At 65.5% G+C, this 66,027-nt stretch overlaps 6 protein-coding genes across 7 annotated transcripts in view; 4 read left to right on the forward strand and 2 right to left on the reverse strand.

Annotated features, from left to right (window-relative positions):
* The first annotated feature begins 6,858 nt into the window (after positions 1 to 6,858).
* LOC102458250 (uncharacterized) lies at positions 6,859 to 25,590 on the forward strand. Its single transcript, XM_075928851.1, has 9 exons — positions 6,859 to 6,992; positions 7,718 to 9,582; positions 10,826 to 10,997; positions 11,240 to 11,850; positions 18,675 to 18,839; positions 19,256 to 19,426; positions 22,484 to 22,631; positions 22,938 to 23,048; positions 24,805 to 25,590. The coding sequence occupies exons 2-9, from the start codon at positions 7,924 to 7,926 to the stop codon at positions 25,443 to 25,445; spliced, it is 3,678 nt and encodes a 1,225-aa protein (XP_075784966.1). The 5' UTR covers positions 6,859 to 6,992; positions 7,718 to 7,923; the 3' UTR covers positions 25,446 to 25,590.
* Positions 25,591 to 25,668: 78 nt separating this feature from the next.
* LOC102459358 (septin-1) lies at positions 25,669 to 31,524 on the forward strand. Of its 2 annotated transcripts, none has more exons than XM_075928751.1 (10): positions 25,669 to 26,432; positions 27,539 to 27,629; positions 28,689 to 28,775; positions 28,961 to 29,084; positions 29,631 to 29,765; positions 30,025 to 30,142; positions 30,680 to 30,781; positions 30,877 to 30,976; positions 31,172 to 31,339; positions 31,440 to 31,524. In XM_075928751.1, coding segments are annotated over exons 1-10 (930 nt in total). In that variant the 5' UTR covers positions 25,669 to 26,429; the 3' UTR covers positions 31,442 to 31,524. The 2 variants fall into 2 exon arrangements, with proteins under 2 accessions (XP_075784866.1, XP_075784867.1); XM_075928752.1 differs by having other exon boundaries at positions 25,669 to 26,176.
* A 546-nt stretch (positions 31,525 to 32,070) lies between these two features.
* Positions 32,071 to 34,992, reverse strand: DCTPP1 (dCTP pyrophosphatase 1). The gene is given in 5 exon segments (XM_075928761.1): positions 32,071 to 32,333; positions 32,336 to 32,532; positions 33,982 to 34,092; positions 34,179 to 34,270; positions 34,841 to 34,992. Coding segments are annotated over 5 exon segments (537 nt in total). The 5' UTR covers positions 34,862 to 34,992; the 3' UTR covers positions 32,071 to 32,217.
* Positions 34,993 to 40,738: 5,746 nt separating this feature from the next.
* QPRT (quinolinate phosphoribosyltransferase) lies at positions 40,739 to 47,466 on the forward strand. Its single transcript, XM_075928758.1, has 6 exons — positions 40,739 to 40,884; positions 40,999 to 41,090; positions 43,966 to 44,070; positions 45,307 to 45,867; positions 46,683 to 46,814; positions 46,899 to 47,466. The coding sequence occupies exons 2-6, from the start codon at positions 41,046 to 41,048 to the stop codon at positions 47,109 to 47,111; spliced, it is 1,056 nt and encodes a 351-aa protein (XP_075784873.1). The 5' UTR covers positions 40,739 to 40,884; positions 40,999 to 41,045; the 3' UTR covers positions 47,112 to 47,466.
* A 1,672-nt stretch (positions 47,467 to 49,138) lies between these two features.
* MYL11 (myosin light chain 11) lies at positions 49,139 to 55,549 on the reverse strand. Its single transcript, XM_075928756.1, has 8 exons — positions 55,517 to 55,549; positions 52,939 to 53,157; positions 51,846 to 51,935; positions 51,037 to 51,112; positions 50,805 to 50,909; positions 50,084 to 50,162; positions 49,737 to 49,785; positions 49,139 to 49,544 (listed from the first exon to the last, which is right to left on the reverse strand). The coding sequence occupies exons 1-8, from the start codon at positions 55,532 to 55,534 to the stop codon at positions 49,440 to 49,442; spliced, it is 741 nt and encodes a 246-aa protein (XP_075784871.1). The 5' UTR covers positions 55,535 to 55,549; the 3' UTR covers positions 49,139 to 49,439.
* Positions 55,550 to 56,302: 753 nt separating this feature from the next.
* TBC1D10B (TBC1 domain family member 10B) overlaps positions 56,303 to 66,027 on the forward strand; it is a 28,894-nt gene continuing 19,169 nt past the window's right edge. The window contains 6 exon segments of the mRNA XM_075928770.1: positions 56,303 to 56,464; positions 56,466 to 58,126; positions 60,970 to 61,069; positions 62,290 to 62,397; positions 62,474 to 62,580; positions 64,805 to 64,919. Of these exon segments, the coding sequence (XP_075784885.1) occupies positions 56,435 to 56,464; positions 56,466 to 58,126; positions 60,970 to 61,069; positions 62,290 to 62,397; positions 62,474 to 62,580; positions 64,805 to 64,919 (2,121 nt within the window). The 5' untranslated portion in view covers positions 56,303 to 56,434.

The following is a 66,027-nucleotide window of genomic DNA, read 5'->3' on the forward strand; positions in this document are numbered from 1 at the left end:
TCCGAGGCGGCGCCCACGGGGCCGAGCCGTTCCCACGCAGCATGACAAGATGGCAGCTAGCATGGGGGCGGCTGCCGGGGCAGTGCGGATGGTGGAGGCCCTGCAGGGGCAGGCCCAGCCCAAGGAGACGGCCCGGCGCTGGGCGGAAGGCTCCGGAGGCCCAGCCCAGGCGGGAGACGGGATGCCGTGCCGGAGGAGCACCTAGGCCTGTCTGGCTCGCCCCCGCCCGTCGCCCGAGGGGTGCTTGACGTGACTCTGGAGTGCCACGGCAGGAGGCACCGAGGATTATGGGAAGGGGAAGTCGGCCATCTTGGATGAGCGATCCTCTTGGGAGAGCAGATGGAGGGCTCGGCCGTTCGGCAGCGCCAAGGGGATGTCGAGGGCTGCGGGGCACGTGAAGGCGGCCGCCTTGGGCACAGGCGAGGCGGCCACGTTGGAAGAGCCGCTGACACGCGTCCGGCCGACGTGGCAGGGCGTGGCGCACCGCAGCCTGCCGGTGGGAGACGGCAAAGGTGGCCGTATGGCCAGCGGACAAGGGAGCCGCCTGGGGAGAGCTGTTGGCATGATTCACCCCTCGCCAGCAGTGAGTCCGTCCTCCTCCGGGCAGCCGGGGGGAGGAATAGGAGAGCAGCCGGCGCATTCCCCTTGGGTCAGCGGGTTTGGCTTGCACCCGTAATGTGTGTGGTCACAGTGGCCTCTAGTGGCGCCCTACAAACGATAACGATTCTCTCTCAGGTAGCGGGAGCAAAGCCGCCTTGTTCATTTCCTTTGCCAAAACTCTGGTTGGAAACTTCCCAACCTTTTCAGGGAAAGTTGATGTTTGCCATTCTGTCTAGCCGTTTTGGGGAGGAGCTCCATTCTTTCTAGCCGTTTTGGGGAGGAGCTCCATTCTGTCTAGCCGTTTTGGGGAGGAGAGCCATTCTGTCTAGCCGTTTTGGGGAGGAGAGCCATTCTTTCTAGCTGTTTTGGGGAGGAGCGCCATTCTTTCTAGCCGTTTTGGGGAGGAGAGCCATTCTTTCTAGCCGTTTTGGGGAGGAGCGCCATTCTGTCTAGCCGTTTTGGGGAGGAGCTCCATTCTTTCTAGCCGTTTTGGGGAGGAGCTCCATTCTTTCTAGCCGTTTTGGGGAGGAGAGCCATTCTTTCTAGCTGTTTTGGGGAGGAGCGCCATTCTTTCTAGCCGTTTTGGGGAGGAGAGCCATTCTTTCTAGCCGTTTTGGGGAGGAGAGCCATTCTTTCTAGCCGTTTTGGGGAGGAGAGCCATTCTGTCTAGCCGTTTTGGGGAGGAGCTCCATTCTTTCTAGCCGTTTTGGGGAGGAGCTCCATTCTTTCTAGCTGTTTTGGGGAGGAGCGCCATTCTTTCTAGCCATTTTGGGGAGGAGAGCCATTCTTTCTAGCCGTTTTGGGGAGGAGCGCCATTCTGTCTAGCCGTTTTGGGGAGGAGAGCCATTCTTTCTAGCCGTTTTGGGGAGGAGAGCCATTCTTTCTAGCCGTTTTGGGGAGGAGCTCCATTCTTTCTAGCCGTTTTGGGGAGGAGCTCCATTCTTTCTAGCCGTTTTGGGGAGGAGAGCCATTCTTTCTAGCTGTTTTGGGGAGGAGCTCCATTCTTTCTAGCCGTTTTGGGGAGGAGCTCCATTCTTTGGCATCCCTTTCTCAAAACATTTTGGGGGAGAAACACATTTTTGTCATTTTTTTCTAATTTTGTTGTGGGACACTCTGGGGTTTTTTTTTTTTCCTCCTCCACTATACACACGGAAGTGTGGGCGCATCTGGCCCTCTGTGTGTCCGTCCATCTGTCTGTGAGTCTGTTTGTTCAAGAACTCCTCCCAAACAGCAAAGAGCTAGGACCACCCGATTGGTTAGGCAGCTTCCTCGTCTCCTATCTAAAAGTGTGCCAGGCTGTGCCTGGAATGGGATTTTGCTCCTCAAATGAAAAGGGAGGGCTGTGGTAGCAGGGGCAGGTCTACTCCCGAACCACCACAAATCAGCTGAGACTCACATGGGCTACAAATTCCAGCGCCCATTTATGCGAGTATCCTGCTTCCTCGCTGCCTACCTGGGTCAGATCCATGGGCCCATCTAGCCTGGTATCTGGCCAGCCAAGATGATTCAGAGGCATGCACAAGGGACCCCCTACTGGATCACTCTGGCATGACAGGCCAGGAGAAATCCTGTTGCCAATCACCCTCAGCAGGCAATTAGTCCCAGCTCTGAAGCAGGAGTGATAATCCACTGCCAGGCATTTCAATCCTTTTCTGTTTAACTCTTTTTTTGGTGGGGGGTTATTTTGGCCTATGATGCCTCTTAAACTCTAGGCCTTGGCAGTTTCTGCTGACAGTGAGTTCCGCAGGTTAACGGAACAGTTATATGTGGCAACCTAATCAACCTGTTTTTTGGGAAAATTCTGTGGGGGGTTTTTTTTTTTGCAATTTGTTTTCATTCCAAATTTATAAAAACAAAATAAAAAATACGTTTCCATGACAATCCATTTTTAAAACGGTTTCATCTTAGGTCAGTGAGAACAGTTCGATGTCTGCAAGTCACCTGGGCCTGATGAATTAAGGAATCCGCCTGCAAACACCTAGAAGAGAATAAGGTGATAGGGAACAGCCGGCAGGACTGTACAGAACAAATCCTGGAAAACCCATCGGAGAGCTTTCTCTGATAGGGTAACGAGTCCTGCGGCTAAGGGAGAAGCGCTGGACGTGGGATACCTGGACTGTAGTAAGGCATTTTACTTGGTCTCACATGACCTTCTCTTCAATAAACTAGGGCAATGCAACCTAGATGGGGCTACTGTAAGGTGTGAGCATAACTGGCTGGATAACCCTAAGAACGGCCACACTGGGTCAGACTAAGGTCCATCCAGCCAGGGTCCTGTCTGCCCACAGTGGCCGATGCCAGGTGCCCCAGAGGGAGAGAACAGAACAGGGAAGCCTCACGTGATCCCTTCCTGTCACCCATTCGCAGACAAACAGAGGTCAGGGACACCATTCCCACCTATGATTCTCCGAGAGGAGTTATTAACGGTTCACAATCCTGCTGGAAGGGCGGAACAAGTGGGGTTCTGCTGGGGTCTGTTTCGGGACCGGCTCTGTTCAATATCTTCATCCACCATTTAGATACTGGCACAGAGAGGACGCATAGTAAGTTTGCAGATGATCCCAAGCTGGGAGGGGTTGCGAGTGCGCTGGAGGGCAGGGTCAGAATTCAAACTGATCTGGACAAACTGGAGAAATGGTCGGAGGTCAACAGGATGAAGTGTCATAAGGAGGAGGGAGAACAATTGTTCTCCTTGGCCTCTGAGGACAGGACAAGGAGCAATGGGCTTAAACTGCAGCAAGGGAGGTTTAGGTTGGACATTAGGAAAAAGTTCCTAACTGTCGGGTGGTCAAACACTGGAATAAATTGCCCAGGGAGGTTGTGGAATCCCCATCTCTGGAGATATTTAAGAGCAGGTTCGATAAATGTCTATCGGGGATGGTCTAGACAGTATTTGGTCCTGCCGTGAGGGCAGGGGACTGGACTCAACGACCTCTCGAGGTCCCTTCCAGTCCTAGTATTCTATGATTCTACGATAAGGACAAATGCAAAGTGCTCCACTTAGGAAGGACCAATCAGTTTCACACACACAGAATGGGAAGCGACTGTCTAGGAAGGAGCACGGCAGAAACAGATCTAGGGTTCAGAGGGGGCGACAAGCTAAATATGAGCCAACAGTGGGACACCTGTAAAAAAAGCAAACATGACTCTGGGCTGCATGAACAGGAGTGTCGTGAGTCAGACACGAGAAGTCATCCTTCCGCTCTACTCTGCGTTGATTAGGCCTCAGTTGGAGTATTGTGTCCAGTTCTGGGCACCGCATTTCAAGGAAGATGTAGAGAAATTGGAGAAGGTCCAGAGAAGAGCAACAAGAATGATTAAGGTCTAGAGAACATGAGCTGTGAGGGAAGGCTGAAAGAATTGGGCTTGTTTAGTTTGGAAAAGAGAAGACTGAGAGGGGACATGACAGCGATCTCCAGGTATCTAAAAGGGTGCCACAGGGAGAAAGAAGAAAACTTGTTCATCCTGGCCTCTGAGGACAGGACAAGCAGCAATGGGCTTAAACTGCAGCAAGGGAGGTTTAGGTTGGACATTTGGAAAAACTTCCTGCCTGTCAGGGGGGTCAAACACTGGACTAAATTGCCTGGGGGGGTTGTGGAATCTCCGTCACTGGAGATATGTAGGAGCAGGTTGGACAGACACCTGTCAGGGATGATCTAGACGGTGCTGGGTCCTGCCGTGGGGGCAGGGGGCTGGACTTGACCTCTCGAGGTCCCTTCCAGTTCTAACATTTTCTGATTCAGTCAAAAGTGCTTCATTGAGATAAAATCATTTCATTTCCATTTTGACTTTACATTTTTCTGTTGCAATTTAATCACAATCAAATCAAATCAAAAGTTTCAAACCCAAAGTAAAATAAAAATGTTCCACGCACTGGATGTTATATAGGTGAATATTGGTAAATGCCATGTTCACTGCACATGCACAAAACGACGAAAAAAATATATCTATTAGTAATAATGGACACGTGGAGTTAGGCAAAGTGAGAAAATTCTGGTTTAGGGCTTATTAGACTTTGCTTTCAAGACCTTTATTTTGCAGATTTTGACATACGAGGTCGACAGTTTGTTTTAATGGTTTATAAAGCTTTAATGCTTTCAGTCAAACGTCCGCTGTCATAAATAATTATCGTTTCATGCTTCCCCTATAATTGTCTGCAACGGTGACATTTTAAATAGATAAAAATGGGGGCGGGGGGCTGTGTAAGCCCCATAATTTTGCACAACTGTGGAAGTGTAACTAAGAAGAATTGGAAAGAAGAGAAACACGGATATTTTCCAATATAAAAATCAAAGCTGAGTTCCAACAAGCCTGTTTCTAAAGGCGGTTGGTGTGATTATCTCCATTGTACAGACTGGGACACCGAGGCAGAGAGAGATGCATGGAAACCAAGAATGCCACCCGGAGATCCAACCCAGAATCGGCCGCCCTTCTCCCTGCCCAGCGGATGGATGCAGGCCTACTCAGAGCGGAAGGGGCTGGGAGCCACGGAAACCCTGCTGGGTAACTGGAGCAGAAAGCCAGGGTGGCTGGTGGCATGAGCGTGCAGAGTTCAGGTGCGCATGCGGCACACAGGAAGGGGGGTGTGAATCCGTGTGAAACCACAACAGGTGCAGGGGTGAGTCACAGATTGGCCTTTCTGGACTTTTCCCTGCTTGTAATAGTCCAACACTCCATCTGTCTGGGTTGTGTCTGTCTGTCTGCCTTGTGCCCTTCCCTCTGCCGAGGTTGTGTCTGTGCATCTGTCTGTATTGTGGCTCAGTGTCTGGGCTACGTCTGTCCCTTTGCCTGTGTTGTGACTGTCTAGCCTGTGTCTCTCTAGGGCTGTGTGTTTATCCTTGCTCTGTCTGTCCATCCATCCGTCTACACTAGGGCTACTCAACTTTGGAAGCTCCGGGGGCCACAGTGATACTCACAGCACATGCCGAGGGGCACAACTTAGGTGTGATTGGATATAAATGCAAATAGCTTCTTTCACGGTGATGGACATGAATACAAAAATGAAGGCAAGACTACACCACACACAGGCCCCATTTGATATTAATACGATGCAACATTTCCCCGATTTCCACCCACATGACAATACTTTAACGAGCAATGACAGTCCAGGAATTTAACTACTAAACCGCATCTCAACAGATGACCATTATATTGACGCCTTTTTGTTTCGGCTCCCAGACGTGTGTTGAGCCCCGTGGGTCGCAAACACACGGGCGGCCCGCAGGTGACATGTTGAGTAGCCCGGGTCTAGGCTGTGTCCCAAGCTCTGGCTGGATTATTTTGTCTAACGTGTGTCACGTCCCTCCGTCTGGTCTGAACCTCTGCCTTGTCTGTCTGTCTCATGTCTGGCGATCTCTCTGTCTGCCTTCTGTGTCATATTTGGGTATGTCTCCCTTGCACGGTTCCCCAGCCCTCCTGGTCCTGTCTGTCTGTCTGTGACCTGTATCTGCCCATCCCTTAGCCCTGTCTGTCCGTCTGTCTGTGTCATGTCTGACTATCTCTCTGTCCCTCTGCCTCCCGTTTCCCCGCCTCTCGCAGTTCTGTCCGTCTGTCTGGCTGGTGTCTGCCCGTTCCCAGCCCTGTCTGTCCGTCTGTCTGTGTCATGTCTGACTATCTCTCTGTCCCTCTGCCTCCCGTTTCCCCGCCTCTCGCAGTTCTGTCCGTCTGTCTGGCTGGTGTCGGCCCGTTCCCAGCCCTGTTTGTCTGTCCCTCTGACTATCTCTCTGTCCCTCTGCCTCCCGTTTCCCCGCCTCTCGCAGTTCTGTCCGTCTGTCTGGCCGGTGTCGGCCAGTTCCCAGCCCTGTCTGTCTGTCTGTCTGACTATCTCTCTGTCCCTCTGCCTCCCGTTTCCCCGCCTCTCGCAGTTCTGTCCGTCTGTCTGGCCGGTGTCGGCCCGTTCCCAGCCCTGTCTGTCTGTCTGTCTGACTATCTCTCTGTCTCTCTGCCTCCCGTTTCCCCGCCTCTCGCAGTTCTGTCCGTCTGTCTGGCCGGTGTCGGCCCGTTCCCAGCCCTGTCTGTCTGTCTGTCGTGCCTGCGCCTCCCTCTGGCTCCCTCCCCTGCAGCCGGCCGGAACCCCCCGGGCTCGCTCCCTGGCGGGCCGGGCGAGAGGAGCGAGGAGCGAGGAGCGGGGCGAGAGGAGCGCTGCGAGCGGGGCGGAGCGGGAGCGGGAGGAGCGGGGCGGAGGAGCAGCGCTGCGCGGATCCCTCCCCCTGCGAGCGCCCAGCCCGGCCCGGCGCGGGGAGGGGACAGCAGGTATCCCGGCCTCCCTTCCCGTGCCCGGCCTGACTGACAGCCCGCCCAGCCACTCAGCCCGCACGGCCGGGGGGACGGACCCGATTCCCCAGCCCGGGAGCCCCCGGCGGCCTCTGCTGCTCCATCACCCCGCGGCGCAGGTACCGCGGCCCCGGGCCCCGGGCCGGGCTCCTGGCTCCTCTGCTGCCCGGGGGGGGGAGCCCGGGCTCCTGGGTCCTTTCCAGCCTCCGGGGGGGGCGGAGCCGGGGGGGGGGGGGAGCCCGGATTCCTGGATTCTCTCCTGCCCCGGGAGGGGGATCGGGGGGGGGGGGAAGCAGGGAGGGCAGGTAATCCGGACTCCTGGGTTCTCTCCTGCCCCGGGGGGGGGCAACAGGGGGGGCAGGGAGCCTGGACTCCTGGATTGTGTCCCCAGCTCTGGGAGGGGAGTGGGGAGTAATGGATAAAGCGCGGGGGGGGGCGGTCTTGGAGTCAGGAGTGCTGGGTTCTCTTCTCCAACTCTGGGAGGGGTGTGTGGTCTAGTGGTTAGAGCAGAGGGTTCTGGGAGCCAGGACTCCTGGGCCCTCTGGGAAGGAAGTGGGCTCTGATGTGGTAGAGGGGGGCTGGGAGCGGGCACTGCCGTCCCTACCGCCTGGAGGCTCCCTGGCCCTGCACAGGCTCCCCCCGGTTTGTCCCCAGCCCTGGTTTTGGCCTCGTCTGTTGAGCTAAGTGGCCAGGATGTGATTTAACTAACCCACCACTGTGGCTTTTTCTTGGCCCTTGTGGCTCCTGCTTTGCTCTTTTTACAAGGGCCAGAAACTTGGTTCTTTTCCCTGTCCTCCCATCTCTCCCCTCCGTATTCATTCTGTGTTTCTCCTTTACGCCGCAGGAAGAGCTGGCGTGCCTCTCGCAGGACCCCAGATCATCTTATCCGGGCCAGGTGGTGTCAGCAGTGGGATCGAGTACCCAGCTAGGGACCTCGGCACAGCCCCGTGGGGACGTGGCCAGTGGCCTGGAGCTTCCCAGCAGGCTACCAGGGAGTCGCCATTGGGGACCAAGCCTCGAAGTCAGCCAGCACCTCACTGAGCTCACAAAATGGCTGCCACTCAAGAGGTGCCGCCCCCCGCCCTGGGCCTCCATTTCCTGTACCCACTGGAGGAGACGGTGGCACCGCGTGTGAAAATGGAGGAGCCTGAACCACTCGTCCCCGAGCCAGGCTGGGAGTGGGAGGCAGCCAGTAAGGCACCTTGGCTGGTGCAGGCTGGGACCATCGGGGAGCTGCTGAGGTGGGCGGCTCCTCAGCAGGCCCGGCCCGAGGAGACCCCCCAGTGCTGGTGGGGACAGCGGTCGCCCTTGGAGGTCATCCCCCCCTGGGAGAGCCCAGCGCTGCCAGATAACAGCGCCCTTTTTGGGCAAGCAGCCGACACCTGCCCCTGGCCCCGAGGGGAGCGCTTGGCACGACTCACGCCAGCCCTCGGGGGCGAAGCCTTCAGCAGCCCGCGGGCCGGGGACACCAAGGATTATGGGAAGATGAAGGCAGCCATCTTGGGAGCAGAGAGGGCAGCCATCTTGGGAGAGCCACTAGCGCGACTCACGCCAACACTCAGCACCGAGGCCTATCGCAGCCTAGAGGCCGGTGACGCCAAGGATTATGGGAAGGCTGCCATTTTGGGGGTGGACAGGGCAGCCATTTTGGGAGTGGACAAAGCAGGCATCTTGGGAGAACAGTTGATGCGACTCACACCAACCCTTAGCAGCGATGTCTATCGCAGCCTAGAGGATGCCAAAGATTATGGGAAGGCTGCCCTCTTGGGAGTAGATAGGGCAGCCATTTTGGGAGTGGACAAGGTGGCCATGTTGGGAGAACCATTAACACGACTCACGCCAACCCTCAGCAGCGAGGCCTACCGCAGCCTGGGGACAGGGGAGGCCAAGGACTATGGGAAAGCTGCCATTTTGGGGGTGGATAGGGCAGCCATCTTGGGAGTGGAGAAGGAAGCCATCTTGGGGATGGACAAGGCGGCCATCTTGGGAATGGACAAAGCAGCCATCTTGGGGATGGACAAGGCGGCCATCTTAGGAGAGCAGTTGACCCATCACACACCAGCCCTCAGTGGTGAGGTCTACCGGAGCCTGGATCCCAGAGATGCCAAGGGTTATGATAAGGCAGCCCTCATGGGAGAGCAAGTGACCCCATTTATGCCCAGCCTCAGCAGCGAGGCCTACCGTAGCCTAGAGACTGGAGATGCTAAGGATTATGGGAAAGCTGCCATCCTGGGAACAGATAAAGCGGCCATCTTGGGAGCAGACAAGGCAGCCATCTTGGAACAGCAACAGATACAATTCACGCCAATCCTCAGTGGCGAGGCCTACCGTAGCCTAGATGCTGGAGACACCAAAGAGTATGGCAAAGCAGCCATCTTGGGTGTTGGCAAGGCAGCCATTTTGGGAGTGGGCAAGGCTGCAGCCGAGAGGTGGCGCCAGTGCTTCCGAGGGTTCAGCTACCAGGAGGCCGGGGGCCCCCGGGAGGCGTGTACCCGGCTCCGGGAGCTCTCCCGCCGCTGGCTGGAGCCCCAGCGCCGCACCAAGGAGCAGATCCTGGAGCTGCTGGTCCTGGAGCAATTCCTGAGCATCCTGCCAGTGGAGATGCAGAGCTGGGTCTGGGAGCGAGGCCCCGAGACCTGTGCCGAGGCGGTGGCCCTGGCCGAGGGCTTCCAGCACGGGCGGCCAGAGGCCGGGATGTGGGAGCAGCAGGTGCAGGGGCCGGGAGGGCATTTAGCCTGGGGTCTCGATCTCCTCATTTGGGGCACGCTGAGCCGTCCAGGGCTTGCACGGACAGCGGCTCTTCCCCACTGGGCCCAGCCCGGATACCCAGCCCCTGGGCGTGAGAAACACCCCCTCTGCCCCTGGAGCTTGGCTGCAACTGGTGCAACAAACTCAGCATGGCTGGGCAGCGGGGGTGGGGGAGTGTTTCTGGGGGCAGGGGGGGCTTGGGGTGGGAGGTGAGTCCAAGGGGTAGCAGGAGAGGTGCTGTGGTCACCCCAAGTGCATTGTGGGTAGGGAGAGCCAAGGTGAAGCCTGGTCTCCTCCCCAGGAGTTTAGAGGTAGGAGAGACAGGGTGGGGGCAGGTATCAGTGCCAGCAGCATCCGCAGGGCATTGTGGGGAGCGGGGCAGGTGTCTGGTGCCCGCCCGGGGGGCTGTGGGGAGCGGGGCGGGCGTCTGGTGCCCGCCCAGGGGGCTGTGGGGAGCGGGGCGGGCGTCTGGTTCCCGCCCGGGGGGCTGTGGGGAGCGGGGCGGGTGTCTGGTGCCCGCCCAGGGGGCTGTGGGGAGCGGGGCGGGCGTCTGGTGCCCGCCCGGGGGGCTGTGGGGAGCGGGGCGGGCGTCTGGTGCCCGCCCGGGGGGCTGTGGGGAGCGGGGCGGGCGTCTGGTGCCCGCCCAGGGGGCTGTGGGGAGCAGGGCGGGTGTCTGGTGCCCGCCCGGGGGGCTGTGGGGAGCGTGGCGGGCGTCTGGTGCTCGCCCAGGGGGCTGTGGGGAGCAGGGCGGGTGTCTGGTTCCTGCCTGGGGGGCTGTGGGGAGCGGGGCGGGCGTCTGGTGCCCGCCCAGGGGGCTGTGGGGAGCGGGGCGGGTGTCTGGTGCCCGCCCGGGGGGCTGTGGGGAGCGTGGCGGGCGTCTGGTGCTCGCCCGGGGGGCTGTGGGGAGCAGGGCGGGTGTCTGGTTCCTGCCTGGGGGGCTGTGGGGAGCGGGGCGGGCGTCTGGTGCCCGCCCAGGGGGCTGTGGGGAGCGGGGCGGGTGTCTGGTGCCCGCCCGGGGGGCTGTGGGGAGCGGGGCAGGGTATCAGCCCAGTGCCCCCCAGGGCAGTCCGATGTCAGAGCCCGGGCGTTGTTCGGTGGCTCCCATGAGCCTTTGCAGGAAATGAGTGACAGTCCGCGCTGCCCATGGGTGTGTAACTGGGGTGCAGAGGCTGCTTCTGCCCTAACACCGTCCCCTCCCTCCCAGGTCACTGTGCGGGTGAAGGTGGAAAAAGCCAGTGTGGAGGAGAGGCCGTGTGCAGGAGCATCATGGGACATTCCCGCCCCCCCGCTGCCTCATCCCCAGGAGGCGGCCACACACAGCCAGCCTGGCCCTGAGCCGCCCTGTGTCCCCAAGGACGAACCGCAGCCGCCCCCAGGTATGGCGGGATGGGGTGGGGGGTGACGCCTTTAGGGCAAAGCGCCTGTGGAGGAGGGGGCCCCGAAGGGCCAAGGGGCGTGTGGATGGAGGGGACAGGGGCTGACGTGGGGGGCACGGTGCATTGGGAGGGCTGGCTTGGGGATAGACATGCAGGAAGGAGCCAGCCCTAGGGGATTGTGGGTGTGGCAAGGAGGTGTCTTCTCACTGTCTGCCCCTTGGTCTCTATTCCCCATCCCTCAGCAGCCGCCGAGATGGAGGAGGTGAATCTGCAGCAGAAAGTTCCCAAGGAGGCCAAAGTGCCCAGCACCTGCCCCCCTAAGTCAGCTGGGGGCAAGACCCCTGGGATTCAGGGCAGGGCTGATGCCCCCCAGCCGCCGAAGGAACTCACCCAGCGTGCCCGTGACCACGACGCCACGTCTGGCTCACGCCCAGCCCCGGGCCCTCACCTCTGCTCCCAGTGCGGGCGAAGTTTCCGCCAGAGCTCTGCCTTCCTGGCGCACCAGCGGACCCACACCGGGGAGAAACCGCATCAGTGCCCACAGTGTGGGAAGAGCTTCTCCCGGGGCTCCCAGCTCACCCGCCACCTGCGAATCCACGGGGCGGAAAGATCCCACCGCTGCCACCAGTGCAGCCGGAGTTTCTATCACAGCTCCGAGCTGGCCAGGCACCGGGCCTCCCACAGCAAGGACCGGCCCTATGGGTGCAGCCAGTGTGGGAAGAAGTTCCGTTGGCGCTCCGATCTGGTGCGCCATCAGATCACCCACACTGGCGAGCGCCCCTACGGCTGCCCAGAATGCGGCAAGAACTTTGGGCAGAGTTCCCACTTGGTGAGGCACCGCAGGACCCACACAGCCTGAAGGAGGTCGCTAGAGGGGCCCATCTAGCCCGGCCTCAGGGACCACGTCGGCCGGCTGACTCCACACACAATGACTCCTACATCTAGCCCGTATCTGGTGGTTCAAATAGAGCACGTCTCTTAGAGGTCCGGTTTTAGGTTGGATGAGAATCAAGGACCATTGGACTTAGCCTCCTCTTGCCCACGATAGCCAGAACCAAACAGGACCAAGGGTTGGCCCGATCGGACCGTCCAACATTCTTCTCCAATGGCTACAACCAGATAGCCAACCCGGATCAGAACTTTTATGACCCCGGCACAAAAAACAGGAGCACGCGACTGGAATTTGCTGATGACCCAAAAGTTGGAAGGGGGGGAGGATGGGTTGGAGAGACAGGATGAAATCGAAGAGGCCACATGCCTTAGGGACGTATACCAAGAAAGGCAGCTGTGAACGAGGGCTCCTTGCTTGGAAAGATCAATTGTCAATTGCACGACAGCGTGGAGCCACCAGTGGGAGCCGGCCGGGGGAGAGGCCAAAGCAGCCCTGCGATGGGTGAGGCGAGAGAGTTCCAGCTGAGAGCGGGAAGTATTGATCCCTCCTCATCTGGAATCCTGTGGCCCACTCGGATCCCCACGCGGAAGGAGGAAGGAGCAGCTGCAGAGGAGGCCTGGAGAGCCAGGAACTCGGCTTGGTTAGCCTCAACCACGACCTGAAAGGGACACGTATTGCTCATCCGAGGGGAGGCCGGGGAGGGAGCCACCAGGGAAGCTGAAATAAATGAAATTTGGACCGAGAAGTTTCCGTGCCGACCTTTGCAAAATAAAAGATTTCCAGTTTTCAGTTCCATTTTCTTCTTTCAACGTTTCCTTCTAGCGGGGGAGGGACGTGCTCGACGCGGGACCGAAATGTTGTTCAAGCCAAAACGTTTCCAGTTGCTGATCCGGAAACAACTTTTTCAAAAGTTCAAGAAAGAAAGAAACCGTCGGGGTCCCGGGGCTGATTTCTGGGGTTGATTTGATTCACCAGCGACGGTCACTTTGACCTGAAACCGTCTCTCCCCCCTCCCTGGTTTTTCCAGCACGGCCAGTGAACAAGAAGAACTCCTCCTTTGTCCCAGGGGGTGCAAGTTCCCACTGGGGATGAGAACCGAAGCCCAGCCAAGCCCACAGGCTAAGCCAGGAGCATCAGAGGAGGGTGTGAGAACCCTTCAGTCCAGGGAAAAGCCACCTGCTTTGGGTCTCCTCCCTGCCTTCAATAGCTAGAGTTTGCCTTTAAGCATGAGGGTTAATCGTCCTCCAGGCAGAGTGCCTCGCTGTCCTGACAAAAATCCCCTGGAGGAGGTGGGGCGGCCCAGGGCTCAGCTGGGCGCTGCCTCTTCGCTGGGACCAAGGCCGTGGGTGGTTTCCTGGCAGTGGGGCCCACGCGCGGAGGGCTGATACCACCCGGAGTGACTAGCAAAGCCCCGTCTCCCATGCTGGTCCAGAGCCGTGGCTGGAATCCATGACTGAGCCAACCAAGCTGCATACGGCAAATTGGCCCTGTCTCCAGCACCCACGCCCGCCCCCTCTGGAGAGCCTCCCTGCCTGGCCCACGGCACAGCAGCCTGCTGGGCCTCAGTTTACCTGGTGGGAAAATAGGCAGATGGAGCCTGCTTTGGACAGGAAGCTCTTTGGGGCAGGCCTGGCTCTCGGGCTGTCTGTGCAGTGCCCGGTGAAAGGGGCCCCAGCTCATGGGGGGAGGGCTTTGTGCCGCCCCTGGGGTGGGCCGGGGTAGATCTTTGCAGCGCCTGGCGCAATAGGGGCTCGGTTGGGGGCAGGGATCTTGTTCTGTAGCAGCCAGCTGAACCCCCACAACCAGTAGTGGCCCAAACGAGCTGTGTATTTGTCTGACGTCTCGGTGTCACCCCCACGAGGGACACCCGGACAGGCACACGGTGTCTGCGGAGTCCAAGGGTCCCAGCTGGGAAAAAGTGCTGGGAGCACCCTGGTCATCTGGGTCTAACCACCGGCCCTCACTGCCCCCCAGAGAACCCCTCCCCTGCTCTAACCACCAGTCCCCACTGCCCCCCAGAGAACCCCTCCCCTGCTCTAACCACCGGCCCCCACTGCCCCCCAGAGAACCCCTCCCCTGCTCTAACCACCAGTCCCCACTGCCCCCCAGAGAACCCCTCCCCTGCTCTAACCACCGGCCCTCACTGCCCCCCAGAGAACCCCTCCCCTGCTCTAACCACCGGCCCCCACTGCCCCCCAGAGAACCCCTCCCCTGCTCTAACCACCAGTCCCCACTGCCCCCCAGAGAACCCCTCCCCTGCTCTAACCACCAGTCCCCACTGCCCCCCAGAGAACCCCTCCCCTGCTCTAACCACCGGCCCTCACTGCCCCCCAGAGAACCCCTCCCCTGCTCTAACCACCGGTCCCCACTGCCCCCCAGAGAACCCCTCCCCTGCTCTAACCACCGGCCCTCACTGCCTCCCAGAGAACCCCTCCCCTGCTCTAACCACCGGCCCCCACTGCCCCCCAGAGAACCCCTCCCCTGCTCTAACCACCGGTCCCCACTGCCTCCCAGAGAACCCCTCCCCTGCTCTAACCACCAGTCCCCACTGCCCCCCAGAGAACCCCTCCCCTGCTCTAACCACCGGTCCCCACTGCCTCCCAGAGAACCCCTCCCCTGCTCTAACCACCGGTCCCCGCTGCCTCCCAGAGAACCCCTCCCCTGCTCTAACCACCGGTCCCCACTGCCCCCCAGAGAACCCCTCCCCTGCTCTAACCACCGGCCCCCACTGCCCCCCAGAGAACCCCTCCCCTGCTCTAACCACCAGCCCCCGCTGCCCCCCAGAGAACCCCTCCCCGGATCTAACCACCGGCCCCCACTGCCCCCCAGAGAACCCCTCCCCTGCTCTAACCACCAGTCCCCACTGCCTCCCAGAGAACCCCTCCCCTGCTCTAACCACCAGTCCCCACTGCCCCCCAGAGAACCCCTCCCCTGCTCTAACCACCGGCCCCCACTGCCCCCCAGAGAACCCCTCCCCTGCTCTAACCACCGGCCCCCGCTGCCCCCCAGAGAACCCCTCCCCGGATCTAACCACCGGCCCCCACTGCCTCCCAGAGAACCCCTCCCCTGCTCTAACCACCGGCCCCCACTGCCTCCCAGAGAACCCCTCCCCTGCTCTAACCACCGGTCCCCACTGCCTCCCAGAGAACCCCTCCCCTGCTCTAACCACCAGCCCCCACTGCCCCCCAGAGAACCCCTCCCCTGCTCTAACCACCGGCCCCCACTGCCCCCCAGAGAACCCCTCCCCGGATCTAACCACCAGTCCCCACTGCCTCCCAGAGAACCCCTCCCCTGCTCTAACCACCAGCCCCCACTGCCCCCCAGAGAACCCCTCCCCTGCTCTAACCACCGGCTCCCACTGCCCCCCAGAGAACCCCTCCCCGGATCTAACCACCAGTCCCCACTGCCCCCCAGAGAACCCCTCCCCTGCTCTAACCACCAGTCCCCACTGCCTCCCAGAGAACCCCTCCCCTGCTCTAACCACCAGTCCCCACTGCCCCCCAGAGAACCCCTCCCCTGCTCTAACCACCGGCCCCCACTGCCCCCCAGAGAACCCCTCCCCTGCTCTAACCACCAGTCCCCACTGCCCTCCAGAGAACCCCTCCCCTGCTCTAACCACCAGTCCCCACTGCCCCCCAGAGAACCCAGGCGTCCGGGCTCCCCCCCGCCCTCCGCGATTTCACTCCGGACACGAAGGGGTTACAACCATAGAGCTCAGGAAAGTCCTTCCTCCGGGGGAGGGGGTGTCTCTGACGTCACAATGCAGGGCCCGGGAGCGGCGGAATCTCGGGACTTTTCGGGGCGCTCTTAAAGGGCCAGCGCCGCCCCCCTGGCCCGCCGAGCGGTGAGTCCTGCGGGACCGCCCAGGGCCCCGAGCTGCTCTGGGCTGCGCGGAGTCAGCGTCTCCCTCCTCCACCCGGAGTCAGCCCTGCCTGGGATTCTGTCCTCAGCTCCCCGAGGTCAATCCGGAGTCGCTCCGGATTACAAGAGGGGCGGGACCAGGTTCCTCCCGGGGTCATGTCGGAATCTCCTCTCGCTCCAGCGGGGCCAGGGCTGGGCTCTGCCCGCAGCGGCCAAGGGCTCAGTCCGGAGTCACTCCGGATTGCCGTGGGAACAGGGCTGGGTTCTGAGTTCGGCTCTCCCGCGGGGCCACAGCGGAGCAATTAGTTAATGAGCTCTGCTTAGTGGCTGTGCCCGCCCCGCCCCGCCCCGCCCGGGCAGGAGGAGAGCTGCTCTGCCCGCAGGGACGGACGCTCCGGGACAGCCGTAGCCCGCTGATGGCGCATGCGGCGGCTGAGCTGGAGCGGGGTTTTCGGGGACCCCGGTGCCAGCCTCTGAGAGAGGGAGAATCGCTCCCGGGCCTGGCCAGGGCCTCCCACTGGCCTCGTGGGCCCCACCCGGGATCTGGCCCCATTGACTCTGCTCCTCCCCAGGCCGCCCCTTTCTCCAGCCGGCTGAGGTGGGGGGAGCTGGGGGGCCCTGGCCGCCCCTCCGAGGCTGAGCCCCACACGGGGGGGAGCGAGGGACACTGCTAAGGGGAGGACCGTGACCGGGCCCTTCCAAACCGGGTCCCGGGACACTTGTGTTGCCACCTTCAGCAGCAGCGCTCCCGGCCCCTTGCCACGTCCCCTGGCCCCCTCGGGGGGGGGGGGGGTCTGGGAGCCAGGACTCCTGGCTTGGGGAGGGGAGTGGAGCCCAGTGGTTACAGGGCGGGGAGCCAGGAGCCAGGACTCTACCTCACTTTTGGGTGCAGTGCTGGGGGGCCAATGTGCCTGGTTCACCCCCCTCCCCCGATCTCTTCTCTCTCTCCAGCAGCTGTGGGGGCAGCCATGCCCTCGAGCCCCCAACCACTTTCCTCCCCGCAGGCCAGCCGGCCGTTCCCCCCAGGGCCTCCGGCAGCCTCTGAGCGGTGCGGCACCGGCGCGTCCCCACGGCGAGACGCTCTGCCCAGGAGTGAGGACACGGCTCCAGCCAGAGCGCCAAGCATGGCAGGGTCAGCCCTGAGCGACGAGGGGTAGAGCGGGCGTGGCAAACGGACACGGATCGCTTTCAGGCCCCAAAGAAAATGTCGGCATTACGTATTCATTGGTATTCTAGAGCAGGGTTTAGGTAGAGCTTGTAATTGTTCAGGTCTGGGTTGGATATAATACAGTAACTTGATCTGTACAATTATTTGCCCATATAACATAACTTTTAATTTAAATCTAAATTGAAGGTACTTTTTAATTTGTATATGATACATAACTTGTTTTGTTGAACTAAAAACAAGGATAGAGCAGGGTTCATCAGCAGGGGAGGTTTAGATTGGACATTAGGAAAAAATTCCTAACTGTCAGGGTGGTCAAATATCGGAATCAATTGCCAAGGGAGGGGGTGGAATCTCCCTCTCTGGAGATATTTAAGAACAGGTTAGATAGACATCTGTCAGGGATGGTGTAGACGGAGCTTGGTCCTGCCTTGAGGGTGGGGGGCTGGACTCGATGACCTCTCGAGGTCCCTTCCAGTCCTATGATTCTATGATTCTATCAACTAGAACAGGCTTCTGTAAAACTTTCAGATACTTTGTAAGTTTGCAGAAAGATATAATATTCATGCAATTGCAAAAATTGACACTTATTGATATAAAATTAATATACATTGTGGCTACGTCTAGACTGGCAGGATTTTCCGCAAGTTTTCCCTTAAAAGCATTTTCGGAAAAGCACGTCTAGATTGGCAGGACGCTTTTCTGCAAAAGCATTTTTTGCGCAAAAGCGTCCGTGCCAATCTAGATGCGCTTTTGCGCAAAAAAGCCCTGATCGCCATTTTCGTGAATGGGCCTTTTTTGCACAAAACAAATCTGAGCTGTCTACACTGGCGCTTTTGCGCAAAAGGGACTTTTGCCTGAACGGGAGCAGCATCGTATTTCTGCAAGAAGCCCTGATTTCTTACAGTAGGAGGTCAGTGTTCTTGTGGAAATTCAAGCGGCCAGTGTAGACAGCTGGCAAGTTTTTCCGCAAAAGCAGCTGCTTTTGTGGAAAAACCTGCCAGTCTAGACACAGCCTGTGTGATTTTATTTGGGAATAAATGAAGAAAAACCAAAATGTTAACAAAATATCCCCCTCCTCTCCTCTAGAGCCAGGCACTCCCCATACCCCCCCAACCCCCCTCTACTACCCCAGAGCCAGGCACTCCCCATACCCCCCCAACCCCCCTCTACTACCCTAGAATCAGGCACTCCCCATACCCCCCCAACCCCCCTCTACTACCCCAGAGCCAGGCACTCCCCATACCCCCGTTCTAACCCAATCCCCCTCTACTCCCCCAGAACCCCCACCTGCTCTAACCCAATGCCTCATCCCTCCCCCAGAGCCAGGCACTCCCAGCCCCCCCCCCCAGCTAATGCCTCTCCCCTCCCCCAGAGCCAGGCACTCCCCCCCCCCCCCCCCCCACAACCAAATGCCTGGGTCCCAGAGCCGCCGCGGTCACACGTTTCTTCCTGGGGCGCCGTGAGCGCAGTGGCCGGCTGTGAGCAGGCGCCTGATGCCTGCACAGAGTGGCCGGCCAGCCGTGATCTGCACCCGGCCACGTGCTCCGAGCGGCCAGTGGGCCGCACTTTATTCTGTTATAAGAATGCCATGGCGGGCTGCAAAAAATGTCGATGGGGCCGCGTGCAGCCGGTCAGGGGCCTGTTGGCGGTGCCTGCTGTAGGGGAAGGACTCCAGTGTCGCTGGCAGGCGGCTCGGCGCGAGGCCACGTCTGGCGGAGCTGAGCGCGTGGCCGTGATGCCACCTTCGCGGACGTGATTCGGGCGGCGAGTTACCCCCCGGCGCTGGGCTGCTCTGGTGCCCACGGGTGACGCGCGTCTGAGCTTCTACTTGATTTGTGTGGCAAGCGCGCGGGGCGTGCGGCGGAGCTCTGCCCGGGAGCTCGGCCAGAGAGCAGATCCAGGGGCTCTCTCCCGGTGCTTGGTGAGTTCTGGTGAACGCTTGGGGCTGTCCACGCGCCGGTGGTGGGGGCCGTGCCTTCCGGCAAGCCGAGAGGCGTGGCCGAGTTGGGACAGTTTGTGTCGGAAAGGTCGGTTGGGCAGCGCATGAATCCGAAATGTGCCAAACACGAACACTGCGCCCCTCGCAGCACGAAGGGGGACGGGGGACTCTGCGACCTCGTTTACAGGCGCCCTCGGAAATATTTGTGACAGGGCAACGGGCCGTGTCCCAGCCTCGAAAACGGAGGAAAGGGGCGTCGTAGACACGAGAGGAGTCCTGCCGCGCCGGGCCCTGCCGTGAAACGGGACGTTGGCGGATTGGCGCCGGTGGCCGGCTAGCGGCTGTGGGAACGGGACTGATGACATTTCGGCTGAAAGGAAACTCGGGTTTTATTGCAGGTGTCTGGCGATGGCTTGAAGCAGCATCGATGCAGGCGCAGGGCGGCTCACGGCTCCGCGGCCTCCCTCTCGCCAGTGGCTGTTGGCACAGCGGTGCGGGAACAGGGCGTGTCCAATCTGGCTCAGCCGCTTTCAGCACCCGCCGAATGGCTCCGGATCCCCAGAAAACGGGTGATCTGCCGAAGTCTGGCCAGTTAATGGCTGGTCCTGCCGGACTGGAGCAGCCCCCCGGCCGGGCCCCCCGCCACGTCTGTATCCCGCGGGAAACCCCAGGCGGCAGCCACACGAGGAAGAGCTCGGGGAGCGGGGTCGAGCAAAGCGCCTGCGGGTTGCCAGGCCCAGAGGTGCCGCCTGGCTTAGGCAATGACCAACCCCAGCGGGACGTCTCGCCCCTCGCGGCTCAAGGCCAGCCGGTCCTGGCTCCGGCCCCAAGGGCCAGCCCTGATTACCGGGGCGAGCACCCCCTGCTGGGAGAGAGCGGCACTGCAGCAGCTGGGAGCCCCTCACCCCCACCCAGCGCCCCCTGCTGGGAGAGAGCGGGGCTGCAGCAGCTGGGAGCCCCTCCCCCCAGCCAGCGCCCCCTGCTGGGAGAGAGCGGGGCTGCAGCAGCTGGGAGCTCCTCCCCCAGCCAGCGCCCCCTGCTGGGAGAGAGCGGGGCTGCAGCAGCTGGGAGCCCCTCACCCCCACCCAGCGCCCCCTGCTGGGAGAGAGCGGGGCTGCAGCAGCTGGGAGCCCCTCACCCCCACCCAGCGCCCCCTGCTGGGAGAGAGCGGGGCTGCAGCAGCTGGGAGCTCCTCCCCCCAGCCAGCGCCCCCTGCTGGGAGAGAGCGGCACTGCAGCAGCTGGGAGCCCCTCACCCCCACCCAGCGCCCCCTGCTGGGAGAGAGCGGGGCTGCAGCAGCTGGGAGCCCCTCCCCCCAGCCAGCGCCCCCTGCTGGGAGAGAGCGGGGCTGCAGCAGCTGGGAGCTCCTCCCCCAGCCAGCGCCCCCTGCTGGGAGAGAGCGGGGCTGCAGCAGCTGGGAGCCCCTCACCCCCACCCAGCGCCCCCTGCTGGGAGAGAGCGGGGCTGCAGCAGCTGGGAGCTCCTCCCCCCAGCCAGCGCCCCCTGCTGGGAGAGAGCGGGGCTGCAGCAGCTGGGAGCCCCTCCCCCAGACAGCACCCCCTGCTGGGAGAGAGCTGGTCTGCAGCAGCTGGGAGCCCCTCACCCCCACCCAGCGCCCCCTGCTGGGAGAGAGCGGGGCTGCAGCAGCTGGGAGCCCCTCCCCCCAGCCAGCGCCCCCTGCTGAGAGAGAGCGGGGCTGCAGCAGCTGGGAGCCCCTCCCCCCACCCAGCGCCCCCTGCTGGGAGAGAGCGGGGCTGCAGCAGCTGGGAGCCCCTCCCCCCAGCCAGCGCCCCCTGCTGGGAGAGAGCGGGGCTGGAGTAACAAGGAGCCACCCCCAGCCAGTGCCCTGCCCCCTTCCCACAGCGCCCCCTGCTGGGAGAGAAGCTGGGAGCCCGGACGCCTGGGTTTTCTCCCCTGTTGGTGGAGGGAAGCGGGGACTAGTGGTGGGAGCTGGGAGCCCGGACGCCTGGGTTCTCTCCCCTGTCGGTGGAAGGCAGTGGGGGCTAGTGGTCGGAGCTGGGCTCTGGCGCAGTCTCGAGGCCCGGACAAGGGGCACACCGGGCTCCCCAGCCGCTGCCCCGCCACTCTGTGACACCGGGACCGGGCTTTGCTCTGCCGGCGCGGAGGGGGGGGGGTTAAATCCGCCCCCCGCCTTAGCCCCCCCCTCAGTGCCGGGGGGAAGGGTCCGGCGCGCTGCGCTCCGGGCACGCAGGGGTTACAGCGGCCTCCCCCCCGGGGGGGGCTGTGACGTCACAATGCAGGGCCCTGCCCACCCCCGGCGGGGGCAGAGCCCGGAGCGGGGGAACCTCGCCGCCCCCTGCCCGCGGAGCGGTGAGTCCGCCCCCCCCCCCCAATCCGGAGTCAGCCCGGACCGGGGCTCGCTGCCCCTGCTCGATCCGGAGTCACGCCGGAGTGCGATGGGGACGGGACGGGCTGTGGCCGATCTGGAGTCACCTCTGGTTACGGGGCGTGGGGGCGGGGCAGGAGTCTGGTCTGGGGGGGCCATGGCAGAGCAATTGCTCAATTGGCTCCTTACCGAACCGTCCGGGATCAGTGCCCGCGACCGTCCGCATAGCCCCCCCCCCATCGGCCCCGTAGCACCGGGCGCTGGACAGACCCCCCCCCCCCGATCGGCCCCGTAGCACCGGGCGCTGGACAGACCCCCCCCCCCGATCGGCCCCGTAGCACCGGGCGCTGGACAGACCCCCCCCCCCGATCGGCCCCGTAGCACCGGGCGCTGGACAGACCCCCCCCCGATCGGCCCCGTAGCACCGGGCGCTGGACAGACCCCCCCCCCCCGATCGGCCCCGTAGCACCGGGCGCTGGACAGACCCCCCCCCCCCGATCGGCCCCGTAGCACCGGGCGCTGGACAGACCCCCCCCCCGATCGTCCCCGTAGCACCGGGCGCTGGACAGACCCCCCCCCCCGATCGGCCCCGTAGCACCGGGCGCTGGACAGACCCCCCCCCCCCGATCGGCCCCGTAGCACCGGGCGCTGGACAGACCCCCCCCGATCGTCCCCGTAGCACCGGGCGCTGGACAGACCCCCCCCCCCGATCGGCCCCGTAGCACCGGGCGCTGGACAGACCCCCCCCCCCCCGATCGGCCCCGTAGCACCGGGCGCTGGACAGACCCCCCCCCCGATCGGCCCCGTAGCACCGGGCGCTGGACAGACCCCCCCCCCCCCGATCGGCCCCGTAGCACCGGACGCTGGACAGACCCCCCCCCCCGATCGGCCCCGTAGCACCGGGCGCTGGACAGACCCCCCCCCCCGATCGGCCCCGTAGCACCGGACGCTGGACAGACCCCCCCGACCCAGATCGGCCCCATAGCGCAAAGCACTGGACAGACCCCCCCCCGATCGGCCCCGTAGCACCGGGCGCTGGACAGACCCCCCCCCCCCGATCGGCCCCGTAGCACCGGGCGCTGGACAGACCCCCCCCCCGATCGGCCCCGTAGCACCGGGCGCTGGACAGACCCCCCCCCCCGATCGGCCCCGTAGCACCGGACGCTGGACAGACCCCCCGACCCAGATCGGCCCCATAGCGCAAAGCACTGGACAGACCCCCCCCGATCGTGCTCCCCCCGCACTCTGGGCGCTCAGAAAGGGCTGCTTGTCCCTGCAGGCGAAGGGCCGAGGTGCACTGCCGGGGACCGAGGAGGGGAGGAGACTGCCAGGCCATGCCGCCGAATTCCGGAGCTGTCCTCGCCTGGCATCCGGACCTGGCCACCCTCCGCCCTGCCGCGGGCTCCCCGGGGTCCTGGAGAACCGCGGTCAGTCACCCTTTGGAAGCCCCCGGCCACACGCTCCCAACCCGCTGCGGACCAGGGGGACCGTCTGGCTTGGCCTCCTACCTACCCCGGGCAGAAGGCCGGGCTCCAGGCTTCCTCCTTGCAGCCCATATCTGAGGGCTGAGCTAGACCCGGGTGCCAGCCTCTGAGAGAGGGAGAATCCCTCCCGGGCCTGGCCAGGGCCTCCCACTGGCGTCCCGCATCCTCCCCTCCCCACTGACTCCAGAGGAGCAACTCCCCCTGAGCCGAGTCAGGAGAGTGATGGCCCGTCTCCGTCTTTCTCCCCAGGCTGCCCGCTCCCCAAGACCCACGTGAGGTGGATGGAGCACGGGGAGGAGCCGTGGGGCCCTGATCTCCCCTCCCCCATGGCTGGGGGGACCCCCGGTGAGACCCACACAGGTGAGGACTGAGGGGGCTGGTACCGGTTCTACCCGAGGCCCAGCTCTTTGAGTGAGGGGCCCTGTGGTTTCCGTTGGGGGCTTGGCCACGCGCCCGGCCCGGTGAATCTGGACGCACTACTGTCCGCGGGTCCCAGGCTTCGCCCGCTGGGTCCCTCCGAGGCCGTGCGGGGCGGGACCGACGCGCCTCCGCTTCCTTCTCCCCCTGCCGGGGCCGGCGGCGCCGCGCAGACCAGCTGGCTGGTTTTCTCTGGGCCGTGCTGTTCTCGGCGCTAAGAGACTTTGGGGAGCCCGTTCACCAGGCCCCTCCGTGCTGCCCCACTGGCTTCTGGGTTCTAGGGCCTTCCCAGGTTCGTTCTGGCTCGGTGCCACCCCTGCTGCTTCAGGCCAGCCCCTGTCTCCGGCCTCTCCTCCCCGCCAAAGGCAGGCCTTCCAGGTGGCCTCCATGTGCCCAAGGGGCCCTTGGGCTGGAAAAAGTCCCCGGCTCCGGCCCACTCCTGGCTCCAGAGCACGTGCGGCGCTCCAGGGACAGAGATGGGGATTCCACAACCCCCAGGCAATTTATTCCAGTGTTTGACCCCCCTGACGGGCAGGAACTTTTTCCTAATGTCCAACCTAAACCTCCCTTGCTGCAGTCTCAGCCCATTGCTCCTTGTCTGGTCCTCAGAGGCCAAGGGGAACAATTTCCTCCACTCCTCCTTGTAACATCATTTTAGATACCTGCAAACGGCTCTCATGGCCCCTCCGTCTTCTCCTTTCCAAATCACACAAGCCCAATTCCTTCAGCCTCCCCTCACAGCTCATGTTCTCTAGGCCTTTCCTCATTCCTGTTGCTCTTCTCTGGGCCCTCTCCAGTTTCTCCACATCTCTCCTGAAATGCGGTGCCCAGCACTGGACACAAGACTCCAGCTGAGGCCTGATCCGCGCGGCGCAGAGCGGGAGAACGACTCCTCGTGTCTGGCTCACCACACTCCTGTTCACGCAGCCCAGAATCACGTTTGCTTTTCTTTACAAGTGTCACAGCTGACTCATACTTAGCTTGTCGCCCCCTCTGACCCCTAGATCCCTTTCTGCCGGGCTCCTTCCCAGACAGTCGCTTCCCATTCTGTGTGTGTGAAACTGATCGGTCCTTCCTAAGCGGGGCACTTTGCATTTGTCCTTATTCAACTTCATCCCGGTGGCCTCCAACCATTTCTCCAGTGTGTCCAGATCAGTTTGAATTCTGACCCGTCCTCCAGAGCACGCCCAGCCCCTCCCAGCTCGGGATCATCGGCCAGCTTAAGAAGCGTGCTCTCTGTGCCAGTATCGAAATGGGTGATGGACATTGTCCCAGAACAGACCCCTGCAGAGCCCCCTTGTTCTGCCCTTCCGGCAGGATTGAGAGCCGTTAATAACTCCGCTCTGGGAACGGTTCTCCAGCCAGTTCTGCACCCGCCTTCCAGTGGCCCCGTTCACACTGCAGTGCGGTCGAGCCGGTGGGAGAAGGGGTGCTGCTGGAGGTCCTTGGAGACGTGTTGCCTTCCTCCCTCCTGCGCAGCCCCGTGCGCCGTGACGCGGAGCAGGCTCCGGAGACGGGGTGCAGAGCACGAGGCCGCGCCGGGAGCATTGGGCGCCACTTTCAGACGCCCTGGGCACAGGCGCACGCGTCCAGGGACCACCCCTCTCGGAGAGCCTCCAGCTGCGCGTGTGTACCCTCCTCTTCCCGTCCCGGGGGAGCTCTTGGCCCCGTTCACCCCGGCTCGCTCTTCTCTCCACAGCAGCAGCTGGGGCTGTCCCAGCCCCCCTCCACAAGCCAGCCGGCCGCTCCTACCAGTGCCCGGAGTGCGGGAAATCCTTCCGGCAGAGCTCCCACCTGCTCCAGCACCAGACCACGCACACGGGCGAGCGGCCCTTCGCCTGCCCCGACTGCGGCCGGGCCTTCAGCCAGAGCTCCGACCTGGTGCGGCACCAGCGCGTCCACACGGGCGAGCGGCCCTACCGCTGCCCCGACTGCGGCCGGGCCTTCAGCCAGAGCTCCAACCTGCTCCAGCACCGGCGCGCCAGCTCCGGCGCCCGCCCCTTCCGCTGTGCCCAGTGCGGCAAGGCCTTCGGGCGCAGCTCCCACCTGCTCAAGCACCAGGCCACCCACTCGGGCGAGCGGCCCTTCTCCTGCGCCGACTGCGGCAAGCGCTTCGGCCACAGCTCCAGCCTGCTCCAGCACCGGCGGCTCCACGCCGGGCAGCGGCCCTTCGCCTGCGCCGACTGCGGCAAGCGCTTCCTGCAGAGCTCCGACCTGCTCAAGCACCGGCGCGTGCACACCGGCGAGAAGCCCTACACCTGCGGGGAGTGCGGGCGCGGCTTCAGCCAGCGCTCCCACGTGGCCAAGCACCGGCGCGTGCACAGCCGGGGCCAGCCCTGACCCGGCCGGCGGGCGCTCAGGACAGAGGAGCCTGGAGAGACTCGGCCACGGGGCTGCCTGGGACTCCCCTATGGGGCCAGCCCTGATGAGCGGCTGCCCTGCGAAAGCCGGCTGGGCGGTTTGGCCACAGGGAGTGGAGAGGACAGGGGACCCTGAGACACGAGCCGGCCAGGGGGAGGGATGCAGAGGGACCCCCGGCTGTGGGGGATCTCGGCAGCCATGAGCGGCTCTGCCGTGGACAGACCCGGCCACGTGCAGTGTCTGCAGAGCGTGCGTGGAGGGAAACCCAGAGTCCCCCCTTAACTCCCAGCCCCTCACCTGCCCACTGTACCCCAACCCAGCTCCTCGCCCAGCCCCCCAAACTCCTCTGTGCCCCATTGCCACCCCCCAAACTTCTCCCAGCCCCTCAGTCACACCCCTGCCCCCTAGAGCCCAAGGCTGGATGGGCCCATGGGTGTGAGCGGGGGGATGGGCTGAGGGAGGAGACGGGATAGGCTAGATGGGCCTGTGGGTTGCTGTACAAATCTCTCTGGCTCTGGAGTTTCCCAGCGTGGTGCCCCAAAGCCAGGCCCCTGTGGAACAGTCCCGCTTGTGGCTCCCTGTGACGCCGGCTGGGGGAGCCGCGAAGGCTGGGGACTTCTCGTGGCCGGCGCGAGGAGACCGGTGTAGGGGGAGCTCTGCGTGGGTTGCGCCCGGGCAGGAGCCCAATAAACGCCGGAGGAGAGGAAACGGTGCGTGGTCACTCTGTCTGAGTACCCCTCATCGCCCCCCGAGCCCTGCCCCCGCAACAGCGCCCCTAGTCCCAGCCCGGGGCCAGCGCCGGCTGCCGGGGGAGCACAGGGGTGCGGAGGGGGCCAGGGCGTGGCCTATGGGACAGCAGTCGCGGGCGCGTCATCGTTTCCTGTCGCTTCCTTCTGCGAGAGGAAGTGGGCAGAGCAGACGCAGCCAGGTGCAGCAAGAGCTCAGAGCAGACCTGCTGCCGCCATGGTGAGCGCCCCACGGAAGAGCCCTGGCCCTCCTGCCCCTCCCCACAGCACCCCCAGCTGGAGCAGCCGGGAGCCCCCTGGTCAGTGCCCTGCCACCGCCCCACAGCGCCCCCTGCTGGAGCAGCCGGAAGCCCCCCCGGTCAGTGCCCTGCCACCGCCCCACAGCGCCCCCTGCTGGAGCAGCTGGGAGCCCCCCGGTCAGTGCCCTGTCCCCTCCCCACAGCACCCCCTGCTGGAGCAGCCGGGAGCCCCCCGGTCAGTGCCCTGCCACCGCCCCACAGCGCCCCCTGCTGGAGCAGCTGGGAGCCCCCCCGGTCAGTGCCCTGTCCCCTCCCCACAGCACCCCCTGCTGGAGCAGCCGGAAGCCCCCCGGCCAGTGCCCTGCCACCACCCCACAGCGCCCCCTGCTGGAGCAGCCGGGAGCCCCCCGGTCAGTGCCCTGTCCCCTCCCCATAGCACCCCCTGCTGGAGCAGCTGGGAGCCCCCAGTCAGTGCCCTGTCCCCTCCCCACAGCACCCCCTGCTGGAGCAGCTGGGAGCCCCCGGGGGCCCTTCAGTCAGTGCCCTGTCCCCTCCCCCACAGCACCCCCTGCTGGAGCAGCTGGGAGCCCCCCAGTCAGTGCCCTGTCCCCTCCCCACAGCACCCCCTGCTGGAGCAGCTGGGAGCCCCCCAGTCAGTGCCCTGTCCCCCTCCCCACAGCACCCCCTGCTGGAGCAGCTGGGAGCCCCCTGGTCAGTGCCTTGTCCCCTCCCCACAGCACCCCCTGCTGGAGCAGCTGGGAGCCCCCCAGTCAGTGCCCTGTCCCCTCTCCACAGCACCCCCCTGCTGGAGCAGCTGGGAGCCCCCTGGTCAGTGCCCTGTCCCCTCCCCACAGCACCCCCTGCTGGAGCAGCTGGGAGCCCCCTGGTCAGTGCCCTGTCCCCTCCCCACAGCACCCCCTGCTGGAGCAGCTGGGAGCCCCTCAGTCAGTGCCCTGTCCCCTCCCCACAGCACCCCCTGGGCAGAGCTGGGCGGGCAGCGGGGGCTGGTGGTGGGAGCTGAGGCTGGGGGCCAGGCCGCCTGGGCTCTGGCGCTGTCTGAGGCCCGGCCCGGCTCGCTCTGTCTCAGGACAAGGAATACGTCGGGTTCGCCACGCTCCCCAACCAGCTGCACCGCAAATCTGTGAAGAAAGGATTTGACTTTACTCTGATGGTGGCAGGTAAAGGGTTAAACCCCCGTTGCCCCTCCAGCCCCCTGCTCTCCTGCTTGAACCCCCCTTTCTCCCAGGCCGGGCAGAGAACCCAGGTGTCCTGGCCCCGCCCCCCTGCTCTAACCCTTCAGCCCTACTCCCCTCCCAGAGCTGGGCAGAGAACCCTGGTGTTCTGGCCCCGCCCCCCTGCTCTAACCCTTCAGCCCTACTCCCCTCCCAGAGCTGGGCAGAGAACCCTGGTGTCCTGGCCCCGCCCCCCTGCTCTAACCCTTCAGCCCTACTCCCCTCCCAGAGCTGGGCAGAGAACCCTGGTGTTCTGGCCCCGCCCCCCTGCTCTAACCCTTCAGCCCTACTCCCCTCCCAGAGCTGGGCAGAGAACCCTGGTGTTCTGGCCCCGCCCCCCTGCTCTAACCCTTCAGCCCTACTCCCCTCCCAGAGCTGGGCAGAGAACCCTGGTGTCCTGGCCCCGCCCCCCTGCTCTAACCCTTCAGCCCGACTCCCCTCCCAGAGCTGGGCAGAGAACCCAGGTGTCCTGGCCCCGCCCCCCTGCTCTAACCCTTCAGCCCGACTCCCCTCCCAGAGCTGGGCAGAGAACCCTGGTGTCCTGGCCCCGCCCCCCTGCTCTAACCCTTCAGCCCTACTCCCCTCCCAGAGCTGGGCAGAGAACCCTGGTGTCCTGGCCCCGCCCCCCTGCTCTAAACCCTTCAGCCCTACTCCCCTCCCAGAGCTGGGCAGAGAACCCTGGTGTCCTGGCCCCGCCCCCCTGCTCTAACCCTTCAGCCCTACTCCCCTCCCAGAGCTGGGCAGAGAACCCTGGTGTCCTGGCCCCGCCCCCCTGCTCTAACCCTTCAGCCCTACTCCCCTCCCAGAGCTGGGCAGAGAATCCTGGTGTCCCTGGCCCCGCCCCCCTGCTCTAAACCCTTCAGCCCTACTCCCCTCCCAGAGCTGGGCAGAGAACCCTGGTGTCCTGGCCCCGCCCCCCCTGCTCTAACCCTTCAGCCCTACTCCCCTCCCAGAGCTGGGCAGAGAACCCAGGCCTCCTGGCTCACCTCCCGCCCCTGCCTGCAGGGGAGTCTGGGCTGGGGAAATCGACCCTGATCGACAGCCTGTTCCTGACGGATCTGTACAAGGATCGGAGCCTGCTGGATGCTCAGGGTGAGCGGGAGGACGAGGGGGAGACGGGGGGATCTTGGGGTGCGGGGGGTGTGGGCTGGACGGGGCAGGACACGGCGGGCAGGGTGGGATCTAGGGGTGTGCTGGCCGTCGGGGGTGGAGCAGGATCTGGGGGTATCGGGGTTAGCGCAGGCCCCCCCCGGCCTGCGCTGACCCCGTCTCCCCAGCCCGTGTGCCGCGGACCCTGGCGATCGAGCGGCGAGCGGTGGAGCTGGAGGAAGGCGGCGTGAGGGTCAAACTCACCGTGGTGGACACCCCAGGCTTTGGGGATGCTGTGGACAACGCTGACTGGTGAGGGGGGCACCCCTGCGCAGGCTGGTCCATAGCAAATTGTATTGACTGGGCAGGGAATGCAGGGGGGGAGCAGTGCATTGTGGGATACAGTCCCTAAGCCCCACCCCTTTCCCTTCCCCAGCTGGGTCCCATAGAGGGCTATATGGACCAGCAGGGATGTGGGGGGTGGCCTAGCAGGATTCCTGAGAGGGTGGGGAAATGGGGGGTTTGATCAGAGCTGTGCATTGTGGGATACGGGCTCTAACCCCTCTCCTGGGCTGGTCCCTGCTGGGGGCCCATACTGAACTGTATGGACCAGCAGGGATCCTGGGGCAGTTAGGGGAGGGAGGGTGTATCTGAGGAGTTGGAGGGGAGTCTGTCAGAGTGGTGCATTGTGGGACACAGGCTCCAATCCCTGCCAATGGGTGGTCCCAATGGGGGGGCCCAGGCCAGACTATATGGACCAGCGGGATTGGAGAGATGGAGGGGGGTTGGTTGAGCAGTGCATTGTGGGAGACCTTCACTAATCTCTGCCCATTCTCTGCTCCCCTGGGCCGGTCCCAGCTGGGTTCCCATAGTGGACTATATTGACCAGCAGTTTGAGCAGTTCTTCCGGGACGAGAGCGGGCTGAACCGCAAGAACATCACGGACGGGCGGGTGCACTGCTGCCTCTATTTCGTCTCGCCCTTCGGCCACGGGTAGGGGTGCCACACGGGGGCGGGGTGCTGGGAGGGGGTGTGCGGGGGCCATCACTCGGGGATGGGTGGGTGCTGGGAGGGGGTGTACGGGGGCCATCACTCGGGGATGGGTGGGTGCTGGGAGGGGTCCTGTGGGTGCTGGGAGGGGGTGTGCGGGGGCCATCACTCGGGGATGGGTGGGTGCCGGGAGTCATTGGTGGGATGTGGGGGTCGTTGGGGCCACAGGGACTATTTGGGGGCTCCTCTCTCCCTGCCCCAGGCTGCGCCCCCTGGACGTGGCGTTCCTGCAGGCCGTGCAGCACAAGGTGAACATCGTGCCGGTGATCGGCCGAGCCGACGCGCTGACCCCCCGGGAGGTGGGCGCCATGAAGGAAAAGGTGAGATTTGGGGAGGGGGCATTCTGGGAGGGTGGGGTCCCCTGCCCATGTCTCCCCCAAACCTCGGAACCACCTGCCCTTGTGTCCCCGCCACCCCAAACAGTGCCCCATCCTACATCTCCAACCCTCCTCCTGCACCCCCCAATTTCCCTCCTAGCACCTCCCAGCCCCGATTGCCACACCCCTGCACCCTCCCTCTGTGCCCCAAATTTCTCTCCTTGCACCCCCTCTCCCAGTTCCCAGCCCCATCCCCAGAACCCCAAATTCCTCCATGTCCCCCCAATTTCAAGCCACATTCCCCCCTTCACCCAAGACTTGCTGATCTACCCCATCCTTCTGTGGTCCTCACTGCATCTCTCTGCACCCCAAGGTTCCCGCCCCACACCCCAATTTTCTCCCAAGCCCAGCCACATCACCCTGTACCCCAATTCAGCCGGCACCCCACCCATCCCTGCTGAGCCCTCTGCTTCTCCATGGGGGTGGGAAGGAGTCTCTTGTGCATGAGATCTGGGGGTGACACTTCCCCCGACACTCCAGATCCGGGAGCAGCTGGAGGCAAACGCCATCAGCATCTACCAGTTCCCCGACTGCGACTCGGACGAGGACGAAGAGTTCAAGGCGCAGGACGCAGAGCTGAAGGTTGGTAGGGGAGGGGGGAGTTATGGGGGGAGGTGACAAAAGGGGGGGAGACCCTGATACCCCATAACCCCCCGCTCCTCTGCCTACTCCCCCAGCGCAGCATCCCATTCGCCGTCGTCGGCTCCAACGACATCGTCCGGGAAACCAAGGAAAAGGCCTTCCGGGGGCGTGCGTACCCCTGGGGGGCTGTGGAAGGTAGGGGAGCCGTGGGCTGGCAGGCTGAGGGTCAGGAGCTGGGAGGGGACGTCTTGGGGGCAGTGGGGAGCACTGGGTGGGCAGGGAGGGCGCTGGTGGGGTGTAGAAGAGTCAGTGGGGGGCAGAGGTTGGGGGCACCAACTGTAGACTGGGTCAGGAGGCAGCAGTGGTCCCTGACTCCCTGTCGCCCCCCAGTGGAGAACCCGGTGCACTGCGACTTCCTGAAGCTGCGCACCATGCTGGTGCGTACGCACATGCAGGACCTGAAGGAGGTGACCCAGGAACTCCACTACGAGAACTACCGGGCCCAGTGCATCCAGAGCCTGACCCGCGTGGGCGCCCCGCGACCGGCTCCAGCCGCATGTGAGTGGCCAGGGGGCAGCCTAGGACCAGGGGCGCAAGGAGTGGGGGGGGCATGGGGACACCTGGCCCCACCTCCCCTGACCTCTCTACTCCCCCCCAGGAAGCTGTCCCGGCAAAGCGCCACCGAGCTACCACTGCTGCCGCTGGCAGAAACGGAGAAACTGATCCGGGAGAAGGATGAAGAGGTGAGTGGGGCAGGGGGGCCGGTGGGAGGCCTTTCCCCACCCCAGAGGGGCTACAGCCCAAGCACAGGTGCCCCTGTACCCCCCTGCACCCCACAGGGCCAGGTCTCACCTCTGCCCCCCTGTCGTTGCCTCAGCTTCGGCGGATGAGGAGATGCTGCAGAAGATGCAGGCGCAGATGCAGCAGAGCCAGGGGGAGCAGTCGGACACCCTGTGAGGACGTTGGGGGCCCCGGCGGCAGCACCCCATGGAGCAAGCGCCTCTCGGGTTTAGAGAAGGGAGGAGCCCGCTCTGGAGTAGCCAGCTCAACAGCTCCCCAAATGCCTTCTTCCCCCCCCCCCCATTTCCTGCTCACCAGAGCCCCCTTTCGCAGTTCACCAGGGTCCCCCCATTCATCCCCTCCCTGGCACCTTCAATAAACTTGCCCCACTTGGACCACGGCTCCCCATGTCGGTTTCTGGGGCATGACCCCCCCCTTTGTTCCAGCCCCCAGGGGCATAGCCGTGAGGCAGAGCAGCCCCAAGAATGTACTCAACGGAGGAAACAGCCCCCTCCAAACCCAAAGGTTTTTATTACTTAAAAACAAGAACAAGAGAATCTTGGTGCCAAACTTGTGGGGCTGGAAAGGGAGGGGCGGGTGTAGAAATGGGGCAGCACAGGGGGCGACAGGGGATTGGCCGTCCCCCAGCAGCGCTCTCAGTCCTTCTGTGTCTCTGTGCCAGCCTGGCAGGCCGGGGAGCAGCCGTCGGGCAGTCCCTCCTGGCAGGCATCTGCGGGCTGGGCCTGGTAGTGGGTGTACTTGCGGGCCGAGCGTGGGCGCGGTCGGCCGGGTAGCGGACGCGGTTCCGGTCCAGCTTGCGCAGGGCGGCGCGGGGCAGATCCACCCCGCACTGCTGGGCCAGCGACACCAGGTAGAGCAAGACGTCGCTCAGTTCGTCCGCCAGCGCCGCACGCTCGTCCGGCACCCAGCCCGGCAGCCCCACCCGCGCCTCCGCCTCCGCCCGCCACTGGCTGTGGGGAGAGACGCACAAGGGGTCACACACGGCCCAGGGCTCCCCCACGCAGCCCGGCAGCCCCACCCGCGCCTCGACTGGCCGTGGGGAGAGACGCACAAGGGGTCACACGCGGCCCAGGGCTCCCCCACCCAGCCCGGCAGCCCCACCCCGCGCCTCCACTGGCCGTGGGGAGAGACGCACAAGGGGTCACACGCGGCCCAGGGCTCCCCCACCCAGCCCGGCAGCCCCACCCGCGCCTCCACTGGCCGTGGGGAGAGACGCACAAGGGGTCACACACGGCCCAGGGCTCCCCACCCAGCCCGGCAGCCCCGCCCACGCCTCCACTGGCCGTGGGGAGAGACGCACAAGGGGTCACACGTGGCCCAGGGCTCCCCCACGCAGCCCGGCAGCCCCACCCCGCGCCTCCACTGGCCGTGGGGAGAGACGCACAAGGGGTCACACGCGGCCCCAGGGCTCCCCCACCCAGCCCGGCAGCCCCGCCCGCGCCTCCACTGGCCGTGGGGAGAGACGCACAAGGGGTCACACGCGGCCCAGGGCTCCCCCACCCAGCCCGGCAGCCCCCACCCGCGCCTCCACTGGCCGTGGGGAGAGACGCACAAGGGGTCACACGCGGCCCAGGGCTCCCCCACCCAGCCCGGCAGCCCCACCCGCGCCTCCACTGGCCGTGGGGAGAGACGCACAAGGGGTCACACGCGGCCCAGGGCTCCCCCACCCAGCCCGGCAGCCCCGCCCGCGCCTCCACTGGCCGTGGGGAGAGACGCACAAGGGGTCACACGCGGCCCAGGGCTCCCCCACCCAGCCCGGCAGCCCCGCCCACGCCTCCACTGGCCGTGGGGAGAGACGCACAAGGGGTCACACGCGGCCCAGGGCTCCCCCACCCAGCCCGGCAGCCCCGCCCACGCCTCCCACTGGCCGTGGGGAGAGACGCACAAGGGGTCACACGCAGCCCAGGGCTCCCCCCACCCTGCCCAGCAGCCCCGCCCACGCCTCCACTGGCCGTGGGGAGAGACGCACAAGGGGTCACACGCGGCCCAGGGCTCCCCCACCCAGCCCGGCAGCCCCGCCCGCGCCTCCGCCTCCGCCCGCCACTGGCTGTGGGGAGAGACGCAGAAGGGGTCACACCCAGCCCGGCAGCCCCACCCGCGCCTCCGCCTCCGCCCGCCACTGGCTGTGGGGAGAGACGCACAAGGGGTCACACGCGGCCCAGGGTCGGCCACAGACACAGCACAGGGCGTGCCCGTCAGGGCAGACAGGGAGCTCCTCTCCATCGGGGGCTCCGGGACAGAGACACCCCCACCCGCAGAACTGGCTTGGCCATGGAGAGGTTCTTTCCACCTGCCCCAGCCCCTCTCTTGCCCCATCCAGCCAGGGAGGGAGGGAGCCGGGTCAGGTCTGTCCCCTCCCCCCAGCTTACTCCCGGGGTCCCCCCCAGCCCAATACTCACAACAGCTCGGCCACTTCCCCCACTTCGCCCACCAGAGCCAGCACCAGGTTCCGGGGCTGATGGAACCGGCCCCAGCCCCGCTCGGCCACGAACTCGGCCTGGAGACGCCGGCTGCACACGGCAGGGGGAGAAGAAGGTGAGTGGCTGGGCTGCGGGGCAGGAGCGGGGCAGCGGGGGGCGGGGCTGGGGTAACTCACATGTCCTCCAGGGAGGGGTCAGTGCTGAATGCGAAAGCCCCGGGCCCCCCCCCCTCCGCTCCCTGCTCTCCGGCTCCTGGGATCCGCGTCTCCTGCAGGAACCAGAGGGAACAAGGTGACTCCGGACCCCAGCCCCGTCCCCGTGCGCCCCGCACTACGCCCGCGACCCCCCCACGGGCCCTCGGCGCGCTACGTCGGAGCACCGGGGGAGGGGGCAGCGGCAGAGCTGGGGGGCAGGGCCGGGAGTGTGGGGGGGCGCTGGGGGCACAGCAGGGCTGGGGGGGCAGGGCCGGGAGTGTGGGGGGGCGCTGGGGGCACAGCAGGGCTGGGGGGGCAGAGGCGGGAGTGTGGGGGGGGCGCTGGGGGGCAGAGGCGGGAGTGTGGGGGGGCGCTGGGGGCACAGCAGGGCTGGGGGGCAGAGGCGGGAGTGTGGGGGGGCGCTGGGGGCACAGCAGGGCTGGGGGGCAGAGGCGGGAGTGTGGGGGGGCGCTGGGGGGCGGGGGCTGGGGGCGGAGGGGGGCACCGGCAGGCTGGGGGGGCTGGAGCGTGGAGGGGTGATGGGGGAACGGGGGGGGCAGAGGCTGCGCCGCGCGCGGCCGCTGGAAAGCGGGGGGGGGGGGGCAAAGAGGCAGTGGCCCCCGGGCCGCATCTGGCCCCCGCACCTGGCTGCCCGGCCCGGCCATGCCTCCTAGAGCCCCGCATCGCAGCCTGCGCCCTCCAGCCAATGAGCGCGGGGCCCGGCCCGGCCAGCCAATCAGCGTGCCCGAGGGACCGAGCGCGCGGCCCGGGGCGTAGGGCTGAGCGGAGGCTGTCCCCTTCCCGGGGAGGGGCAGGGGGCGGGGCCTAGGAGCCGGGGTTCGGCGGGGGCGGGGCCGAGTTACGCCGGGTAGGGCACGCGCCTTTGCCTGGGACACGTGGTGCCCCCTCCCCCCCGTAGCCCCCCGCCCGTGTGAACGCGCTCGCTCCGGAGCGGCTCCGCGCCAGCGGCCTGTGCGGGTGTCCGGGCGCGCGCCCGGGTCCCGGTTCGTACCGCGCTGCCCCTGCAGCCACGTGCTGCTCAGGGAGCGCTGGCCCCGGCCTAGGTAACTGCCCCTGTGCCCCCCCCCGTGCCCCCCCGTGCCACTGCTGCCCTGTGCCCCCCCGTGCCCCCCCGTGCCACTGCTGCCCTGTGCCCCCCCGTGCCCCCCCGTGCCACTGCTGCCCTGTGCCCCCCCGTGCCACTGCTGCCCTGTGCCCCCCCGTGCCCCCCCGTGCCACTGCTGCCCTGTGCCCCCCCGTGCCCCCCCCGTGCCACTGCTGCCCTGTGCCCCCCCGTGCCACTGCTGCCCTGTGCCCCCCCGTGCCCCCCCCGTGCCACTGCTGCCCTGTGCCCCCCCGTGCCACTGCTGCCCTGTGCCCCCCCGTGCCCCCCCGTGCCACTGCTGCCCTGTGCCCCCCCGTGCCACTGCTGCCCTGTGCCCCCCCGTGCCCCCCCGTGCCACTGCTGCCCTGTGCCCCCCCGTGCCACTGCTGCCCTGTGCCCCCCCGTGCCCCCCCGTGCCACTGCTGCCCTGTGCCCCCCCCGTGCCACTGCTGTCCCGCCCCCCCCGTGCCACTGCTGTCCCGCCCCTCCGTGGCATTTCTGCCCTGTATCCCCCCCCCCGTGTCACTGCTGCCCTGAGCCCCGACCCCCGCGGCATTTCTGCCCTGTGCCCCCCATTGCGTTTCTGCCCTGTGTCCCCCCCCCCCCCCGTGCCACTGCTGTCGTGGGCCCCCCATGCCATTGCTTGTCAGCTGCCAGGCAGGTGTTTCCAGCACCCAGCCACCAATGGGCCCTTGCCAGCCATGTGCAGAATAATTGTTTTCAATGTGCACCGAGGCGTGTAGGCTGCGCACCACCAGGAGACACAGGCTAGCGGCTGCGGGCGCTCTGCCAATCAGTCGGGCCGCACTGGACTCTGAGCAGCCACATAAGTGCACAGCTTACAGGAAACCCTGTAACAGGTGAAACATGTCTGCACCGCACAGGGTGGGGGCTCCCCGTGGAACCTGGCCACACATGTCTGCACCACGCAGGGTGGAGTCTCCCCCTGTAACCTGGTGACACGTGTCTGCATGATGCAGGGTGGGGCTCCCCGTGGAACCCAGTGACACGTGTCTGCACCACGCAGGGTGGGGGCTCCCCGTGGAACCCAGCGACACGTGTCTGCACCACGCAGTGTGGGGGCTCCCCGTGGAACCCAGCGACACGTGTCTGCACCACGCAGGGTGGTGGCTCCCCGTGGAACCCAGTGACACGTGTCTGCATGATGCAGGGTGGGGCTCCCCGTGGAACCCAGTGACACGTGTCTGCACCACGCAGGGTGGGGGCTCCCCGTGGAACCCAGCGACACGTGTCTGCACCACGCAGTGTGGGGGCTCCCCGTGGAACCCAGCGACACGTGTCTGCACCACGCAGGGTGGTGGCTCCCCGTGGAACCCAGTGACACGTGTCTGCACGGTGCAGGGTGGGGCTCCCCGTGGAACCCAGCGACACGTGTCTGCACCACGCAGTGTGGGGGCTCCCCGTGGAACCCAGCGACACGTGTCTGCACCACGCAGGGTGGTGGCTCCCCGTGGAACCCAGTGACATGTGTCCTGCACCACGCAGGGTGGGGGGCTCCCCGTGGAACCCAGCGACACGTGTCTGCACCACGCAGGGTGGGGGCTCCCCGTGGAACCCAGCGACACGTGTCTGACGGTGCAGGGTGGGGCTCCCCGTGGAACCCAGCGACACGTGTCTGACGGTGCAGGGTGGGGCTCCCCGTGGAACCCAGCGACACGTGTCTGACGGTGCAGGGTGGGGCTCCCCGTGGAATCCAGCGACACGTGTCTGACGGTGCAGGGTGGGGGCTCCCCGTGGAACCCAGTGACACGTGTCTGACGGTGCAGGGTGGGGGCTCCCCGTGGAACCCAGCGACACGTGTCTGACGGTGCAGGGTGGGGGCTCCCCGTGGAACCCGGCGACACGTGTCTGACGGTGCAGGGTGGGGCTCCCCGTGGAACCCGGCGACACGTGTCTGACGGTGCAGGGTGGGGCTCCCCGTGGAACCCGGTGACACGTGTCTGACGGTGCAGGGTGGGGCTCCCCGTGGAACCCGGCGACACGTGTCTGACGGTGCAGGGTGGGGCTCCCCGTGGAACCCGGCGACACGTGTCTGACGGTGCAGGGTGGGGCTCCCCCGTGGAACCCGGTGACACGTGTCTGACGGTGCAGGGTGGGGCTCCCCGTGGAACCCGGCGACACGTGTCTGACGGTGCAGGGTGGGGGCTCCCCGTGGAACCCAGCGACACGTGTCTGACGGTGCAGGGTGGGGCTCCCTGTGGAACCCAGCGACACGTGTCTGACGGTGCAGGGTGGGGGCTCCCCGTGGAACCCGGTGACACGTGTCTGACGGTGCAGGGTGGGGCTCCCCGTGGAACCCGGCGACACGTGTCTGACGGTGCAGGGTGGGGGCTCCCCGTGGAACCCGGCGACACGTGTCTGACGGTGCAGGGTGGGGCTCCCCGTGGAACCCAGCGACACGTGTCTGACGGTGCAGGGCTGCCGAGGCCCGGCCATGCTGTGTATGTGTTTGCAGAGCCAGGGTTTGTCATGGGCCGTCTCGGGCCGTCCCCCCTCCTGCTTGTGCACATGAGCGCTGAGCCGGTCCGGTCTCTGCGTGGGGAAAAGCCGACAATAGGTCCCACGATGTGAGCGGCTCGTCTCCCCTGCAGGTGCCAAGGCTGCTTTGGGACAGAGGGAGGCGCTGGCGTTCCCGGCGGGAGACCAGGTGGGTGCAGTGTCCGTGCTGGCTCCACGTGTTGTGGGCATTGGGCGTTGCCTTCCTCCCAGGCTCACCGGGCGCTCTGCAGCGGGCAGGGACCCCCAGAGAAACCTTCCTGCTTCCATCCCCGGCCTTCCAGCCACTCGCCTCCTTGGCCTGTCTTCTCACCCGCCCTCAGTGCCCGGCCTGGGCCAGCCTCTCTGCTCCAAGCCGCTGCTTTTCCTCGGGCTCAGCGCCGAGGCGGCGTGTCAAAGGGCTGGAACGCCACGTCCGGTCTCTGGAGGTGTGGTGTGGTGCCCTGTGCCCGCTGGGTCCCTGGCACGGGGAGGCCCGCTGGAGTGCGTGTGGGACGTTAGGAAGGGCAGGAGACGCACGCTGTCCGGGCACCCCCACGCCTCGCTTGGCAGCGGAGTGGTGCGAGCCGGCGGCGGGCGAGACCGCAAGGAAAGCAAAGGGAAGGCTGGGGAGCTGTGTGCGCTGGGCGCTTGGTGGGGGACACTCGGAACACCTCCCAGGTCTGCCCTGCTTGGAACGCCCCAACCTAGCCTTGCCCTTGCCACGAAGGAGCAGGCATTGAGGGCCCCTCCAAATTACCCACTCGCCCCAGAGGCTCCTTAGAGCAGGCTCACAGTATGGGGAAGAATTAGGGGTCCCACAGTGCGGGCTGCATCTTGGGGACCCCCCATGGCATTTGTTTTGATAGGAGGTACTTGGTGAACCCGCACGCGAGGGCATGGCTGGCCTCGCTGACTGCCCGGTGCCTAACACCGCCAGCAATGCTCCCGCTGCTTTTTTCCATCCGTGTGCGGAATGCATTTTGTTCCATGCACCGAGGCATGTGCGGACACGCACCCCCAGGAGAAACACAGGCTGCCGGCTGCGGGGTAGCTCTGCTAATCAGCTGGGCAGTATCTGAATCCCGACCACCCAAGCGTCTCCACTCCCAGGGAGAGAACTCAGCACTGTGCACCCTTCGGTGGGCTCCTGCAGACAGGGTCTGCCCGGCTGCGAGCATGAAGAGCCAAGGGCCTCCCCGCAAAGCGGACGCCCCTTCGTGCTTTGTCTGCGTGTCTTACGCCTGCGAGCGCCCTGTGCTCGGGGTGATCCGGGCCTTGATTTGTTTCAGGACCCGGCTTTTCCCTGAACGGCTGCAGGAGGCCACACAGGATGACAGGTAAGCAGAGGGGCTCCCGTTTTCTGAACCGTGCCGCCAGGCACCCCGGCTGGGGCGTTTTGTGGGAAATCCACATTCTTGTGCCCTGACCTCGCCTGTCCCGAGTTCCTCTGCCTTCACCGGCTTAAAGTCTCGCAGGCGCTCCCCGTGTCTCAACTGAAATCCATTTCCGTGCCTCTGAAGCTTATCGACCCTGCTCCTACCCACTATGCCCTACTGCCACCCCACAGTCCTGGCTCCCAGCCTCATTCTCAGCCCATAGGCCCAGGGCAGGTGAGGCTGGCGTTTTGCTGTGGTGTCTTACCTGTCTGCTTCTGACTCCCCTGAGCACCTAGCGAGCAAAGAAGGCAAAGATACAGATGTCTGCGAGATAGGGGGAGTGATACACAGTCATTGCTACACATTATACACGATCCACACAGTGTACCTGGGAGAATGGGTGCCTGTAGCTCCACCCACAGTTCCCAGGCTCCGCCTACTCCCCCTTAACAGCCCTACTATCCTCAGTTAAAAATCGTAGCTGTCACCTTCCATCTTGCTATCAGTAGGTTCCAGAGTTAACACCCCCCTTTGCCCCCGATCTGAATGCGGGCGGCCGTGTGAGGGCCGGGCGCTGCCCATGTGCTGCTACACTCACATTCACTGGGTGAAATGTTTTCTTCAGGGAAATCCTTTGAGGAAAAAATCGCCCGGGTGTTGGCGTACAAGAGGAGACTCAGTTACCCTGAAGGAATGAATAAATACGGCAGATTCAACCTGCGTCGATTTGCTGCCAAATTTTCTTTGGAAGGCAAGCAAAACGTTCACAGCGCGTCCTGATTTCTCCCCTCCCTGCCCCGGGTGTTCACCGGACCTTCACTGGGGGCCACTGGTTTCTTCCCCTCTCCCAAAATGTCTCCCTTGCTGCGTCTGTAGGCGCTGCTACAAATGCGCACATGGGGACCCCCTCGCCCGGCATTGGGGTGCGTACGGTACCAGTTCCACGGCAGACGAGTGTATGGGGTAAATGTTCCCTACCTTCCCTGTTGTTTAATTGCACACGTCTCGGGGAAGGGGCGTGTTAGACTTAAAAAGCAATGGTTGTGTAGCACCTTAGAGACGAACCAAAAAATATGTAGCTAATACCATGAGTTTTCGTAGGCTGTGCCCACAAAAGCTCACGATATTAGCTACATATTTTTTGGTTCGTCTCTAAGGTGCTACACAACCATTGTTCAAGTGTTTTTATTTCTCACGCGTTTCCTCCTCCAGCCACCGCCCCTCGAGGTTCCCCGAGCTCCGATTTCCAGCCTAGAAAAGTCAGCGTCTCATTCTCAGCAGACGTTGAGTTGCTTGGAAGGCCTGATGAGCTGCCCAGATGCTGTTGAGATGCAGACGAGTTGAGGCTACGAGTTTGTGTCGCGTCCTTTTAGTACCAAGTCACGGCCCTGGTGAAGGGCAATAAAGGAAAATGCCAGAGACCCGGGACCTCTCCGTGGCTCTGATTAAAAATATGTAGGAGACCGTGGGGCATTTGTGGGAGCTGCCGGGCAGACCCTCTCTCCCTGTGTTCCCGGCAGAGGGGATGCTCTTCCGCTGGGCCAAGGGCCGGAAGGTGGAGGTGGTGCACACCAGGGCACGGGCCCTGCAGCTGTTCGAGCAGAGCCACGACAGTGCCCACGGCGGGCACCACGGCATCATGAAAACCCGGTTGGCGCTGACCCGGCGCTACTACTGGCCCAGCATGACGAAGGACATCAGCGAGTGGGTCTGTAGCGCCTCAAGCCGGCCGGCCGCGTGGGCCGGACCCCTGCCCCCTCCCTCTCCCCGCCGTGGGAGCAGGGCCGGAGCCTAATGGTAGCGTGCGCCTCCCTCCCACCAGGTGCAGCAGTGCCCAACGTGCCAGAAGGGAGGGCAGACGGCAGGCCCATGGCACGGAAAAGGGTGAACTTTGGACGTGCAGACGGCTGCAAGGTACCCTCAGCACTGTCGCACACGCGGGGCACGCACACGCAGGCACAGACACACGCACACGCATGCACACGCAGATGGGCACGCGTGTTGTACTTAGAAGAAGCACTCGGGATCTTTTTCAGGGGGATAAGGCAACACGCCGCGTTTATTGATCACACATAGAATAATCAATACTTATCATATGCATAGGACACATCACACGCAGGCACTCTCACACACGCACACGCACACGCCATCCGCTTGGTACCAAAAGTTGCTCCCCCTCCCTGCACTGGCCAGGTGAGTTAGATGGGGGCGGGGTGGAGCCGGGCTTCTGCTGATCCGGATCGATGCTCCCATGTTGACAAGAGGAAAACCCGGGGTCCCTCTGCAAGACGCCTCCTATTTCTCCCCCATATGCAGCCAATTAGCCATCACCTGGCCTTTCCCAACGCTGCTCCAGAGAGAGCTTCCAAGGGCAGGCGCTCCCTGCTAGACTCCCCAGGCGTCTGTCTGTCCAGTCTTAACCAGCTCACTTTGCAGGGATTGGCTTGGGGCTGGCTCCCAGCCCTTCTCCACCCTGGCAGCTGCTGCTGGAGGGGCTCCCCTTCCATTCCCCGTTCACAGCTCGTTCATTCAACAGGGCAACCGAGGAAAGGGGGGAGCTCAAAGACAGTTTCTCTCACAAGATCTAGATCTCTCAATACAAAGTTCTAGAGAAATGTTCCAGGGATTCTATACGGACACTGAACAACGATAGATCGAAAAGGACAAGATCTTAATACAATATTACAGGGATTTCTCCACACGCGCACAAGCTCACACACATAGGCACACTCATGGGCACAAACACAGGCACACATGCACAGACACACATGGAGACACGTGGGCACATGCACAGACGCGCACACAGGCATGCACACACACAGACATGCACACATGCTCACACAGGGACAGGTCTGTCGGGGGGGGGCGGGGAAGCGGTTGTGCACAGGGACAGGCCTGTCGGGGGGGGGGGGGAGCGGTTGTGCACAGGGACAGGCCTGTCGGGGGGGGGGGAGCGGTTGTGCACAGGGACAGGCCTGTCTGGGGGGGGGGGCGGGGAAGCGGTTGTGCACAGGGACAGGCCTGTCGGGGGGGGGGAGCAGTTGTGCACAGGGACAGGCCTGTGGGGGGGGAGCGGTTGTGCACAGGGACAGGCCTGTCTGGGGGGGGGGAGCGGTTGTGCACAGGGACAGGCCTGTCCGGGGGGGAAGCGGTTGTGCACAGGGACAGGCCTGTCTGGGGGGGGGCGGGGAAGCGGTTGTGCACAGGGACAGGCCTGTCTGGGGGGGGGGAGCGGTTGTGCACAGGGACAGGCCTGTCTGGGGGGGGGGGGAGCGGTTGTGCACAGGGACAGGCCTGTCGGGGGGAGGGGGGAGCGGTTGTGCACAGGGACAGGCCTGTCTGGGGGGGGGGGGAGCGGTTGTGCACAGGGACAGGCCTCTGTCTGGGGGGGGGAGCGGTTGTGCACAGGGACAGGCCTGTCGGGGGGAGGGGGGAGCGGTTGTACACAGGGACAGGCCTGTCGGGGGGGGGGGAGCGGTTGTGCACAGGGACAGGCCTGTCGGGGGGAGGGGGGAGCGGTTGTGCACAGGGACAGGCCTGTCGGGGGGGGGGAGCGGTTGTGCACAGGGACAGGCCTGTCTGGGGGGGGGGGGGGAGCGGTTGTGCACAGGGACAGGCCTGTCGGGGGGAGGGGGAGCGGTTGTACACAGGGACAGGCCTGTCTGGGGGGGGGGGAGCGGTTTGTGCACAGGGACAGGCCTGTCGGGGGGGGAGGGGGAAGCGGTTGTGCACAGGGACAGGCCTGTCGGGGGGGGGGGGGAGCGGTTGTGCACAGGGACAGGCCTGTCGGGGGGGGGGGGAGGGGGGAGCGGTTGTGCACAGGGACAGGCCTGTCTGGGGGGGGGGAGCGGTTTGTGCACAGGGACAGGCCTGTCGGGGGGGGGAGGGGGAAGCGGTTGTGCACAGGGACAGGCCTGTCGGGGGGGGGGGAGGGGGGAGCGGTTGTGCACAGGGGACAGGCCTGTCTGGGGGGGGGGAGCGGTTGTGCACAGGGACAGGCCCTGTCTGGGGGGGGGGGAGCGGTTGTGCACAGGGACAGGCCTGTCGGGGGGGGGGGGAGCGGTTGTGCACAGGGACAGGCCTGTCTGGGGGGGGGGAGCGGTTGTGCACAGGGACAGGCCTGTCGGGGGGGGGAGGGGGGGAGCGGTTGTGCACAGGGACAGGCCTGTCTGGGGGGGGGGGGAGCGGTTGTGCACAGGGACAGGCCTGTCTGGGGGGGGGGGGGAGCGGTTGTGCACAGGGACAGGCCTGTCGGTGGGGGGGGAGGGGGGAGCGGTTGTGCACAGGGACAGGCCTGTCGGGGGGGGAGGGGGAAGCGGTTGTGCACAGGGACAGGCCTGTTGGGGGGGGGGGAGCGGTTGTGCACAGGGACAGGCCCTGTCGGGGGGGGGGAGTGGTTGTGCACAGGGACAGGCCTGTCTGGGGGGGGGGAGCGGTTGTGCACAGGGACAGGCCTGTCTGGGGGGGGGAGCGGTTGTGCACAGGGACAGGCCTGTCGGGGGGGGGGGGAGTGGTTGTGCACAGGGACAGGCCTGTCTGGGGGGGGGGGGGAGCGGTTGTGCACAGGGACAGGCCTGTCTGGGGGGGGGGGAGCGGTTGTGCACAGGGACAGGCCTGTCTGGGGGGGGGAGCGGTTGTACACAGGGACAGGCCTGTCGGGGGGGGGGGGGGAGTGGTTGTGCACAGGGACAGGCCTGTCGGGGGTGGGGCAGCTGTTTACACTCCCTTTAAAGTGCTTGGGTGTTTTCTCAGACCCCTCTGTCCCCACCCCCTCCCATCCCCCGGCCAGCCCCTCCCACCCCCCGACCCCTCCCATGCAGGGCAGTTTGTCCGTCCCCGGTCTCCGTCCAGCTGTCCCTCACTCCAGGACGCTGCTGCTGGGAGGCGTTGTCAGGTAAGAGCCCCCTGCCCACGGGTCCCTGCCCCCCAGGGCCCCCCAGCCCTCGGGGTCGGTGGCAGGGGGCTGGGAGTTCCTCAGCCCGGTTTGTTTGCTTTGTACTGACCAGGCTGGCTTGGACTTTGCCGTGTGCTCGGGGAGGGGGACGGTGCAGACAGGGCGGGGTGAGGGGGAGATGCCGAGAGGATCCCGCTGTGGGGTGGAGAGGGGAGAGCTGGGAGTGACCCCTTCTCTGTCTTCCCTGGTGGCATGAGAGAGGGGGCCCAGGAGTCCAGAGGAAAAGGGGGAATGGGGCATTGTGGGGGGCAGGGCGCTGGCCATGGGGAGTGCTCCCAGCCTCTCTGGCCAGTGTCTCCCAGCAGGGGGCGCTGTGGGGGGGCAAGGCACTGACTGGTGGGGGGGGAGCTCCCAGCTACTCCAGCCCTGGCTTGTCCCAGCAGGGGGCACTGTGGGGAGGGGCTGAGAGGGCACTGGCTGCTGGGGGGGGGGGGGGTTCCTGGCTACTCCAGCCCCGGCCTGTCCCAGCAGGGGGCGCTGTGGGGAGGGGGCAGGGCACTGGCTGCTGAGGGGGGGTTTCCTGGCTACTCCAGCCCCGGCCTGTCCCAGCAGGGGGCGCTGTGGGGAGGGGGCAGGGCACTGGCTGCTGAGGGGGGGTTTCCTGGCTACTCCAGCCCCGGCCTGTCCCAGCAGGGGGCGCTGTGCGGAGGGGCTGGGAGGGCACTGGCTGCTGGGGGGGGGGTTTCCTGGCTACTCCAGCCCCGGCCTGTCCCAGCAGGGGGCGCTGTGCGGAGGGGCTGGGAGGGCACTGGCTGCTGGGGGGGGGGTTTCCTGGCTACTCCAGCCCCGGCCTGTCCCAGCAGGGGGCGCTGTGCGGAGGGGCTGGGAGGGCACTGGCTGCTGGGGGGGGGGTTTCCTGGCTACTCCAGCCCCGGCCTGTCCCAGCAGGGGGCGCTGTGCGGAGGGACTGGGAGGGCACTGGCTGCTGAGGGGGGGGGGGTTTCCTGGCTACTCCAGCCCCGGCCTGTCCCAGCAGGGGGCGCTGTGCCGAGGGGCTGGGAGGGCTGGCCAAGGGAGTTGCTCCGGCCTAGGACTCTCCCAGCAGGACTGCGCTGGCTCTGGCCCCAGTTCCCCTGTTCCTCCACTGGGTGGCTCCCTAGAGAGCCCCTGCCTCGTGGGAGCAGCGCACGCTCTGGTACGTCTTTGCCCCAGTGCCTCTATGGTTTCCCATTGCAGTCTGGTGCTATGACCTCCCGCCCGGATCTCGCCCACCTCCTCCCGCCCCCCCGTGTGCGCCAGCTGGTCCGGGACTGGCTCCGAGAGGATGCCCCGGCCTTTGACCCTGCTGGCTGCACTGTGGGGGAGCGCCTGGGGCTCGCCGTCCTCCTCTGCAAGTCTCCCGGGGTGCTGGCTGGCTGCCCCTTCTTTGACGCCGTCTTCAGCGAGCTGGGCTGCACCGTGGAGTGGTTCCAGCCCGAGGGGGCCTGGCTGGAGCCTGTGGCCCGCGTGGCCGAAGTCCGCGGCAAAGCCCGACATCTGTTGCTCGGGGAGAGGACGGCTCTGAACTGCCTGGGACGGTGCAGCGGGGTGGCCACGGCCGCGGGGCGGGTCTGCCGGCTGGCGCGGGAGGCCGGCTGGCGCGGGCTCGTGGCCGGCACGAGGAAGACCACGCCGGGGTTCCGGCTAGCGGAGAAGTACGCCCTGCTGGTGGGGGGAGCGTCGGGCCACCGCTACGACCTGGGGAGCCTCGTCATGCTGAAGGACAACCACGTCTGGGCTGCGGGAGGGATTGCTCAGGTAAGGGGGCAGGCCCCAGTCCCCCTCCCCGTCTCTGCAGACGCCTGGATCCTATCCCCACCTCTGGGCATGCTGGGGGCGGGCCTCCCACCTGGATGCCTGGGTCCCCTTCCCCATCCTGGTTTCTATGGGGCTCCCCAGGGGAGTGATCTTGGACATCTGGGACCCACTCCGGTCTGTGGGAGGGCAGCGATGGGGGTCACGGCTCTGGACGCCTGGGACCCACTCCGGTCTGTGGGAGGGCAGCGATGGGGGTCACGGCTCTGGACGCCTGGGACCCACTCCGGTCTGTGGGAGGGCAGCGATGGGGGTCACGGCTCTGGACGCCTGGGACCCACTCCGGTCTGTGGGAGGGCAGCGATGGGGGTCACGGCTCTGGACGCCTGGGACCCACTCCGGTCTGTGGGAGGGCAGCGATGGGGGTCACGGCTCTGGACGCCTGGGACCCACTCCGGTCTGTGGGAGGGCAGCGATGGGGGTCACGGCTCTGGACGCCTGGGACCCACTCCGGTCTGTGGGAGGGCAGCGATGGGGGTCACGGCTCTGGACGCCTGGGACCCACTCCGGTCTGTGGGAGGGCAGCGATGGGGGTCACGGCTCTGGACGCCTGGGACCCACTCCGGTCTGTGGGAGGGCAGCGATGGGGGTCACGGCTCTGGACGCCTGGGACCCACTCCGGTCTGTGGGAGGGCAGCGATGGGGGTCACGGCTCTAAGACGCCTGGGACCCACTCCGGTCTGTGGGAGGGCAGCGATGGGGGTCACGGTTCCAGGCGCCTGGCTCTCGTTTCCCACCCGCACTCTGTCCATCCACAGGCAGTGCAGACAGCCCAGCGGGTGGCCGGTTTTCATCTGAAGCTGGAGGTGGAGTGTCGGTCGCTGGAAGAGGCTTTGGAAGCCGCAGAGGCCGGCTCTGATATCGTCATGCTCGATAACTTCTCCCCAGAGGTACCCGGGGGCTTGGGGGCTACCAGATGGGGCGGCAGGACCCCCCAGACCTCTCCCTGATAACCCTGATCCTCTTCCCTCTAGGACTTGCATTCTGCCGCCCGCGCGCTGAAAGACGCCCACCCCCGGGTGATGGTGGAAGCCAGCGGGGGCATCTCGGAGGAGAATGTCTCCCAATTCTTCGGCCCATGTATAGACGTCCTTTCTCTGGGATGCCTCACCCAGTCGGCCCAAGCCGTGGATTTTTCCCTCAAAATCTGTCGGGAGAATCCGGCCCCAAAAGATTTTGCCTTCTAAGACCATGAGCCTCTGTTTTCAAGATAAGAGTGTGGAGTTGTAGCCCAGTGAAATCATGGGTCAGGGCGTTTCATAGATTAGCAGATACAGGTATCTCTTGTCTTCCACGTACCATATGCTGTCTTGAGTTTCTCACCTTGAATCTCTCCTAAGCACCCTCAGTTACTAAATTTCCTGAACTGGGAGTAAAATTTTAGCTTTGTAAACTCATGTGGTGGGGAGTTCCACTGACTACTGATTGAATTTGCCTTCCTTCAGAAATGTGCTACCTTTATTTTCCCAATGCGATTCTGTCCTAAGATGCTAAATTTTCTCAGCCATGTGTCAAAATCATGTGTCTGGGAGTTCCAGAGGTTAACTGATACATTTATTTCGTATGTTCCCTCCAAGAGGTGCTGTTTTGATTTGTGCACTTGAATTTTTCCTGAAGAGCCATCACATGCTAAATTTTCAAAAGCAGCATGGGATGTTTTAGCTTCCTAAAATCACGTGGCACAGTGTGTTCCACAACTTAATGGTTAAAATCATTTTACATCTTTCCTCAGAAATGTGCTATCTTGAGTTTACATTCTTGAATCAGTCCTAAGAAGTATCAGATCCAAATTTCCTTAGCCCCATGTGAAATTGTAACTCCATGAAATCATGTGGCAGAGCATTCCATAGGTTAACAGACAAACATACCTAATTTCTTCACATCAAAACCTGCTGTGACATCCAGAAGTTATAGGAAAACACCTAGGCTACGTCTACACTGGCATGATTTTCCGGAAATGCTTGTAACGGAAAAGGTTTTCCGTTAGAAGTATTTCCAGAAAAGCGCGTCCAGATTGACAGGACACTTTTCCGGAAAAGCACTTTTTCCGGAAAAGCATCCGTGGCCAATCTAGACACGCTTTTCCGCAAAAAAGCCCCGATCCTCATTTTTGCGATCGGGGCTTTTTCGCGGAAAACACTACTGTGCTGTCTACACTGGCCCTTTTCCGGAACAGTTTTCCGGAAAAAGACTTTTGCCCGAACAGGAGCAGCATAGTTTTTCCGGAAAAGCACTGATGATTTTACATGAGATCGTCAGTGCTTGTCCGGAAATTCAAGCAGCCAGTGTAGACAGCTGGCAAGTTTTTCTGGAAAAGCGGCTGATTTTCCGGAATAACTTGCCAGTGTAGACACAGCCCTAGGATGCGTCTAAACTGGCAAGATTTTGCGCAAAAGCACTGACTTTGTAATGTAATGTAATGCGCAAATACTTTCACACTCCCGCTCGGGGAAAAAGCCCCCTTGCGCAAGTAGACAGGGAAGAACTGTTTTGCGCAAAAAAGCCCCGATGGCTAAAATGGCGTCTAGACTGGCCACGGATGCTTTTCCGCAAAAGCACTTTTTGGGCACAAGCATCCGTGCCAATCTAGATGCGCTTTTGCGGAAATACTTTTAACAGAAAAGTTTTTCCGTTAAAAGTATTTGCGCAAAATCCTGCCAGTCTGGACGCAGCCCTAGGCTCTGTCTACACTGCAGGGTTTTTGCGCAAGAAGCCTTTTGCGGAAGAGTTCTTGCGCAGAAACGTCTCGTGCAAAAGCGTGTCCAGACTTCAAAGCACATCACTTTTGCAATGTGCTTTTGTGCAAGAGCGTGGCCACGCTGCATGGACACTCTTGTGCAAGAAAGCTCTGGTGACCATGCACAGAATGGCCGTCAGAGCACTTGTGCTTTTTCGGATAGGCTCTTTTTGCATGAGAAACCCCTGTGGAGCGTCCACGCCTGCTTTTTTGCACAAGAGCTGTGGCGCATGAAGGAGTTGTGCCCCACAGAAGGAGGTTTACTACACCGCACAAAGCCCTCTGTCCTGACTGTAGATTTTCTTGTGCGAACACGCGCTTGAGGTTTTTTGCGCACAAAGCTTGTGGTATAAACACAGCCCTGCAGACTTCAGTGGGACCAGGGTTTCAACCACTGCCACTTCATTAGCCCACCTTGATCCCTTGTGCCCCACCCCAGAAGCAGCTACAGCAGGACAGACTAGGACACCAGGAGAGTTAAAAACAGGTTTTCTCAGCTTTATTGCAACATTTTTTTCTCAATTCCTGATACGGGTCCTGACCAGTTCCTTAAGACTCTGGCTGCAGGGTGAGGAAGGGGAGGGTTGTGGGACCCAGCTCCCCACCCCAAAATCACAATAAATAAGATCAGTGTCTGCAGCTGGAGGGGGGGTCCAAAACGGATGATTTGGTGTCATGTGGGGGAGATGCCCCGGACCTGGGGGGTGTGGGTGGATGGGATCCCACAGTGCCAGCCCCCTAGATGGCGGGCAGGGGAATTGGGGGAGGCCTGATGGATTTACTCTCCTTCTTTGTCTTCACCGTGTGTAATGACGTAGCAGATGTTCTTGTAGTCCACGTTGCCACCCACATCTGGAGGAAAAGCTGCCCACATGTTCTTGATCTGGGCAGGGGGAGAGAGAGGAGCAAGAGGGGAGTTAAAATTGGGGTAATCCCACCCCCAAAGGTAGGGTCTTTGCCCCGCAATACCAGACCCCTCCTTCACTTGCACTGTGGGAGCGATCAGATTGGATGGGGTGATCTGGAGGGATGGGGTTTATATTGGGGTTCAAGGTGTCACCCCCAAATATCTCACCTCTTCCGGGGTGAATCTGTCACACTGGGTGGTCAGAAGTTCTTCCAGGCTGTGATGGGGGAAGACAGAGAGTGGCAATTAGATACCCAAATTCTGGGGAGACCCCCTGATTTCTGGAGTCTCCCCAGCACCCTGGGACCTCCAGGCCTGCACCCTCTGCCAGGGAGACCCCACACCTACCTCTAGTGCCTCCTGCTGGCCAGAACCCCCCCATGTCTACCCCTACCAACTTCCCGTGCCCGTCCACTGCTGGGCAGACCTCCCCCCACCGTGCCCACTCCTTGCATCTCTTGCTGGGGAGACCCCAATGTTCCCCTAGGGCCCCCTGCAGGGGCAGGGATACTCACAACTGCTTCTTGATGGATCCTTTGCCGTCAGGGTCCAGGATCTTGAACGCCCCCATGATCACGTCCTCAGGGTCAGCACCTGGGGATCGGAGAGGGTGAGAATTGGGGGGATGGGACATACCAATGGGGGTGTGACTGGGGGGATAGGATGTACCAATGGGGGTAAGACTAAGGGATGGAATGTACAATCGGGGGTGTGAATGGGGGGGGTGGGATGTACCATTGGGGATACGAATGGGGTGGGATGTACCATTGGGGGATAGAATGAGGTGGTGATGGGACATACACATTGGGATGCAATGTGAGGATAGGACGTACCAATGCAATGGTTGGGGTGCACCAATGGGGAGTGGGTGGGATGTACCAGTGAGGTTGTGGCTGGAGGGATGGGATGTACCAATGGGTAACAGGATGGGGATGTGGCAAAGGGTGGGGGTGGAAGTTGGGGAGAGAGATGAGGGGGACAGAGACAAGGGAGGGACGGGGACGTACCAAGGCAGGGGGGAGCATGGGGATGTCCCAAAGGGGAACACGATGGGGGGCAGATAGGGATGTCTGTAGGGGAAAGGGTGGGGGATGAGGCAAACCAAAGGGGAGCAGAATGAGGGGAGATGGATGTACCAAAGGCCACATAATGATGGGGAGATACAGGAATGTACCAAGGGGAAGGAAGATGCAGGGAGAGGAGGACGTACCAACTAGGACGGGGGGGGTGACTCACCCTTGAGCTTCTCCCCAAACATGGTGAGGAAGACGGTGAAGTTGATGGGGCCACTGGCTTCTTTAATCATGGCCTCCAGCTCCTCATTCTTCACGTTCAGGCGACCTGCCCAGGGTGGCAAGGGAGGGTATGTCTCGTTATTCCCGCCCTGCCCAGACAAACCCCGCCCACCCCAGACAAGCCCCACCCACCCCAGACAAGCCCCTCCCCTGGACTGGCCCCGCCGCTGTACCCATGGCAGCGAATGTGTCCCGCAGGTCCTCCTTGTCGATGATGCCATCTCTGTTCTGGTCAATGACGGTGAAGGCCTAAGGGGAGGAGCAAAGGATCATGGGACTGGAGAGATGCCAAGGGCTGTAGGGCGCCCCCCAGCCCGACCTCCCTCCGCCCCCCTGCAGCTGTCCCCTAGAGACACCTGTCACCCGATCCCCCTTCCTGGCTTCCCTGGGAGGGCAGGCATGTCAGGAATCCCCTCCTGGCGCCATGCCGCCGAGCTGGCAGTGCAGCCCCTCCCGTGGGGGACAGGTGCTGCATGCCGGAGATGATGAGCTCTCCAGAGACCGGGGGGGGGGGGGGGAGAATGCTACCGACACCCCCCCCACTTCTGTTGCTCCATCCCTTCTACCCTCCTTCCCCTCCCCGACAGCTCCTCCCCTCTGCCGAGATGGAAATGCCCTATTCTATTGGCAGCCATGTCCCCCCACCCCCACCCCCCAAATTCCACATCTCCAGGGATTTCCTTGTAAGGCGCCTCCAACCCAGCCACCGATGTCACATCTCCACCCTCTGGCCCCCAAAATAGACACCTGGGATCCGGGGAAGGAAACTGCCCGTCCTTGGCAGGGGCTGGAAACAGCTGTGCCCAGGGAGAAGGATGCTGCGGGGAGATCTCGGAGGAGGTGCTTCTGATGGATCATTTCGGGGTGTCCTGGGACCAAGTGGTCCCCCGCACCCCACTCTTTTGGTGGAGAAACCCAGCCCCCTGGAGAGGGGGACTGAACCTTCCTCCCCCCTTTCATCCACCCCAGCTCCTAGTCTCACCTCTTTGAACTCCTGGATTTGGGTTTGGTCAAACATGGAGAAGACATTGGAGCTGCCTTCCGCTGCCTTCCTCTTGGCCTTCTTGGGTGCCTGGGATTTGCGAGGGGAGGGGGGAGGAGAAGCAGACAGACCACGGCGTGAAAAAGGTTAATTCCATGAGCCATCACCCACCGGCGCGCATCTGAGCCCTGGACGCAGGCTGGTGCCCCTCACATCCTCATCCACCTTGTCCTTGATCAGTGGGTGCACAGTCGGAGAGATGGGATGGGGGGCAACTGGCAGAGCTCTTGAGGTGAACCTCGAGAAGGGGGCTTATCTGGGGTGCATGGGAGCTAAAGAGGGAACTGGGGTGCAGTGGGTGCTATTGGAATTAGGGTGCAGAGGGGACATTGAGAGGTGTGGGAGTTATGAAAAGGAATGGGGTGCTTGGGAATTGCTGGTGGGTGTATGGACATTAATGGGGAAACTGGGGTGCATGGGAATTCCCAGGAGATGGGGTGCTCCGCAGTTATTGGGGAGTGGATTGGAGTTGGTGAGGCAAGGGGGTTCATGGGAGGGAGTAGGGGAAGGGGGCCACATGGGCCATAGTTTGGAGCAGTGACAAGACTGGGTGTCTAGCTGTGGGGGGAAGAGTGCCCCCAACTGATAACAGAGCTAGCCCAGGTTTTTCCCTGGGGAAAGCGCAGGGGAAGTGATCCCTGGGGGATGCCAGGAGGGGGTGTGGGGATAGACGGAGGGGAATGCAGGGCTAGAGACAGAGAGGGCTGAGGCAGTGGGGCGGGTGGAAAGAGGGTGGGTAGATTGGGGTGTGGAGGAGCTAGATGGCTGGGAGGGACAGATGGATGGAGCTAGGAGATAGTTGGGGGGTGTATGTGAGGGTGAAGGGATGGATGGATAGAGAGAGGGGGTGTCGGGGATACATGGGGGGGGGCATGGGGTTATATGGATCGATTGATCCCCTGGTCATTTCTCTCCACACTAGGTTTTGGCAGGCAAGTCGGAGGGTCCCAAAGCGGCGTGTGTGTGCGTGGGGGGAGGGGTGTCTCTGTTCAGTTCCCCAGCGTCCTCCCAGGCGTGTGTCCGGCTCACTTACCATCTCCTCTCCGCAGGCGGGCAGGCGCAGCTGTTGGGAGTCTCTGCTGGTGGGGGAGCAGGGCAGGCTGGGGAGCCCTGCCAATCCCCCTGGGGTTATATAGAGCTCCCGGGGGGAGCCGGGAGGGGTGACGTGCCAAGGGCTAACTATAGCAGCATCTTCAAGTTTGGCTCGGAGGAGCCCAGGGCTTGAAATAGATCCCGGCTGGGCCGCTCCTTTCTTGGAGAAAGGAGACCCGGGAGGTGGGATCCCGCCAGTCTGTGTGGCCCCCCAACTGCCCCACAGGACCCCCCATGGGGTCCCCGACCCAGGTATTGCCCCAGCGTAGAGCCTGGCTCAATCGATCCAGCTTCCCCGACCTACTTCTGCCCCATTTATCCCCCACCCCCGCATGTCACCCCACAATTGGGCCTCGGCGTGCTCCATCTGCTCCGTCACCCCCGGGATGGGTCCCCCTCTTTTGCATGCTTTGCTCCCCGATGTGACACTCCTTTATGGGTTCCCCTCACTTGCCCCATCTACTTCCCCCCGTGTGTCACTCCAATATGGATCCCCCTGAGATCCTGCGCTCCTGCCCCAGCTCCCCATGAGCTGCTCAGCTCTGGGCCTCCATGCGTCTCCCAAATAGGGGTCCCCCACTGAAAGGATCAGTTCCCCCAACCTCTGTATGTCACCCCTTACAAGTCTCCCATTCCTGAACCCTGAGTCTCCTCTGTTGCTCTCATTTGTGTCACCCCAATAAGGGTCCCCACTCTAGGGTCCTTCCATGCCACCCCACTGTTTGGCCTCTGTTTTGAGAGAGATGAAGGGAGAGAGAAATAGAGGGGTGTGTGTGGGGAGGAATGGATATGCATGGCCAATCAGCGTGGGGGAGGGGGCTAGCGGGGTCTGTGCCCCAGGGCAGGACCATGTGGGGCAATCCTGTATGGGCTGTATCTCGCTCTCCACTCCCTGCCGCCTTCCTGCCTATCCGGGTGTTTCTGAGAAATGTTCCTTATCAAGACGGGCAGCCCCAGCTGTCTCCTCTGAGCCACCACAGCAGAGTCATCATGCTGCTCCGCCAGCCCCGGCCCTTTCTAACCCTACAGCTCGTGGATCTCTGGGTGGGGCCAGCCTTGTGCCCCCACCCAACACACATGGGCTCTACCACCTGCTCCCTGTATGCAGGGCCTGGGGGAGGACCAACTGGACACGCCAAGGGGCTGATCCTCGAGGGGAAGCCAGGCTGGGTGGGTTAGTGGGCAAGCTCACAGGAGGGGAACCTGGCACATCAGCTCCTCCCACAGCTCCCCGTCCAGTCCCAGGCTAGGGGACTCGGCCAACAGGCTCTCTGTGGTGCCATCACCATCCTGAGGGACCAGAGTGAACGCCCGCCAGGCAGGGGCAGCCGTGGCTCTTTTGGCTCTCCCGGCCCGTCCTGCATGACCCACAGCCCGGCCCCCCCTGAACAGAGAGAGGGCAGGGGGGCCCTCGGGGAAGGTGGAGACATGCCTGGTGGCAGGAGGGGTGACCCGGTCCCACGGCCCTGCTGAGCCAAGCTTGGGTGTAGCCCCTGCCCCCCGTGGGGCGGAGCCTGGTGTGATGGGCCCGCCCCAAGGGCTGCCTCCCTCCCAGCCCCCCCGCTACTCCCCATGGACCCACCCTACCCCCCCCCGCTACTCCCCATGGACCCGCCCTACCCCCCCGCTACTCCCCATGGACCCGCCCTACCCCCCCCCCCCGCTACCTCCCATGGACCTGCCCTACCCCCCCCGCTACTCCCCATGGACCCGCCCTACCCCCCCCCCGCTACTCCCCATGGACCCGCCCTACCCCCCCCTGCATCCCTATGGACCCACCCTACCCCCCCCCGCTACTCCCCATGGACCCGCCCTACCCCCCCCTGCATCCCTATGGACCCACCCTACCCCCCCCCGCTACTCCCCATGGACCCGCCCTACCCCCCCGCTACTTCCCATGGACCCGCCCTACCCCCCCCGCTACCTCCCATGGACCTGCCCTACCCCCCCCCGCTACTCCCCATGGACCCGCCCTACCCCCCCCCGCTACTCCCCATGGACCCGCCCTACCCCCCCCTGCATCCCTATGGACCCACCCTACCCCCCCCCCGCTACCTCCCATGGACCTGCCCTACCCCCCCCCGCTACCTCCCATGGACCTGCCCTACCCCCCCCCGCTACTCCCCATGGACCCGCCCTACCCCCCCCCGCTACTCCCCATGGACCCGCCCTACCCCCCCCTGCATCCCTATGGACCCACCCTACCCCCCCCCGCTACCTCCCATGGACCTGCCCTACCCCCCCCTGCATCCCTATGGACCCGCCCTACCCCCCCGCTACTTCCCATGGACCTGCCCTACCCCCCCCGCATCCCTATGGACCCGCCCTACCCCCCCGCTACCTCCCATGGACCCGCCCTACCCCCCCCTGCATCCCCATGGACGCGCCCCCCCCAACCCAGGGGCACCTGCAGGGCTCGCCTGGGACCCGCCCCTCCCCCACTGCGGAGAACCCAGGCGTCCGGGCCCCCCCCAGCACGACTTGGCCAAATTCCCAGAATGCTTTGCACGCCGGCCAACCTCATGCCCCCTTCCCATTGGCTGCTGCGCTGTCCCGCCCCTCGCTTGCCCATTGGCTGCTGCTGCTGCTGTGCCGCGCCCTGCCTCTCTTCCCATTGGCCAAAGCTTTCCGCCAGCCCTCCTCTTCTATTGGTTGAGACGACTGCCAATCAATAACCCAAGCATCCCCGAGGCCGGAGTTCGCCGCTTTCGGAGCCTCCTATTGGCCGAGCTGCCCGCCCGGGTGCCCCTTCCTTGAGGAACCGCCGCGCTCATTGGCCAGGTCCCGCTCCGCTGTTCTATTGGTCGCCGGACCGGACTCAGGGTGGCCCCGACGCCGATTGGCTGAGCTGATGCGCTTTTGAGGCCAATTGGCTGAGATAAAGCCGGTCCCTCTTGGGAATGGCTGGAATGCGGCGTTAGTCCCGCCCCTTCCTGTCACAGGCCCGCCTCCGGTGTCTCTGTCCTGATTGGTTTCACCTCACCATCTGTCTGGCGCCTGGGGCCATCCCTCTGCTCCGATTGGCCACGTCCCCTCTGGTCCCGCCCCCTGCCCCAGCCCTTCTGTCACCCGCCCTTCCTCTTCTGCTCGCCAGCTCCCCGGCCTGGAGGTTTCTCCCTCCCCATTGGCCGGAGCCCCGACATTCCCCACCCTGATTGGGCTATCCCAGTGCCACTCGCCCCCATTTGGACCCGCCCTCCAACAACCCTCCCTCTCCTCCCCATTGATTGGCTGCCCGGGTGCCCCCTCCTGGCCTGTGATTGGCCACCCCCCACGTGGCACTGCAGGGCTGCGCGCGCAGCCTGGGGGGGGCTGGCTTCTGGTTGCTGGATGCCTAGGCTGAGGCAGAGCCCCAGAGAGGCTCCTGCCTCCGCCCCCCCTCCCCTGTCACTCTAGGCCGCCCCCCAGGGGCCGGGGGGGAGGAGTCGGCTGTCGCCATGGAGATGGGGGCTGGTGACGCCCCGTCACCCCCCGCCCCGGTACAACGCGCCCCGGTCGGCGCTGTACACCGCCAGGCTGGGCGCCAAGGCGACGCCAACCGCGCCCTCGCCCGGCCCCCCGGCCCGGCCCCTGGGCAGCCCCACCGGGACCTCTCCGGGCATCGCCACGGCGACCGGCGGCGTGGGGACCTCTCTGGGCATCGCCACGGCGACCGGCGGCGTGGGGACCTCTCCGGGCATCGCCGCGGCGACCGGCGGCGTGGGGACCTCTCCAGGCATCGCCGCGGCGACCGGCGGCGTGGGGACCTCTCCGGGCATCGCCGCGGCGACCGGCGGCGTGGGGACCTCTCCGGGCAGCGCCGCGGCGACCGGCGGCGTGGGGACCTCTCCGGGCAGCGCCGCGGCGACCAGCGGCGTGGGGACCTCTCCAGGCATCGCCGCGGCGACCGGCGGCGTGGGGACCTCTCCGGGCAGCGCCGCGGCGACCGGCGGCGTGGGGACCTCTCCGGGCATCGCCGTGGCGACCGGCGGCGTGGGGACCTCTCCGGGCATCGCCGCGGCGACCGGCGGCGTGGGGACCTCTCCGGGCAGCGCCGCGGCGACTGGCGGCGTGGGGACCTCTCTGGGCAGAGCCACGGCGGTGACGGGCCAAAGAGTGACATCTCCGGGCAGCACCGTGGTGGCGGGCAGTGTGGGGACGTGCCCTGGCAGTGCCGTGGTGGCGGATGGCGTGGGGATGTCTCCGGTGACCACGGGCAGCGTGGCGGCGTCGCCAGGGAGCACCACGGTGTTTCTGGTGGTGACGGACGGTGTGTCGGCGTCTCCAGGCAGCATCACCGCATCTCCAGCAGCAGCGGGTGGTGTGGCTGCATCTGCAGGCAGTGCCAGGGCATTTCCAGCAACTACAGATGGTGTGGGGACATCTCCAGCAGTGCCAGGTGGCGTGGCGGTGTCTCCGGGCAGTGCCACGGTGTCTCTGACGGCAACTGGCAACGTGGTGGCATCTCCGGCAGCGCCGGCGTCTCCGGCCAACTTGAGGCCATCTCCAGCACCTACAGGCAGCGCGGCCGCCGTTGTGGACAGTGAGGGGCCCTGTGTGGTGACAACGGGCAACATGACAGCTCCAGTGGCATCTCCTGTGGCAACCACACCTGGCGCCACCATGGCAGCTGCCGCTGTCCAGGTGGTTTTGGTTTCTACGGAAACGACGCAGCTGGCAGGGGCGGACGCGACGACGACCCCTCCCGCGGCAGCACCCTCGGGCTCTCTCACCATGCCCAACAGCCTGGCTGCGGGAAAGGCAGCCCCGCCCGTCCCGGTTAAGCCCCTCCCCGCACCCTTCCCATCGCCGGCCGTGGTGGTGGAGGCGCCCAGCCCGGTGGTGCAGGAGAAGAGCTCTCCCCCGGCGACGGAGGTCCCGGCACCTCTGGATCCCGCCGTCTGTCAGGACATGGGGTCCCAGTCCAGCCTGGGCCCTGGAATCCCACCTCCCCGGCCCCCGCCGGCGCCAGACACCCTGAGTTATCTGGATTCGGTCAGCCTCATGTCGGGCACCTTGGAGTCCCTGACGGGTCCCGGCTTCCCTGACGACGCCAGCTCCCTGGGCTCCGACTCGGAGATCAACGGCCTGCCCTACCGCCGTACAGACAAATACGGGTTCCTGGGGGGCAGCCAGTACTCTGGGATGCCGTGAGTACCCCAGCTGCCCCCTCACCTGTGCCCTTCCCCTCTAGGGGGCGCTGGCTCTGGTCTGGTGCCAGGGCAGGGCCTGGCGGGCTCAAGGGGGTGGGAAGGGGAGGAGCCAGGACCTTTTCTGGCTAGGGGCGCCATCTCTGATCTGCTTCTGGGGCACGGCGGTGGCTGCCTTGGGAGGGTGGGCAGTGGGCCCAGGCCTTTCCCCTGCCCCTCTGGCCCCCCATTCCCTGGCCGCAGCACAGGTTGGCTGGGTGCAGATCCCCACCTGTGCTGCCCGGCCCGGCCCGGCCCAGGCAGCCTCAGAGATGCCCAGAGCTGTATGGGCTGAGGAGATGGCATGTCCACACTGGGGGGATGTCCCTGCCACTGGAGCATCCTGGCCTGCCTCCGAGGAGCCCATCTCCTGCCCCTGCTGTGCTGAGGGTCTTGTTGACTCTCTCAGGGAGCTTCCCCCTGCCCCCCAGCACTGACTCACTCACTGGGGTGAGCCTGGCTGGAGCCAGCTAGTCCTGTGTTCCATGGCTCGGGGCCTCTGTCCCGCCACCCTCCTGTCCGGGGCAGGCCAAGCCCCTGGCCTGTTTGAGGTCGTGGCCCGGCCTGTGGCCCCTCCAATAGCCCCGGTTGGAGTCGGGTGGCAGGGGCTGAGACTGTCTGGCTCAGCACACGGGTGGCTTGACCAAAGCAGGTGCTTTCCATGCTGGGCGGGGTCTACCCCGTTCCCGGGGCTCGGAGCCTCCCCTGGGATGCAGGGGAGCCACTGGGGGTAGCACAGGGCTAGTCCCACCCCCTGAGTGGAGGTGCCCTGGTGCTGGGCGGAGGGAGCTGAGGGGCAGAGCAGACGGGGAGGGGAGCCGGGGTGTGGAATTGAGGCCGTGGGGGGCTGCTGTGTGCCTGGGCAGACTGGGCTGTGCGGCCTGATCTGCGGGGAGGTGGCAGGGAGATGTTGCTGTGGGGGGTGGAGGCCGAGGGGAGCAGTGCTGAACATCCCCCTCCGTCCCAGCATCCTCCTCTCCCGGGCCAGAGGGGGGAATAGCCCCCCCCACAGCTCTCCCAGATTCTCCCCCACCCATGCTCGTGTGAACGCCCCCCCCACTTCCCTTCCTGAGTTTCTCAATGAAGCAGCCCCAAGCCACCACTTCCTGTTTCCCCTCCCGGCTCTTCCTGTTTCTCCACCCTGCCTCCCCATCCACTCCCTGCCCCGTCCTGTGGAATCCGAGTCTGGACCCCCTGCCTCCCCCGCACCCTCCATGCCCTCCAGGGACCAGTCGGTGCTTGGCCCCGCTGCTCCGGCTGCCAGGGCCCGGGGGAGGCTGTGGACACGGGGGCTGAGGCCCCACAGACCCCTCCCACGGCATGGCCATCGGCCCGGGATGGATCCCTGTGCTGGATCCGGAGAGGCCAGGCCCCCGCCCCTGAGCCAGCTGCTCTCTGGTGCCTCCCCCCTGCTCAGGAAGCAGAGAGCGGCTCTGGAGTGGGAACTGAGAGCTCTTGTGCTGGGGAGCAGGGCCCTTCTGGGCAGTCGGCAAACGCCTCTCGGAGCCTCTGTTTCCTCCTTCCTCCTGCGGAGGGGAAACCGGGCTGGTCGCTGTCACTTTGGGCCTTGTTAATTTCACTTCCTGGTCAAACCTCCCCCGGTTACATCCCTGGGATGGAGAATTGGGAGAATTGGGGGCGGTGGGACCCCAGGGCAGGGCTGGCAGGGGCTGTGGGTCGGGGGTGAGGGGCACTGGCAGGGCTGGGCTGGCAGGGGCTGTGGGGCGGGAGTGAGGGGGGGCTGTGGGGCAGGGCTGGGTTGGCAGGGGCTGTGGGGTGGGAGTGAGGGGGGCTGTGGGGCAGGGCTGGGCTGGCAGGGGCTGTGGGGCGGGAGTGAGGGGGGCTGTGGGGCAGGGCTGGGCTGGCAGGGGCTGTGGGGCGGGAGTGAGGGGGGGCTGTGGGGCAGGGCTGGGCTGGCAGGGGCTGTGGGGCGGGAGTGAGGGGGGCTGTGGGGCAGGGCTGGGCTGGCAGGGGCTGTGGGGCGGGAGTGAGGGGGGCTGTGGGGCAGGGCTGGGCTGGCAGGGGCTGTGGGGCGGGAGTGAGGGGGGGCTGTGGGGCAGGGCTGGGTTGGCAGGGGCTGTGGGGCAGGAGTGAGGGGGGGCTGTGGGGCAGGGCTGGGTTGGCAGGGCCTGTGGGTCGGGGGTGAGGGGCACTGGCAGGGCTGGGCTGGCAGGGGCTGTGGGGCGGGAGTGAGGGGGGGCTGTGGGGCAGGGCTGGGCTGGCAGGGGCTGTGGGGCGGGAGTGAGGGGGGGCTGTGGGGCAGGGCTGGGCTGGCAGGGGCTGTGGGGCGGGAGTGAGGGGGGGCTGTGGGGCAGGGCTGGGTTGGCAGGGGCTGTGGGTCGGGGGTGAGGGGGGGCTGTGGGGCAGGGCTGGGCTGGCAGGGGCTGTGGGGCGGGGGTGAGGGGGGGCTGTGGGGCAGGGCTGGGCTGGCAGGGGCTGTGGGGCGGGGGTGAGGGGGGGCTGTGGGGCAGGGCTGGGCTGGCAGGGGCTGTGGGGCAGGAGTGAGGGGGGCTGTGGGGCAGGGCTGGGCTGGCAGGGGCTGTGGGGCGGGGGTGAGGGGCACCGGCAGGGCTGGGGGGCAGGTCCCTGTTCTGATTACAAACACCAGAGGGCCTGAGAGCCAGTAAGGGCCACGGCTCACTCGGCATTTTGGGGAAGGGCTTCTGCTGTTACCTGGACACAAGCCGTCTGCTTCCCCCCCCCCCCCCCCCCCCCCCCCCCCGGCACTGCTGTGGGGAAGCTCCCCTGGCTGCAGCTGGGGGCTGGGTGTGGCTGCCCCATGACTCTGACCCCCCCCCCCCCAGGGAGAGCGGGATCCCGGTGGACGTGGCGCGGCAGCGGGAACTCAAGTGGCTCGATATGTTTTCCCACTGGGATAAATGGCTCTCCCGGCGATTCCAGAAGGTAAGTGGCTCCCCAGCCCCAGCCTCTCCCAGCAGTGGAGGGGATGGGGGGTTGCAGGGCACTGATGGGAGGGCAGGTGGTGGGTGGGGCCACTGTTGGAGGACGGGGCAGTGCCTATGGGGCACTGTTGGGGATGGGGTGGTGGCTGGGGAGCACTGCGGGGGAGTAGGGCTCTGGCTGGGGGGGGCACCGTGGGGGGGCAGGGCTCTGGCTGGGAGACACCATGAGGGGGTGGGGGGTGGCTGAGGGCGCCGTGAGGGGATGGGGCAGTGGCTCGGGGGCGCCTCGGGGGGACGGGGTGGTGGCTGGGGTCGCTGTTGGGGGCGCCGGGCACTGGCTGGGGGCGCCGCGGGGGGACAGGGCAGTGGCTACGGGGCACAGTTGGGGGCGCCGGGTCACCGGCTGGGGCGCCGCGGGGGGCAGGCGCTGGCTGGGGGGCACCGCAGGGGGACAGGGCGGTGGCTACGGGGCACTGTTGGGGGCGCCGGGCACTGTTGGGGGCGCCGTGGGGGGACAGGGCAGTGGCCACGGGGCACTGTTGGGGGCGCCGGGTCACCGGCTGGGGCACCGCAGGGGGACAGGGCGGTGGCCACGGGGCACGGGTGGGGGCGCCGCGGGGGGCAGGGCAGTGGCCACAGGGCACGGGTGGGGGCGCCACGGGGGGCAGGGCGGTGGCTATGGGGCACGGCTGGGGGCGCCGCGGGGGGGCAGGGCGGTGGCCACGGGGCACTGCTGGGGGCGCCGCGGGGGGCAGGGCGGTGGCCGCGGGGCACTGTGGGGGCGCCGTGGGGGGCAGGGCGGTGGCCACGGAGCCCTGGGGGGGCGCGGCGGGGGGCAGGGCGGTGGCCACGGGGCCCTGTGGGGGGCGTCGGGGGGGCAGGGCGGTGGCCACGGGGCCCTGGGGGGGCGCCGGGGGGGCAGGGCGTGGCCACGGGGCCCTGGGGGGGCGCGCCGGGGGGGCAGGGCGGTGGCCGTGGGGCACTGGGGGGGGCGCGCCGGGGGGGCAGGGCGGTGGCCGCGGGGCCCTGGGGGGGGCGTCGGGGGGGGCAGGGCGGTGGCCGCGGGGCCCTGGGGGGGCGCTGGGGGGGCAGGGCGGTGGCCGCGGGGCCCTGGGGGGTGCCGGGGGGGCAGGGCGGTGGCCGCGGGGCCCTGGGGGGCGCCGGGGGGGCAGGGCGGTGCCCGTGGGGCCCGGGGGGGCGCTGACCGGCGGGTGTCCGCAGGTGAAGCTGCGCTGCCGGAAGGGGATCCCCTCGTCTCTGCGGGCCAAGGCCTGGCAGTTGCTGTCGAACAGCAAGGAGCTGCTGGAGCAGAACGCCGACAGGTTTGAGGTGCGCCCCGGGGGGGTGGGGGGCGTGGGGGGCGGGCGGCTGGGCTGAGCCTCACCCCTGTTCCTGGCACCCCTAGGAGCTGGAGCGCCAGCCCGGGGACCCCAAGTGGCTGGACGTCATCGAGAAGGACCTGCACCGGCAGTTCCCCTTCCACGAGATGTTCGCCGCCCGGGGGGGCCACGGGTGAGACTCCAGCGGCCCTCCAACGGGACCAGAGCCACACAGACCCCTTTCCCAACGGGCACCCCTGGGGGGCGGGCTCCCCCCCGGGCCCTGCCCACGCCCCCCTGGGGGGACAGGCTCCCCCCCCCCCCCCCCGGCCCAGACCATCCGGGCCCTGCCCACGCCCCCCTGGGGGACAGGCTCCCCCCCCCCCCCCCCGGCCCAGACCATCCGGGCCCTGCCCACGCCCCCCCTGGGGGGACAGGCTCCCCCCCCCGGCCCAGACCATCCGGGCCCTGCCCTCGCCCCCCTGGGGGGACAGGCTCCCCCCCCGGGCCCTGCCCACGCCCCCCTGGGGGAACAGGCTCCCCCCCCGGCCCAGACCATCCGGGCCCTGCCCACGCCCCCCTGGGGGGACAGGCTCCCTCCCCCCCGGCTCAGACCATCCGGGCCCTGCCCACGCCCCCCTGGGGGGACAGGCTCCTCCCCCCCCGGCCCAGACCATCCGGGCCCTGCCCTCGCCCCCCTGGGGGAACAGGCTCCCTCCCCCCCCGGCTCAGACCATCCGGGCCCTGCCCTCGCCCCCCTGGGGGGACAGGCTCCCCCCCCCGGCCCTGCCCTCGCCCCCCTGGGGGGACAGGCTCCCCCCCCGGCCCTGCCCTCGCCCCCCTGGGGGGACAGGCTCCCCCCCCGGGCCCTGCCCACGCCCCCCTGGGGGAACAGGCTCCCCCCCCGGCCCAGACCATCCGGGCCCTGCCCTCGCCCCCCTGGGGGGACAGGCTCCCTCCCCCCCCTTGCTCAGACCATCCGGGCCCTGCCCACGCCCCCCTGGGGGGACAGGCTCCCTCCCCCCCGGCCCAGACCATCCGGACCCTGCCCACGCCCCCCTGGGGGGACAGGCTCCCCCCCCCCCCCCCGGCCCAGACCATCCGGACCCTGCCCTCGCCCCCCTGGGGGGACAGGCTCCCCCCCCCGGCCCAGACCATCCGGGCCCTGCCCACGCCCCCCTGGGGGGACAGGCTCCCTCCCCCCCCGGCCCAGACCATCCGGGCCCTGCCCTCGCCCCCCTGGGGGAACAGGCTCCCTCCCCCCCGGCCCAGACCATCCGGGCCCTGCCCTCCCCCCTGGGGGGACAGGCTCCCCCCCCCGGCCCTGCCCTCGCCCCCCTGGGGGGACAGGCTCCCCCCCCGGCCCTGCCCTCGCCCCCCTGGGGGGACAGGCTCCCTCCCCCCCCTTGCTCAGACCATCCGGGCCCTGCCCACGCCCCCCTGGGGGAACAGGCTCCCTCCCCCCCGGCCCAGACCATCCGGGCCCTGCCCTCGCCCCCCTGGGGGAACAGGCTCCCTCCCCCCCGGCCCAGACCATCCGGGCCCTGCCCTCGCCCCCCTGGGGGAACAGGCTCCCTCCCCCCCGGCCCAGACCATCCGGACCCTGCCCACGCCCCCCTGGGGGGACAGGCTCCCCCCCCCCCCCGGCCCAGACCATCCGGGCCCTGCCCTCGCCCCCCTGGGGGAACAGGCTCCCTCCCCCCCCGGCCCAGACCATCCGGGCCCTACCCTCGCCCCCCTGGGGGGACAGGCTCCCTCCCCCCCCCCCCCCCGAAGACCAGCCAGACTGTGCTCTGGTTCCCCCTGGCGGGACAGGCCCTGTGACCCGTTCCCCTCCTGAGCCAGCCGGGCCCTGCTCTGGAACACCCTGGGGGGGGGGGGGGGGGAGTCCTGTGACCCATATCTGCCCCCAAGCCAGCCGGGCCCTGCCCTGGAACACCCTGGGGGGAGGGGGGGGGAGTCCTGTGACCCATATCTGCCCCCCAGCCAGCCGGGCCCTGCCCTGGAACACCCTGGGGGGAGGGGGGGGGAGTCCTGTGACCCATATCTGCCCCCCAGCCAGCCGGGCCCTGCCCTGGAACACCCTGGGGGGAGGGGGGGGGGTCCTGTGACCCATATCTGCCCCCCAGCCAGCCGGGCCCTGCCCTGGAACACCCTGGGGGGGGGGAAGTCCTGTGACCCATATCTGCCCCCCAGCCAGCCGGGCCCTGCCCTGGAACACCCTGGGGGGGGGGGTGAGTCCTGTGACCCATATCTGCCCCAAAGCCAGCCAGGCCCTGCCCTGGAACACCCTGGGGGGGGGGAGTCCTGTGACCCATATCTGCCCCCAAGCCAGCCGGGCCCTGCTCTGGGGTGGAGCTCGCCCCCCTAGAGGGCCAGGCCCCTCAGGCGTCTAACTCCGGTTGCTTCCCCCGCAGGCAGCAGGACTTGTACCGCATCCTAAAAGCCTACACCATCTACCGGCCCGACGAGGGCTACTGCCAAGCCCAGGCCCCCGTCGCGGCCGTCCTGCTGATGCACATGCCCGCGGAGGTCAGAGCCCCTTCCTCTGCCAGGGCCTGGCTCCTTGCCTCCCCTGAGTGTCTGGCTGGTTTGAACCCCCCTTCCCCCCCCAGCACCTCTCGGGTTTGGGCGGGGAGCCAGGACTCCGGGTCTCTCCCCGTCGCTCTGGGAGGGCGGTGGGGGGGGGAGCCAGGACTCCGGGTCTCTCCCCGTCGCTCTGGGAGGGCGGTGGGGGGGAGCCAGGACTCCGGGTCTCTCCCCGTCGCTCTGGGAGGGCGGTGGGGGGGGGGGAGCCAGGACTCCGGGTCTCTCCCCGTCGCTCTGGGAGGGCGGTGGGGGGGAGCCAGGACTCCGGGTCTCTCCCTGTCGCTCTGGGAGGGCGGGGGGGGGGAGCCAGGACTCCGGGTCTCTCCCCGTCGCTTTGGGAGGGCGGTGGGGGGGGAGCCAGGACTCCGGGTCTCTCCCCGTCGCTCTGGGAGGGCGGGGGGGGGGGAGCCAGGACTCCGGGTCTCTCCCCATCGCTCTGGGAGGGCGGTGGGGGGGGAGCCAGGACTCCGGGTCTCTCCCCGTCGCTCTGGGAGGGCGGTGGGGGGGGGGAGCCAGGACTCCGGGTCTCTCCCCGTCGCTCTGGGAGGGCGGTGGGGGGGGGGAGCCAGGACTCCGGGTCTCTCCCCGTCGCTCTGGGAGGGCGGTGGGGGGGGAGCCAGGACTCCGGGTCTCTCCCCATCGCTCTGGGAGGGCGGTGGGGGGGGGGGAGCCAGGACTCCGGGTCTCTCCCCGTCGCTCTGGGAGGGCGGTGGGGGGGGGAGCCAGGACTCCGGGTCTCTCCCTGTCGCTCTGGGAGGGCGGGGGGGGGGGGGGGAGCCAGGACTCCGGGTCTCTCCCCGTCGCTCTGGGAGGGCGGGGAGGGGGGGGGAGCCAGGACTCCGGGTCTCTCCCTGTCGCTCTGGGAGGGCGGTGGGGGGGGAGCCAGGACTCCGGGTCTCTCCCCGTCGCTCTGGGAGGGCGGGGGGGGGGGGAGCCAGGACTCCGGGTCTCTCCCCGTCGCTCTGGGAGGGCGGGGGGGGGGGGGGAGCCAGGACTCCGGGTCTCTCCCTGTCGCTCTGGGAGGGCGGTGGGGGGGGGGAGCCAGGACTCC

The sequence above is a fragment of the Pelodiscus sinensis genome, chromosome 4 (genome assembly GCF_049634645.1).
Source record: "Pelodiscus sinensis isolate JC-2024 chromosome 4, ASM4963464v1, whole genome shotgun sequence".
NCBI classification, from domain to species: Eukaryota; Metazoa; Chordata; order Testudines; family Trionychidae; genus Pelodiscus; species Pelodiscus sinensis.

Bases quoted from the DNA above. Each gene is read 5' to 3' on its own strand.
- LOC102458250 (XM_075928851.1), top strand. From the start codon at position 7,924: ATGGCTGCCACTCAAGAGGTGCCGCCCCCCGCCCTGGGCCTCCATTTC. The intron at 18,840-19,255 runs GTGAGTTCTGGT...GTTTTATTGCAG, and splicing joins GGGCTCTCTCCCGGTGCTTG to GTGTCTGGCGATGGCTTGAA. The intron at 19,427-22,483 runs GTGATCTGCCGA...TTGTCCCTGCAG, and splicing joins TCCGGATCCCCAGAAAACGG to GCGAAGGGCCGAGGTGCACT.
- MYL11 (XM_075928756.1), bottom strand. The intron at 51,113-51,845 runs GTGAGACTAGGA...TCCTCCCCTTAG, and splicing joins AAATCCAGGAGTTCAAAGAG to GCCTTCACCGTCATTGACCA. The intron at 50,163-50,804 runs GTGAGTCACCCC...TCCGATCCCCAG, and splicing joins GTTTGGGGAGAAGCTCAAGG to GTGCTGACCCTGAGGACGTG.
- QPRT (XM_075928758.1), top strand. From the start codon at position 41,046: ATGGCACGGAAAAGGGTGAACTTTGGACGTGCAGACGGCTGCAAG. The intron at 41,091-43,965 runs GTACCCTCAGCA...TCCCCCGGCCAG, and splicing joins GACGTGCAGACGGCTGCAAG to CCCCTCCCACCCCCCGACCC. The intron at 46,815-46,898 runs GTACCCGGGGGC...TCTTCCCTCTAG, and splicing joins TCGATAACTTCTCCCCAGAG to GACTTGCATTCTGCCGCCCG.
- LOC102459358 (XM_075928751.1), top strand. The intron at 28,776-28,960 runs GTGAGCGGGAGG...CCGTCTCCCCAG, and splicing joins GAGCCTGCTGGATGCTCAGG to CCCGTGTGCCGCGGACCCTG. The intron at 30,143-30,679 runs GTGAGATTTGGG...CCGACACTCCAG, and splicing joins TGGGCGCCATGAAGGAAAAG to ATCCGGGAGCAGCTGGAGGC.